Source organism: Camellia sinensis, chromosome 13 (genome assembly GCF_055761805.1).
Source record: "Camellia sinensis isolate YWXY chromosome 13, ASM5576180v1, whole genome shotgun sequence".
In the NCBI taxonomy this organism is placed as follows: Eukaryota; Viridiplantae; Streptophyta; class Magnoliopsida; order Ericales; family Theaceae; genus Camellia; species Camellia sinensis.
The window spans coordinates 76,665,165-76,737,253 of NC_138973.1; the positions used below are offsets into that span (position 1 = coordinate 76,665,165).

At 37.1% G+C, this 72,089-nt stretch overlaps 3 protein-coding genes and 1 pseudogene across 8 annotated transcripts in view; 1 reads left to right on the forward strand and 3 right to left on the reverse strand.

Moving 5' to 3' along the window:
• Positions 1 to 29,663: 29,663 nt before the first annotated feature.
• Positions 29,664 to 38,055, forward strand: LOC114280099 (aluminum-activated malate transporter 9). Its single transcript, XM_028222437.2, has 6 exons — positions 29,664 to 30,271; positions 34,419 to 34,559; positions 34,682 to 34,951; positions 35,034 to 35,173; positions 35,288 to 35,434; positions 37,112 to 38,055. The coding sequence occupies exons 1-6, from the start codon at positions 29,971 to 29,973 to the stop codon at positions 37,724 to 37,726; spliced, it is 1,614 nt and encodes a 537-aa protein (XP_028078238.2). The 5' UTR covers positions 29,664 to 29,970; the 3' UTR covers positions 37,727 to 38,055.
• On the reverse strand, positions 31,131 to 33,659 carry LOC145806255 (serine/threonine-protein kinase UCNL pseudogene; annotated as a pseudogene).
• A 2,367-nt stretch (positions 38,056 to 40,422) lies between the features above and the next one.
• LOC114280098 (uncharacterized) lies at positions 40,423 to 46,764 on the reverse strand. Of its 5 annotated transcripts, none has more exons than XM_028222435.2 (3): positions 46,546 to 46,763; positions 44,943 to 45,052; positions 40,423 to 43,112 (listed from the first exon to the last, which is right to left on the reverse strand). In XM_028222435.2, the coding sequence occupies exon 3, from the start codon at positions 42,833 to 42,835 to the stop codon at positions 40,787 to 40,789; it is 2,049 nt and encodes a 682-aa protein (XP_028078236.2). In that variant the 5' UTR covers positions 42,836 to 43,112; positions 44,943 to 45,052; positions 46,546 to 46,763; the 3' UTR covers positions 40,423 to 40,786. The 5 variants fall into 5 exon arrangements, with proteins under 5 accessions (XP_028078236.2, XP_082758689.1, XP_082758690.1 ...); XM_082902563.1 differs by having other exon boundaries at positions 40,423 to 43,144; positions 46,546 to 46,754; XM_082902564.1 differs by having other exon boundaries at positions 44,994 to 45,052; positions 46,546 to 46,653.
• A 24,421-nt stretch (positions 46,765 to 71,185) lies between these two features.
• Positions 71,186 to 72,089, reverse strand: part of LOC114280097 (GDT1-like protein 1, chloroplastic) — an 8,992-nt gene continuing 8,088 nt past the window's right edge. For both annotated transcript variants that reach the window (XM_028222432.2, XM_028222433.2), the window contains one exon: positions 71,186 to 71,389. In XM_028222432.2, the coding sequence (XP_028078233.1) occupies positions 71,318 to 71,389 (72 nt within the window). In that variant the 3' untranslated portion in view covers positions 71,186 to 71,317. The remainder of the gene's footprint in view (positions 71,390 to 72,089) is intronic.

Below are 72,089 nucleotides of genomic sequence, written 5' to 3' on the forward strand. Positions count from 1 at the left end.
TACTGGGACCCCATGCAATCTCACTATGTCCCGAATATACAAGTCGGCAAGATGATCTACCGAATCTCTCACGCGCATAGGAATAAAGTGCGCCGACTTAGTCAATCGGTCTACAACCACCCAAATAGCATCACTACCCCGCTGAGTCCTCGGAAGACCTACAACAAAGTCCATAGTGACATGCTCCCACTTCCACTCGGCAATAGGCAAGGGTTGCAACAAACCCGCTGGCCTTTGATGCTCGGCCTTCACTTGCTGGCAAGTAAGGCACTTCGATACGAAAACAACCACATCTCTCTTCATACCCCGCCACCAAAACTGGCGACCCAAATCCTGATACATCTTAGTACCTCCCGGATGCATCGCAAGGCGCGAATGATGAAACTCTCGGAGTACTTCCTCACAGCAAGACTCCGGTACAAACAAACGGTCTCGGTATCTCACACTCAGGTCGGGATACACCGTCAAGCCCTTCTCAACTTTCCCACTGAAGATCTTCTCTCGGAAGGATTCTACCTCAAGGTCACCTCTCTGTGCCTCTAACACTCTAATCACAAGTGTAGGCTGCGCAACAACAGAAAACAAGGCCGCAGCCTCAACAGATTCGCCCAGTAGCAAATCAAACTCGCTAAGTGCTCCCAACATCTCCCATTCCCGGATGGCTATACTAGCAACATCACTAATGGTCTTCCTACTAAGGGCATCGGCCACAACATTGGCCTTTCCCGGATGATAGTGCAACTCAAAATCATAATCCTCGATGAACTCCATCCACCTCCTCTACCTCAAATTCAAGTCTCTCTGTGTAAACAGATACTTCAAACTCTTATGATCCGAGAATACCTCGAACCTCTCACCATAAAGGCAGTGCCTCCAGATTTTCAAGGCAAAAATCACTGCTGCTAACTCTAGGTCGTGTGTGGGGTAATTCTTCTCGTGTATTTTCAACTGACGTGAGCCATAAGCTACCACTTTCCCCTCTTGCATCAACACATAACCCAAACCCTCTCGTGAGGCATCACAATAAACAGCATAACCCAACCCTCTCTCCGGAATAATCAACACCGGAGCGGTGGTCAATCTAACTTTCAATTCTTGGAACGACTTTTCACAAGTCTCACTCCACACAAACTTGACTCCCTTCCGAGTCAGTCTAGTCAACGGTGACGCTAACCTGGAGAAATCTTTCACAAACCGACGGTAATACCTAGCTAATCCCAGAAAACTGCGGATCTCAAACACACTCTTAGGCTGTGCCCAATCTTGCACTGCCTCAACCTTGGATGTATCAACAGACACCCCTTCCCCGGATACCACGTGGCCTAAGAATTTGACTTCCCTCAGCCAGAACTCACACTTCCCAAACTTGGCATACAGCCTATGGACTCTAAGCAACTCAAGCACCACTCTCAAGTGTGCCTCGTGCTCCTCCTCAGAAGGCGAATAGATAAGAATGTCGTCCACGAAGACGACCACAAATCGGTCTAAGAACTTCCGGAAAACCCGGTTCATCAAGTCCATAAAGACTGCCGGTGCATTGGTAAGCCCAAATGGCATCACCAGAAACTCATAATGGCCATACCGCGTACGGAATGCCGTTTTCGGAATATCCTCATCCCTGACCCTCAACTGGTGGTAACCCGATCTCAAGTCTATCTTAGAGAAACAACGGGAACCCTTCAACTGGTCAAACAAATCATCTATACGGGGCATAGGGTACTTGTTCTTAACCGTAGCCCGATTCAACTTCCGATAGTCAATACACAATCTCAAGGCACCATCTTTCTTTTTAACAAAGAGTGCCGGTGCTCCCCACGGTGAAACACTTTACCGGTTGCTAATCGGAAAGGAAGTGATGTTGGAAAAATTGGTTTATAGGGCTTATTTTGGGCCAACTTTGAGCCCAAAATTGAGTGGGCCCCGAACGTGTTTTGGGGCAGGTTCGAAGAGGTAAAGTGTTCCTTGTCGCGTGGCAAGTCACACAGTGAAGACGGTTCGTCAAAACCATTTATGAGTGAATGGGAAGTTGACGTCGTTTTTGGGTTCGTGGAATTGGACATTTAAGCTTTAAATGTGGGTTTCTTTGTGAGGCTTGTCCCGCATTGAAACTCTAAGAGAGTTTTGTTGAGTATATAAGCTCTAGCCTACAACACTTGGGTTGGGCCCCAAGGGGCATCCCAAGTTTGTAGAAGGGAGGAGTTATGAACAAAGTGCACCTTAGCCCAAACCACCACACACGCGCGCACCGCCGCCGCCGTCCGACCAAGCCGTGCCGGTGGTGGGTTGGGTTGGGTCTAACTTTATTTTTTTTGGACAAAATTTATTAAAATTTTTTCAATAAATTCTTGCAGGAAAAATTAATTTAAATTTTGCGTTTTTATAATTTGAATTTGAATTCAAATTTTAGTCCAAAATTTGTGCCTCCTACAGTTCAAATTCCATACAGAATAACTACCGTAACTGTCCAGCAGTTCCAAACCGTTTTCCAGACAGATTCGGGTATGTAACTACTGTGAATCTGTTTGAAATTCAAACTATATCTGTTTGAGACAGTTTGTACCTGTTCACTTCCATAATGCACCAGTTCGGGTCAGATTTAGTTGCCTATAAATACCAACATTTCAGCAGTGTTTTTGCATCTGAAAATCAGTCTGCAACCTTTCTGTTTGCTGTCCAGATTTTATTCTTTGCATTTTAATCTTCATTCCAATTTTAGAGGTAATCTAAAGAAAGTATAAGAACACAAGGTTCCAGTTCGCCGTACAAATTTGTGTGAAGTGCTACTACAAGTTTGTGAAGATTATTGCATTCTGGGAGATACACGCCACTCAACCGTAAGCACCGTAGCGGGGCGAATCTGTCTTAAGGATAGAGTGTCACACACTCGACTTGGTCTTTTAATTATTTATTCGGTTCAACAAAATAAATTCTGTAAGTTTTATTTTATTTTGTTTGGATTATTTCAATTTATTTTATTTACACAGAAGATTGTTCCAACAAGTGATACCTCTTCTACGCGTATTTTCGGTATTTCATCCCAGACACTCAGGCCAACTTAATCAATTTCATCTACACCTCCTATCCAAACTTACCAACGTATTTATCCCAAAACAATTCCATGAAAACTTATTTCACAACATGTTTTTCTCAATGCAAAAGTTTTGAAATCCAATAGTCAAAATTTACCATAATCAAATGAATTGAGATGAAAATGTAACAATCATCAATGCAATGCAATATCCCTTCCATTTACAATTTCATCCCATGATTCAACCATGATGATCCATAACACCAATTTCCTCATTTCCAAGGTGATTTCACAAGATAACCATCTATCTATCCAAGTTTATCAAAAATAACAATGTCTCCACATTTCTCGTGTTTTCAACAAATTAGTCATTTCAAGACTAAAATAACATTTGAACAACAACTTCTAATATCAACACATATTCATTTTTCATGAAACTCATCATATATATATATATATAAGAAATTTCCTCATCCTACACTCTTTTTGGTACACAAAATAGTATTTATACAATATTAACCATATATTCTCAACATATTTAAAAACCCCTATATTCTAAATTTTTCTCACCACAATAACACACACACACCCAAATCACTTGTAAGAACTTTCTTCAAAAACAACTCTTCCTCAATCAATGTAGTTCAAGGCCCTCAAGAAATTATTTCCAAAGAAACATGAAACCAAATCTACTCCCAAACTACCCACATTGTCACGACCCAACCCCAGGACTTAGGGTTGAAATCGCAACTTACTAACTTATGTTATTTGTAGCAAATTAAACTACGCAAGCGAAAATAAAATAATGAAACATAAAATTTATTTCATTTTACTATTTAAGAAAAAAAAAATATATCTCTAGGGCTTTAGTTATTTTATTAGTCAGTGACTAGGTCCAAGTAGGATAGAAAGGAAACAAAACTAAAAAAGATTAAAAAAAAAAAAAAAAGTGGTTCAACAGCAATCCATGTGTGGGTTCCATTTTGTGGGGTTATGGGTTTCCCCTACATCTCGTCACCTGAAAGGGTAACAGCTACAAGCACGCAACAGAGTGAGAAATATTATGCCAAGAGTATAGGGAATACAAAATAACCATGGATAATTAGTTAGGCTAAAATATTTACATAATTTAATTTGAAATAACAATTTATTTAAAGTGACAGAATACATAAATCATGTAAATAAATAACTATAACCACGGTATAAAACAGAACAGAGGTCACAAAAGTGACAGTCAGAACAGAGGTCAATGGATCCATGACAAACAGATGACCACAAAATGGCCAAACAGAGACCCATGGTTATTTAAGTCCCCCAAGGCGTGGGACTCCTGTAGTGGTACTTACAAAACATAATTGTTTATAAGGTTATAGTCAAATATATACTAAAATTTAAACAAACATATCCATGGGTTTCCTTTTAAATAAATGGAGTTTAGAAAATAACTCACGTAACTGAAATATTTATAAAACATAACTTTTATTAATATAACTTAATAAAATATAACTTGTATAAAATAAGCTATGGTAACTCCAAACATTCGTAAAACATATAATGGTACATCAAGGTATAATATAACTCACCTTACTATTGACCCTTAACCTTACTCCACTATCACAACCTTATAAGCTCCTTATTTTCAGTATTCACGTACCTCTCTCTCTCTTTTTCTTTCTTTCTTTCTTTCTTTCGTTTTTCCTTCCTTCGTTCACAACACTCTTACTTCTTATATACTACTAATTGAGCCTTGGTTGAGTGACACGTAACCTCTCTTTGGAGGGCCATTATTATGCTAATAGATTGAATTTTAATTATAGATTCAAATCAGAGATTTGAATCTTTTTAGGATAAGTATAGATCTCTCAAATAAATATACTCCGGCCGTTTGTTTGGGCCGATATTACTAAACATTTGTTGGGCCAACAATAGATTACAAATTTTCTTTTCTTTTTATTTATTTATTTATTTGTTTTGGTGCTAAATTTTCCAGTGTTCCTAATGTAAATTAAATTACACCTTATCATTTATCATCGTAAAATTAATTATTTTATTTTACTTTACAGATTATCATTATTATTCTTGTTATCAATATTATTATTTATTTACTATTTTTAACTTCAATTTGACTCAACTAGTATTATAATTCCATAAATGTGTTAATTTGGCCCCAAATAATAATCCTTAATTAATCACATATTTGATAACCCAATGCCAAATTAGATTTATATATTTATTTATTTAATAATCTATCATCACGTGCAATCATAATTATATATAACTATAAATATTTATGCGGTATTTAATTAAACGTTCAGGGTGTCATACACATTGTTGAGCCAACCATCAAGTTTCAAAATTCACAAGAGAAATTCCGAAAATTCAACCAAAATCTTACAAATATATATATATATATATATATATATAACTCTAAGAAATCCCCTACCTTAAGTTTTGATGAAGAGATAAGATGAAATCCCAAAATCTATGATGTAAAAATTCGATCTCCACAGCACAAAGTGAAGCCCTCGCTTAGCTTTCCAAAGTTTGTGAAGGATGATGGATCAAAACCCTAATGGATTTGAAGAAACCAAGTGTTTATGGTGTTTGGTGGGTATTTTTAGAGGGAAGTGAGAGGAAATGATATTTTTAGAGAGAGTGAGATGTGCAAAAAGTGAAATGTGCACAGCCCCAAATGAGAAGAAAAACAGAATTTTCGGACTCACCCGACTTTTGCACGTGCGACACCCATTCCTGTACGCGCGGAGCGTGCTTTTCGCACGTGCGGCACTAACCCCGCACGTGCGACACTCTCCCGCACCTCCCTTCCGCACCTACCTTTATTGCAGTAGCCAACCCTAGACCTCCCCTGTTTCCCACATGTGCGGCCCAAGGCCCCGCATGTGCGGCTCTGTCCTCCAGCCCAGAAAATTTCTAGCTCAACATCGGACACTCCGAACCCAACTCCGCACCTTCCGAAACAGGTGGATCTTGACACAAAAATGAACAAGGACATGGATTTTGAGAAAAAACTTTTCAAATGCAACAAACCTCAAACCGTTAACTAGACTTCCGGTTAAACTCGATACTCTAACAAGGCAAACCCAAGTTTAAACAAAGGAAACAAGGCAGACAACATACCCGGTCATCACAGCAAATGTCCTGCAATATTAATTACATCAAGACTTACTGTTACTCTATATCACTTCCATTTTCAATTAATAAATATAGAGGTGTTCCTTAGGAGTTAATAAAACCATTTTTGCTTCTACTCCAACTTTGTCCTATAGAAAGAATTGAGATTCTTTGTGGACCTACTATCGGAACCGTTACTTTGGTAAAATCCTCCAAGTACCTCCACATTTTAAGTACCCTAAGAAAAATTAATTTTCTTATTAAGATATTACCATACAAAAATATCAATACACCCCCAGAATTTTGATATAAATTAGAATATAACATTCATCACTTATTGACTATGTTGTGCTTGAATAACAAATTTCTAAATCAAATGTATGAAATAGAAAACCCAAAATAATTATGACTACACAAGTCAGAATTAATGCTTAGATAAAACCATATTTTCATAAAGATTTGCCTAAGAACCAAACAATTTAAAAACCTCATTTGACTATATAAATTCTTACAATGCAAACAAAGAGAAATACTTGTACCTCCAAATTAAGATTCAAGCTCTTAATTTTGAGTACTTTTTTTTCTGTTCGAGTTTCTGTGGATAACTTGTCATGAATCATGATTAGCAGACAATTCTACTTCTCTCCCCCACATTTGTGATAATACATAAATTAGCACAAACAACATGACTCATTTACGAACAAGTGTCACTGTCACAAAAATTTATGTGACAAAAGCAAATTGAATCATCTCTTCTAATTTAAGAAATAAACTCCCACATTAATATTATGGTTCATGGTTAAACAAATTCTACTACACAAGGTTCATAATTATTTATGACAACCTATGTCACAACATTCAAAACTATGATTATTAATAAAATAATACTCTATTCATTTGTATAGTTATCAAATGATTCCACAATTCATATTCAGTTAAATGGAATGACGCAACTATTTAAATAATCTTATTTAAAATTAAACTTCTATGATGTCAACAACTGCCATGATGATGCAAATATGCTACTACCATAACGGAAAAAATATGACATTTGCATGATGTATATTCTTCAAAAAAAAAAAAAAAGGTTTAGAAACACTCAATTTAGGATCACCATATATTTATCAAAGCACGTAAAAGAGTATTGTAATTTGTTAACCACCATTAATGGATACACACAAACGGAGCACATAAAAAAAAAAAAAAAAAAAAAAGCCTTTCAAATGAAATTCTGCATAAATGACAAATAGCCTTTCAAATGAAAATAGGCAACGATATTTATAATAAATGTTCTTCATACTACATCATCATCATCATGACAGACACCACCGAGTGTCTTTATGTGAAAATCAATGAATGATAAAAACAATTAAACACACGAATGAACAATAAATAAATATAAAAATTGATAAGTCAATTTTCTATAAATCTCTGAAAACCATCATCTAGTGGATTATACCAACTATGAAAATCAATTCACAAAATATGATTAATCTAAATATGTATAATCTATATCCAGAAAGTATAATCATAATAAGCCCACCCAAATAGGTAAGTCCCCATTATTCTCCACCAATCAAAATGAAAATTTCATTCTCTAAAAACAAACTTCCAAACATGACATAAGAAGTAAATACACAAGCCTATTAAAGTATAAAAATTACGTATGTACACTCAGAAATCACAAAAAATCAAGTAGATGCCAGTGTAACAACATTTATTAGTTTTGCTGTTCATATACTACATTAAAACCAAAGCTTACACCGTTTCACAAAATTGCAAATCTGTACAAAAGTAGCTACTAAAACAACCAACTAAAAATAAATTTGCCTTAATGGTCAAAATTGAAAACGTATTCACAAACTAATAAAGAAATAGATTCTATCTACACTAAATTCTGATTATGCAAAATCATATTGATTCTAGATAAGACAATTTAAACCAAAAAGTACAGAAGAACAATTTATATTTCACTTGAATAGGCAAATAAGAAGAAAATATTCTTATGCAAATTTATCTTAAGATTGCTGGAATAATTCTTATGTGTACGATGTGAAACACGTAATCAATTGCACCAAATATATTACCAAATTATATATATAAAAAAGTATAAGTTGAATATAACGTAAATTGTTTGGATTAAACCAAACCAAATCATTTACCGAGAACCAAAACTACTTACAGAGAAGTAAAAAACTTACAAACAGATTGTAAAAATCTGGAAACGAAAAACAATTTGATCAAGGCTCGTGTTGGACATAATTTTCTTAAGACAAATTCATCCCTCGCTACGGTGCTCACGAGTTTTTATTGGACGTTCATCTCCCAAAATACAACGATCGAACCACGTAGCAGTAACACTACCACAACAAGTCTAACAAACCTTACTGTGGAGAATTCTCTTACAAAAAAGACAGAGTGTAGAAGGAAAGAAACACAAGATGAATTTCAATCCCAAAATAAAATCAAATTTTACATTAAATAAATATTGTCTTAAAACCATACTCAAATAGTGCACTTTGAAGTCAATTTCTCATTCAACTATTAATGGTTTCCAAACCATTTTTCCAACAATTTTTTCATCAGTTAATGAAACAATTATCTGGAATATTACTATACAAAATTGATAATATTCTTAGTTTTAAAAATTGAAAAAAACTGATAATATTCTCAATTTTATTAAATAGGACTTATTGGTTCAAAAAATCTTAGATAGGACCTGAGCTATCATAATATTTGTAAATAGAACTTTTAGGTAATTAATTCTAAAATATATGAGCAGAGCTATATATATATATATATATATATATATAGATATAGAGCAATTATAACATACATTCCTTTAAAAAAATGGTATCATATGCACGTTAATTATTCTATTTTCTTATTTAATTATGATAAATTTTCTTATTTAGTTATAATATTATTTTAATTATAATTAATGAGTTCTTTAGTTATATCTTATATTATGTTTAGTTATGACAATTTTTATTTTTTATTTTTTTAGTTATGATTCAAAAAATTAAAATTATTTTATTTTATTTTTTTAAATTATAAGTACATATAGTGCACACTCTTTAAAAGTGGGCACAATAGTGTTTCCTATATATATACATACTAGTGGTTGGGCACGTTGCATGTGGCACGTGATTTTTCATCAACTATTAATACTGTAATTATAAATGTCTCTTTGGTATGTGATATGTGTATAAAGGATAAAGACTTGCATGGATAAATTGATTTGTATCCAAAATACAATTAAAAAAGAAATAAATACATACTCGGTTGAAAATTTTAAATTATAAGTGAAATTTTTTATAAATATAAACATTAATTTATAGTTATATTGTTGATATTACAATCTTATCTTAAACAATAAATAATAAATAGATCCTTTAAATATATAGTGCTACACAAATATTTTTCTATCAACTTCTCACTTCAATTTTCTATAATCCGCACCTGTAATACAATTGAAAGTATGAAATTAATTACACAATTACACAAATTTCTTTAACAGTTCATCTCATAATACAAATTCATTAAACTCACTATTGCATATTATTTACATACTATTGATGTAAGAATATATTAATATCAATATGTAATATATTTTTACACATAAAGAATTGCTGAGTCTCGTTTTCTGTGCCACGAATATCTTGCATGATGAAAAATATAACATTAATCGTTAGTATAAAATTGCTATATAATTGTCATGAAAAAAATAAATATAAAAAAATAATTATTGTCGCGATGTAGGTGTTTTGTAAAGTCTTTAGTTTGTTATTAAAAGTGTTTGTTGTGGACATTTATTTGTATGATATGTATGTATATATATATTGAATATAAGTTGATAGGAGAACAACATATAATTCCACAATTTTTTCCTATTAAATATAACTATATTACTAAAGCGATACATGTTAGAAAATTAAAGTATCCAATGGTAATATATCATTACAGATTGATAATTTATGAATACAATAACATATATAAATTTACATTTATATATATATATTTATATATGTAGACATTGACATATATAAGATATTATAAAAATAATATGTGAAATATTTTACAACAATATAATACAGGTAATAATGATAAGTTAATTATTCATAATTATATAGTTGGTTATAATGTAGATATTTAGTGTTGCATTTTTTGTGTGTATGCACTTTTTTTAATTAGATTATTAAATTTATATAAAAATTGAAAAGAATTTATGAATAATTTGTGTAAAATTAGAGACCAGTGAAGAAATAGAAGTTTGTAGTGTTTGGTTTGGTTTGGTTTGATTTTTCAAACTTTTGTTTTAAAGTTATTGATTTTCATATATATATTTTTTTGTCCTTGACACTGTTTTTTTAATAACCTTTTTTTTTTTTTTAAATACACTTAATTTAATGCTTTTTATTTTTAATATTACATTTAGATTTAGATTCAATTAATCTAAATACATTTAGAAAATAATTTGTTGTATATTCTATTTGAAAAACAATTATTAATATTAAATAATAATAACAAAAAAAAATATAATAATAAAAAATAGTACATGTTTGAATTTTTTAATGCTTTTACTAATATTTTATTTTTTAATTCTATTTAAATTATTAAATATTAGATTTTTATGTAAAAGTATAATTTAAATATAAAATATGAAGAAATTTAAGTATTTTTAATCATCAAAACTGATAAAATATGAAAAATAAAAAACAGATTAAAAAAATAAAACCAACAAAAGTGGTTATTATTTAAAATTTCGACATCATACATTGGTTATTAAAGTACCATGTAAAATATTAAAGTTCATAAAATATAATTTAAACAAAAAGAAAGTGTATAAAGATAATATATGAATTTTGAAGATACAGCACAAATCTTTATTTTAAAAATGCATGCACTTTTTTCTGTCTAAATTTAGAAGAATACATACAACTTTATAATTTACCCAAAATTATTTATAGTGATTTGATTCATGATGGACAATTGTAAATATTATGTATATTAGTATAGAAGCAGACACATGGAATAAAAAATAAATTATCATTAATATAAAAAAGGGTCATGCTTGGTAGCTTGAAAGAGCTACGCCCCGAATCCCCTGAATTTGCAGAAAACAGAAGAAGGAGAAGGAAGGAGGAGGAGGAGGGAGAAGAAGAAGAAGAAGAGAAGAAAGGAGGAGGAGGAGGAAGCCGAAGGACTGGAGGGGGCCAAATAAATCGGGGTGTGGAGGCGGAGGCGGGGGACGGAGAAGGAGGTAGAGGCAGAGGCAGAGACAGAGGTAGTGGCTGCGACGGCGGGCGACGAGCTCTTCCCTGCGACGGCGAGAAACTCTTCCCTGCGACGAGCTCTTCTCTCCCTCTCCCTCTTTCTCTTTCTCTTTCTCTCCCTCTCCCTCTCCCTCTCCCTCTGTCTTAGAGCTGCGTGAAGAAGAAGAAAAAGAAAAAAAAATAATAATAATGCCCAAAACGACGTTGAGAGGGTGATTTGTGATCTGGAGTTGGGCCGAGATATCGACCGAGCAGGTTGAAAGCCCAGCAGTGCATTGGGCCGAGATGATCGATTGTTCGCCCAGAGAAGGGCTGCCAGAACTTGGGCCGGGCAGAGTTCGGGCTGTGTGTGCCACCCCGGACCGGACAGAAACTGCTCGGTAAGGCAGTGCTCGGTCGGACTAGGATGCTCGGTCCGAGGATGGCCGAAGCCAGATAGGCCGAGTGACCGGCGCCCGGGAAGGCGCGGACATCCGAGGAAGTTGTCTGACCGGCAGAAAGGCCGACCCCAGGAGGCACCTCGGGCTAGGCTTTGCCGAGATGCCGCCTAGCCCGGTCCTCCTCAGTCTTGGCCAGTGAAGTGCTAGGGTATGGAGCACGGCATGGCACAACAACGGATAGAGCAGCTCGGCTGCCGAGCTCCAGCTGTGATGACAGGCAGTTGAGGTTAGGTGATGAATGGCATGGTTTATGCTAACAGATGGGATAGCAAAGCCACGTGTCAGGAGATGACTGGGAGTGGATATGGGGCTCAGAAGGTATATAAGCATGTCTGCGCCCCCCATACGCAACACACGAACATCTCTGTAAGGAATTCTTACACTCAAACACTCTCTCCCTTCTCTCTATCCATCCTAAGGTGTGTGCTAACTTGATCGTCGGAGGGTTTTTCCGGCCACACACCGCCGGGTAGCTCACCGTTACTTGCTCGCAGGTGATCGGACATCGACAGAGCTCGGAAGAAAGGAGTACGGGCTTGCCGGAATATTTGCTCCCCGTACAATTGGCGCCGTCTGTGGAAAAGAGTTTTCAGACAAAACCTTGTCTTCCAGGCTCGTCTGATCGTAGTCCATGGCGAACAACGACGAGTTTCCGTTGTCCGCCATCGACGGAGCCACCCCGGAGTATACCCGAAGGAGAGAGGGACCTCCTGCCGTCTATCCAATGGCTGACTTGGGGACGCCCACTGGAGGACAGTCAGGAGACGCGCGGCATAAGCGCGGAATGAGTCATGGTCATTCACGGAGTCCAGACGGTCACCGGCGGAGAAGAGACTCGCACGCCAGGCGACTGGAAAACAAGTTGAGGGACCAAGACGCTGTCATCAGGCGGATGGCGGCGGAGATAGAGGATCTTAAGCGGCATGTCAAAGGGAAAGGTGTAGCTGGAGTGGGAGACCACAGTGAGCGCACCCCATCCCGCCGGTCAGGCGATCAGAGTCAGCGACACACTCAGTCCATTTCCATCACCAGAAGTTACCAGGTTGGTGATTCCGACGTGCATGCAGAAAAGTCTAGCGCGCAAGACAGCACCTACAAACCCTCACGTCCGGCGACGACGTCGAGGTACTCATACTCCGCTCATTCAGAGGATTTACGGGCGGTCTTAAAGGAACGGGCCCGTCGCCGCGAAGCTCAGAGGATACCTGCTTTCCAGCGGTTATCCTATGGGGTTCATGCCAGCGAGGAGGTCGGAATGCCTCCACCCCGCATAGTAGTTCCACTCTTCGAAGATATGGACTTGGCCAGGCTGAGTGCCACTCCTTTTTCCCTGAAAATTGAGACAACACCACTTCCGGCAGGCTTCCACCAACCTAAGTTCACACTCTATGACGGAAAAACCGACCCTTACATGCATGTGAGTCACTTCCGACAGGTTATGACCGGACATAGGCGGAATGACGGACTTATGTGCCTAATCTTCCCGTCAAGTTTGGGCGAGCTGGGCTTAAAGTGGTTCGAGAGGTTGCCGGAAGGGAGCATACAAAGGTGGCATCAGTTGGCCGAGGCGTTTGTTACGCGCTTCAAAACCAACACAAAAACACCAAAGGAAGTCGATCACTTGCTAAGTGTCAAGATGGAACCGTGCGACACACTGAAGGCGTACAATTCAAGGTATTGGGAAACCTTCAACGAGATCTTAGACTGCCTGGTCAACCTTGCAATCACGCAGTATAAGCGCGGTCTCCCGGTCGGACATAGACTGCGAGACTCGCTTACCATGCACCAGCCGACCTCCATGGGCCAGCTCATGCAGCGCATCAATGAGCACATCCGTGTGGAGGATGATGCGTTGGCTTCTACCGTGAAAGCCAGTCCGGTCGTAACAGACAAAAAGACAGCAGGCAAAGTGCACGCAGTTGGGCAAGAGTCCAGCCGCTCAAGTGACCGAGCAGAGGAACCAGACCGGGGTTCAAATCGTAAAAACCGGGGTAGAGGACGTCGGAATGACCGGGATGACTACCCCCGAGATGACGTTGAGGACGCAAACAGAAGAATGAAGGCGAGGACTGGCATAACCACGGTCTTCAAGATTCCAATCTATCGCATACTTAGTGAAATCCGAGACGAGGGGTATGTCCGGTTTCCTGCTAAGTTGGGCGATGGACAAAAGGGCTACAATCCGCGGTATCGTTGCACGTTCCACCGGGAAAGAGGCCACCGGACTGAGGATTGTTTGCCTTTGCGACAACACTTGGAAGAACTGGTTGCGGCCGGGCATCTGGACCTTTACATTGATGGCGGCGTGAAACCGAATCAGGCTCCGGTCGATCCCAAGGGACAGGATGACCGAGATGCACCACCACAAGGAGTTATTAATGTCATCCACGGCATCGTGGAACCGGAGCGTGTTTGCGAACTCCGGGGCATGATCAAGAAGGCAGAGCATATGAGGGAAGTTTTGTCGGTACAGCCTGCCATCAAAAGGGGGAAGACAGAAGAGAAAGACGTGATTAGTTTCACCTCAAGGGATTTAGAGCGTATCCAGACGCCGCACAACGATGCTCTTGTAGTAACACTACGCGTCAAAGAATTTGATGTTAGACGAATCTTGATCGATCAGGGAAGCTCGGTCGAGATCATGTATTATGATGCGTTCAAACAGCTTAAACTCCGTGGGACGGACTTGGCTCCGACTACTTCGCCATTGGTTGGATTCAACTCGCAACCGGAGTGGCCTTTGGGAAAGATAATCCTGCCGGTCAAAGCGGGATCCGTGGTCAAGCAAGTTGAGTTTTGGGTGCTGCAAGTGCCTTCGACGTACAACCTTATCCTTGGAAGGGGATGGCTACACGCCATGCAAGCCGTGGCATCAACCTTTCACCAAGTAATGAGATTCCCCTTGGCTATGGGGGCAATCGAGGAGATTTGGGGCGATCAGGTCATGTCCAAACAGTGCTTCGTAGCTGTCAACGGAAGCCGGGCTGCCAAAGGATTCGTTCAAATGATTAAGGGACCGGAGGACCAGGGTGTCTTGGATGATGTGGGCACCAAGGCCGAAGATAAGGCTGTTGAGGAATTGGTTGAAGTGCGGATTGATACCAAGCAGCCGGACAAGTTCTTCTTGCTGGGCTCAAGTCTCACGGCCATAGAGAGGACCGAAATGATTGAGTTTTTTATGGCGAATATCGAAGTCTTTGCATGGTCGCCTTACGACATGCCTGGCCTCGACCCGAATTTTATCTGCCATCACCTCAATGTCTTCCTTGGAGCAAAGCCAGTCATCCAGCGAACAAGGAGATCGGCGTTGCATTACGCCGAGGTAGTTGCTGAGGAGGTAAAGAACCTGCTTAAGGCACGAGCAATTCAGGAAGTGCACTATCCTCAGTGGATTTCCAACACAGTAGTGGTGCCTAAGAAGAATAGGAAGTGGCGAGTTTGTGTCGACTACAAGACAGTCAACCGAGCTTGTCCCAAAGACAGCTTCCCTTTGTCGCGCATTGACCAGCTAGTGGACTTGACGGCTGGACACAATAGGCTCAGTTTCTTGGATGCGTACCGCGGCTATCACCAGATCGCCATGCATGGGCCTGACCGAGAAATCACCTCTTTCACGACTCCAAGGGGACTCTTCTGCTATCGAGTTATGCCCTTTGGTTTGAAAAACGCCGGGGCAACCTTTCAGAGGATGGTGACCAAAATGTTTGCTCCTTTGCTCGGCCGGACAATGGAGGCTTACATTGATGATATGGTGGTAAAAAGCCGACAGGAGGCAAACCATTTGTCCGACTTAGCCGAGATGTTTTCCATTCTGAAGAAGCACAAGCTGCGCTTGAACGCCTCAAAGTGTGCCTTTGGCGTGGGATCCGGAAAATTTTTGGGATTCTTAGTCACGAACCGAGGCATCGAAGCAGACCCTACTCAGATCAGAGCCGTGCAAGAGTTGAAGCAGCCCAGCTCGGCTAAGGACGTGCAGCATCTGGCCGGGATGGCCGCCGCGCTTAATCGATTTATAAGCCAGTCATCAGATCGCTGCCGCCCTTTCTTTCAAGCATTGAAGTCAAAGTTCTCATGGGATGCCGAGTGTGACCGAGCTTTGGCCGAGCTCAAGGATTATTTGTCTTCTCCGCCGCTGTTGGTTACACCAGAGCCGGGTGAGGAACTCTACCTTTACCTTGCCGTCTCCCAGCGCGCAGTAAGTGCGATGTTGGTCCGGGCTGAAGGAATCAAGCACCTCCCAATTTTTTATGTTAGCAAAACTTTGTTACCGGCAGAATCAAGGTACTTGCCGTTGGAGAAGCTTGCCCTGGCCTTGATGATGGCTTCAAGAAAATTGGCGCACTATTTTCACGCCCATACCATCATCGTATTGACCGAGTTTCCCCTCAAGGCTTTGTTTGAACGTGCGGACTTTTCAGGCCAAATTCTAAAGTGGGCGGTCGAGTTGGGACAGTTTGATGCAAAGTTCCAGCCGCACACCGCCATCAAAGCCCAAACCTTGGCAGATTTTGTCGCCGAGTTCTCACCTGGCACTCATCCGGTATGCCCGGTCGACATTGCCGAGGCAGATGATGAGATGCACGCAATGCCAACCGAGGAACAACCAGTTGAATTAGGTAGCGCCGCGGAGTTAGCGCGCACCGTCAAAGTTCCCTCTGTTTGCACGGTCATACCACCCGGTGATGCGATGACGGAGTTGTGTATCACCAACCCATCCACTCTGTCCGGTACCGCATCACCAAAGGGGGAAGAAATTGAACCACACCGCTCAGAACTTGATGATTCGCCTACGGACATGGGCATTCCGAACCAACTTGCTGAGTCCGGTGCCGAATCATCAAGGGGGGAAGGAATGGTTCCACATAGCTCAGAACCTGCGGCCGGCTTCACACCGCAACCTGATGATTCGCCTACGGACTTGAGCATTACAGAACAACTTGCTGAGTCCGGTGTCGAATCACCAAGGGGCACTGAATTTGAACCGGTCAACACCGAACTTGACACCGCACAGCCGAGCAGTTGTGATCCCATTGCCCTTCGCAACTCTCAGGACCCATCTGACTGCTGGAAGCTTTTTGTGGGGGACATGTGGAAGCTTTTTGTTGATGGAGCGTCCAACCGCCATGGTGCCGGCCTAGGTATTGTTCTTATATCCCCGGATGGCCTAACCATTGAACATTCTATAATGCTTGGCTTCCCGGCATCTAACAACGAGGCTGAGTACGAGGCACTTCTCGCCAGGCTCAAGAGCGCAATTCAAATGAAGGCTGCCGAGCTCCTGGTGTACAGTGATTCCCAGCTTGTGGTTAACCAAGTTTCTGGGATTTATGAAGCAAAGGACGAAAGGATGGCGAAGTACCAAGCTCTGGTCAGGGAGCATATTAAGCAGTTTGAGGCAATTAGAGTCCAACAAATTGGTCGGGAAGACAACAGCCGAGCTGATGAACTGGCTGGTCTCGCTTCTATGGTGGATAATACTTTTCCAAACCCTCTTTTGATTGACTTTCTTCCGCGGCCAAGCATTGAACTCACCGGGCAGACAGATGTACTCTGCGCCGCGCTTGGTCCCTCTTGGATGGACCCCTTGATTTTGTTCCTCAGAGACCGGACTCTTCCAACTGACAAGAAAGAAGCACACAAAATCCGGGTGAAGTCAGCGCGGTTTTGGCTCTCTTCATCTGGCGCGTTATATAAGAAGTCCTTCACTGGTCCTTATTTAAAGTGCGTGCACCCGAATAGTGTGGAGGCCTTCTTGTACGAAATTCATGAAGGCATTTGTGGCAGCCACATAGGAGGCAGGTCCTTGGCCTACCGTGCTATTTCACAAGGATACTGGTGGCCGTGCATGCAGGCCGACGCACAAAAATATGTCCGCAAGTGCGAAAAATGCCAGAAATTCGCCCATCAGATCCACCAGCCTGCCAGGGAACTTCTTCCCCTCACCAGTCCTTGGCCTTTCGCCATGTGGGGGCTAGATATAGTGGGACCACTGCCAACAGCACCGGGCAACCGGAAATTCTTCATCGCGGCCACAGATTACTTCACAAAGTGGGTTGAAGCTGAGCCCTTGGCAACCATCAAAGAAAAAGACATGAAGCGATTTGTCTGGCAGAACGTGGTCACGCGGTTTGGCGTCCCCAAGATTTTGATCTCTGACAACGGCACCCAGTTTGACGGTCGCCTATTCAGAGGATTTTGTGAAGATCTGAAGATAGAATTCTACAACTCCACCCCGGCCTACCCACAGTCCAATGGTCAAGCCGAAGCATCGAACAAGACTATACTGGATGGGTTGAAGAAACGGCTGGAAAAGGCCAAGGGAAAATGGGCTGAGGAATTGCCCAGCGTCCTTTGGGCATACCGAACAACCCCGCGACGTTCTACCGGGGAAACTCCATTTGCTTTGGCTTACGGCATGGAGGCGGTCATACCTTTGGAAGTTGGAATGCCCATCCTTAGAAGCGAGAGTTTTGAGCCCGAGCTGAACGCTGAAGCTATTGCCTTGGAGCTGGACCTAGTGGAAGAGCGTCGGGAGAAGGTCCTCATCCATGTCGCCGCCTACCAACAAGAGCTCTCAAAGAAGTATAACAAGACGATGCACCCCAGACCGTTCAAAGTTGGTGATTGGGTTTTGAGGAAGATTATGGGCAACACCCTGGTGCCAGGAGAAGGCAAACTAGGGGCAAATTGGGAAGGACCCTACAAGATCACCGGTCTGGCGGGCAAGGGGGCTTACCACCTGGAGGATCTAGAGGGAAGAGCCATACCCCGGCCATGGAATGCGGCCAACTTGAAACTGTATTATTTTTAAGCTTTTGCTTTCCCTTTTTGTGTAAAGAAATTTTTTGGCTTGCAAAGCAGAATGTAATTCTTTTTGTCAAATTATAGAAGTAATTTTGCTTTAGCACTTGGATTGTTGTTTTAATGTTACGAACTGAGATGATGTACTCCGGTTGGAAGAGTTGGTGTCTTGTCCAACATTGGATTCCCAACCGAGATGATGTACTCCGGTTGGAAGAGTTGGTGTCTTGTCCAACTTTGGATTCCTAACCGAGATGATGTACTCCGGTTGGAAGAGTTGGTGTCTTGTCCAACTTTGGATTCCCAACCGAGATGAGGTACTCCGGTTGGAAGGGTTGGTGTCTTGTCCAACTTAGGATTCCCAACCGAGATGATGTACTCCGGTTGGAAGAGTTGGTTTCTTGTCCAACTTTGGATTCCCAACCGAGATGATGTACTCCGGTTGGAAGAGTTGGTGTCTTGTCCAACTTGGGATTCCCAACCGAGATGATGTACTCCGGTTGGAAGAGTTGGGGTCTTGTCCAACATAGGATTCCCAACCAAGATGATGTACTCCGGTTGGAAGTGTTGATTTGTTCGACTTTGTTACAGCCGAGGTGGCTATTTCGGTTCATGAATTTGTCTTGTTCTGCTGAAGTGCTTCGACCGTGTTATGTATTCCGGTCGACAAAGTGTTCAAACGATGAGTTATACCGAGATGTTTTGCTGAAGACAGAACTGATTACAACCGTGCAAACACTTGCAAAAATTTGAATTTTTCAATGATAAGAAATTCATTACAAAAGGAGGGGACAGAGCCCGGTTACATCAAAAGAGTTAGAAGCAAAAATACAAAAACAAGGAAAAAGAAAACTAAACTAGGGGGGAGAGATTGGTGAACTCGTCCTCGTCGGCATCAAGGTTGATGGTAGGACTGACTTCTTGGGCGCCGGGCTCAGCACTGCCGGGCTGCTCTGGCACCTCGGCCTCCTCTGCCTCTGAATCAGTGTCATCCTCTCCATCTTCAAGTCCCTCCTCGGCCTCCGCTTGCAGAGCGCTGAATACGTCGTTCGCGTAAGGCACAAGGTAGACCGGTAGCGAAGCTGGAGGAGGGTTGGCAAATACGTCGGTGCCGGAGCCTTGGCCGAGGTGTTCGCAGGCAGACTTCCAGCCTGCTTTGAAGTAGATGTCTTGCGTTGCAAAGACCTGCTTCTTGTAGCTCTCCTCGGCCTCGTTGAAGCCAGCGGTGTTTGCAGCCCGACAAGCTTTCTTCTTCGACTTCTTCAGAGTATCCACCTCGGCTTGGAGCTCATCTCGTTTTTTCTCGGCCGCATCAAGCTGGCCGAGCAGTCTGTTATTGTCGGAGTTGGCCATTTCAAGCGAAGACTTAGCTCGGCCGAGCTCGGCTTGAAGGCTTTCAACCTGGCTGGCTGTGTCGTTGGCTTTTTGCCTAAGCCGGTGGATGCGCTCCAAAACCAAGTGTTGTTTTTGAATGGCCTGCACAAAGAAGCAAAGTTGATCAGAAAGGGGACCGAGTAGAAAGGGAACCGAGCAAACACTTGTGAAATTTTTAAAAGGAACATCAACTTACCCTGGCCATAGACTTCACTGACGACTTGACCAACCGAGTGTCGGGGACGTGGTCGCTGCCGACCACGTCGCTCGGTAGTAGCAGAGCTTTTGACAGATCAAAGGCGAGTAGATGCTCTTTGTCACCCTTGATCGAAGCCGTCGCCGGGATATCTTGGCCCCGGTGCTTCAAATGTGGGCGCCAGGCCGGCACTGGGGCGGGGGCGTCTGTTGGATGCTCGGTGGTAAGCTCGGTGACAAGCTCGGCGGACGGGTCTGCCCGAGCTCTTTTCTCGGCGCGCCGTGCAGAGGGTTCCCGGCTGGATTGCCGGGCAGATGGAGAGGCAAGGGCGACCACAGCGCTGCTGGATTGACCAACGGCTGGCGACCGGGTTACGACGCTCGGCAGCTCGGCGGATGTGGCGGTGAGTAGGTTCTTGATTCTGCTGCGTTTGGCCATCTCTTGTTCCTCGGTCAGGCGGATGAGTGGAACGTCTGGAAGGGTAGGATCTGGAGGTGGCGAAGGAGCTCGGAGGAAATCAGTTACTCTACTCCGGCGCGGAGCGGAATACCTGTAGGTCGGGGTGTAGCCGAGTAAGTCGTTGTAATCTCGGTGGGGATATCGGAGCACGGTCCGAATTGCCTCAACGTTTGGAAATTGATAGTTGGCTTGTAAGGCTTGGATTGCTGCAAAAGAAACAGGAAACCGGTTAGTTACAAGGTAAAACGTTAAGCTAAACCGAGCAAGTTTGAATGACTTACATGAAGAACCGAAGTCCTTGTTTATGAACCAGCCCGGTACCTCGGCTGTTTCGTAATTGCCCGACACCCAGAAAAAATCATCGTCGTGAAGATCTTTATCCGGGGTGCCGGTCACAATTTTTTCCTTGCCCGGTCTAATCTTCAAGTAATACGCTAGGCCGTCGCTGGTGTGGCCCATTGTGTATTGCCTTAGTATCTCGGCTAGACCTAAGTGGGTGCCTAGCCGATTGTTCAGTTCGTGAACGCCGTTGATTATTCTATAGGTATTGGTTGACACTTGTGTGGGTGCCAGCCCGGTGCGACGAAGGAACTCGGTTATAAGAGGATTGAGCGGGAAACGGAGTCCCCCTTCGACAATTGAGAGCACAGTGAAGGGGCATTGATCAAGTCTGCCCCAGGGTGTGGTCTCTTCTTCAGCCAGTTCAAGATGAACATCGGCCAGGATGCCGTAGTCCTCTCTGAAAGCAGCTAGTGCGGCCGGAGTATCCACTAGGAAGCGGAATTTCCCCATTTGTGGCCGGCCTAGTGTATCCCGGCTGAGGGGTTTGGCACTGGTTATTGGATGCTTCTCGGTCTTGAGAGCTTCAGGAATGACGGTGGTCCCCTTGGACTCTGCAGGAAAAGGATGGTAAGTGTTAGGTTTGAGCGCGGTCGCGCAGAAGGAGCTGGATTTTAGCTCGGTCTTTAAGAGTGCCAAACCACCTCGGTTGTCTACTCTATCTAAGGAGCCCGGTCGCCCAAGCAGACCAGATGTTAGCCCGGTTGAGCGACAAAGTCCTTTTGGTATCTCGGTTTGTGCCGGGGTTGCGACAAACATGTTGTTTGCCCGGTTTGATTGGTTTTTTGGATCAAAATAAGACCGACCGGTTCGCCCCAGTTCTTCAGTGTTCTTCAGGAAGACGAAGAACACCAAGAACAGTAGGAGGTTTGAGACGTTTTCTATGGCCTATGCCCTAAGGACTACGCTTTTGTGCCCTAATGTGTGCAATATGAAGGAAAATAGCAACAAAATGAGGGTGGAATGACTTACTAGTGAAGGGCAGGGTCGTGTCCCTCGAACACGAAGAATGGCAGTCGAGTTTGAGGAGAAGGCTTGAGCTTCAGAATCGTCAGAAATGGAAGCAACAGTAGGAAGAAATGAAATGATGGGGGTCGTGTATATGTAAGCATGAGACCGCCCAAATTCAAATTCTGACACAGACGGCGGGTGGGCTGCTCGATGACCAATGGCAGCCCGCCACGTGTCCCTATTTATGGCGACGTCAGGACTGAAGCGACAGGTTGAAGAGGCGAAGAGCCAGCCGAGCTACTTTTGGAGAAAAGATGTTAGCCGGGGAATGTAACCGGGCAAGTTTTGCAGGCAATTATGTTAACTAGCCCGGACGAGGTTCGGCGTCTTGAAGACCGGAGAAATGTTATCTCGGTCAAAGTGAGTAATCCCTGTCACGCTTTTGCGGACGGAATTAAGGGGCAATTGAGAGGGTGATTTGTGATCTGGAGTTGGGCCGAGATATCGACCGAGCAGGTTGAAAGCCCAGCAGTGCATTGGGCCGAGATGATCGATTGTTCGCCCAGAGAAGGGCTGCCAGAACTTGGGCCGGGCAGAGTTCGGGCTGTGTGTGCCACCCCGGACCGGACAGAAACTGCTCGGCAAGGCAGTGCTCGGTCGGACTAGGATGCTCGGTCCGAGGATGGCCGAAGCCAGATAGGCCGAGTGACCGGCGCCCGGGAAGGCGCGGACATCCGAGGAAGTTGTCTGACCGGCAGAAAGGCCGACCCCAGAAGGCACCTCAGGCTAGGCTTTGCCGAGATGCCGCCTAGCCCGGTCCTCCTCAGTCTTGGCCAGTGAAGTGCTAGGGTATGGAGCACGGCATGGCACAACAACGAATAGGGCAGCTCGGCTGCCGAGCTCCAGCTGTGATGACAGGCAGTTGAGGTTAGGTGATGAATGGCATGGTTTATGCTGACAGATGGGATAGCAGAGCCACGTGTCAGGAGATGACTGGGAGTGGATATGGGGCTCAGAAGGTATATAAGCATGTCTGCGCCCCCCATACGCAACACACGAACATCTCTGTAAGGAATTCTTACACTCAAACACTCTCTCCCTTCTCTCTATCCATCCTAAGGTGTGTGCTAACTTGATCATCGGAGGGTTTTTCCGGCCACACACCGCCGGGTAGCTCACCGTTACTTGCTCGCAGGTGATTGGACATCGACGGAGCTCGGAAGAAAGGAGTACGGGCTTGCCGGAATATTTGCTCCCCGTACAGACGTCATTTTGGGCATTAGGGGGATTAGGGGGGACATTTTTCGAGCTCTCAAACATTATCCTATAAAAAATAGGGAGTTTTTTTTTTTGTTGATAAAAATGAGACAGCTTGTTTATATTTATATAGAACTCTTGAAAGCATATATATAGTTTTTGACTGTTCAACTCAAAAAATAAAAAAATAATTGATTTATATAGAACTATTCATTACTTTTAAAAAGTATAATAGATTTGAAAGAGTAAAATTGATATTTAAAAAAATAAAAAATATAATAAGTTTTTCATGCTTTTATGAAAGTAATAGATAGTAAATCTATACTATATGTATAATAGAATGTAGTGTTGTTCCAAAAGCTTTCAAAATACCATTCTAAAATTCTTATAAATTTGAAAAATACGTGGCAACTCTCTTTTGAGTTTATAGCTCTTTTCCCTTCCTCTCAAAGACTTTCATAACAATAAAAACTCATACTCTTCCACCTTTCTCTCCTACCCTACGTTTCTTCCCTACCCTCAAAGACTTTCACTCCCACTCTTCCACTTTCCACAACTCCTATCCATAAAAAGCTGTCAACAAAAAAAATCAAAACCTATCCATAAAAAGTTGTTACTCTCCCACCTCAAACAAATCTCTTCTACGCTCAAACACTTTCAGTCCCACTCTCCCACTATCTTACAATAGATAGATATATAAAAAAAAAACCACCCATCTATCCATATCCCCTTAAACCATTATTTCTAACAATCCACTACTACAAATACACGTACTTCATCAACTTCCTTCATCAGCAGTGAACGCCAGCAGTCAGCAGTCTGCCATCGAATGCAAGTCTCGGTTTTTCTTTTTCTTTTGCTTTAATAATTTATTTTTTGTTCCATGCATTTGAGATTTTGTATTTTGACTACAAAGATTGCAGAAAATTATAATGTCCATGTCTCTATTTTTCTTTTTCTTTTGTTCTAATAATTTGTAGCATATTGTGTCATTGAGGATATTCCTGGAGTGTTTGTTCCACCAATTTTGAATTTTTATTGAAGACTCAATAGGATATATATAACCCAATCTTCTCTCCGGTTCTATATCTCTGTCTCTCATCTCCAACATTGTTTTCAAACCCGGACCAGACCGGCCGGTCGAACCAAATGGATCGGGAACCGGGCCTTGTTTCGGTCTGGTCAACCCCCTAAACCCGAAGTAGGGCCAAAATCGGGAAAACCCAGTGACCCAATGGTCGAACCAGCAAAACCGGTGACCTGGACCGGGTCAGGAGGGTTAGACTGATTTTTTTTTTTCTTTATTTTCTTTCTTTCTTATATATATATATATATATATATAAATATATTTCAAAATTTTGACTAAAAAATTTTTATTTCATGAGTCTCCTCTCATAAGGAAGAGTCTCATTGAAAGCTTGAGAAGATTATGAAAGTCTATTCTTATTTATAAGAAAAGATTTTTCAAAGAGAACCTACAAAATTCTATGTGGGATTCAATCAAATTATTTGAAACATATTGATTGGAGGGAGAGTTGAAAATTTCATTTCTCTCCAAAATTAAATCTAGCATTCAATCAATTTATTTGGAGGGAATGCTTAAAAATTTTAATTTCTTTTAAATAAGTGACTTTTTTTTTTTTATCAATTATGACTTTATTAAATATTATTAATAAATACTATGCAACAATTTTTATTTTTATTTGATTATTTATATATATTTTTATTTATTTATAATTTATAATTATATTTTTTAATTATATAATATTAATTATGATGTCACGGTTCGACCGCTTTGACCCGATGATTGAATCGGTGACCCGTCCACCCGGTCCCTTTTCCGGTTCGCTCACCGGTCCAGTTTTGAAAACATTGCTATAAACACAAATCTCTCTCCTCTGCCTCACTCCATAGAGCTTAATTAAGTGCACATGGCTATTGTTTATGAGGGCAACAAACATGTCCCTGTTTCTCTCTTTCTTATGCTCTGAAAATTGTAGTCCCCATGTCTCTGTTTTTCTTTTTCTTTTGCTCTAATAATTTTTTTTTCCAAATATTTGTGATTTTGTATTTTTATTATAAAGATTGCAGAAAAAACAAGTGTAATTTACCCATAACTTTACGTGCAGACATAGGCAGATCAGCCTAAGAAATCCAGCTGCACTTACGGTTCAAAAATTGCAAGCTTAGAATAACATGCATATGGGCTGTTGAAGTTGCAGATTCTGAAACCACAAATTTTTCAAGTTTTAAGAGAATTTCAACTCAAACAACTTTCAAGCCTAATTCTGCAGATTCATTCTGTTTCTTCTCATTAATGGCGTACTTTTATTATTGAAATACCTTGAATACACTTGCACAAAGACATTTTTGTATTTATTGAGAAAAGTATGAGTTTGATTTGCATTAGGAATTTAAATAGTGTTTATATACATTCGATTTTTTGCAGAGTGTAATTTAAATTGTGTTCATATAAATTCTTTTGGTTGCAGTATTGTTCTTTTTTTTTATTTTTTTTATTTTTGACATGTCTTACTTTGAGATATGGTAGTAAATGGTTTATAACGGTACCACTGTGGATGGTATTATGATTGTTCTAATCAAAATTTAATCTTTCATGTTTTATTTTGTTTTACAAAATCCAAAATTTATATGTACATACTTGGTTTAAAAATCGGAAATATTATGTTTTGAAATGAAAATTCTACCATATTAGACATGATTTCAATTCTTTTGTTTTTCTTTATAGTTTTTAATTTAAGATTAAAATTTAATTATTTTCATTACTTCTTTAATTTCTTAGATTGCAAGAATCTATTAAATTTAATACTATATTTTGTTTATGATTTAGTGGATAAATAATTCAATAAAAAATAAAGTTTAAGATGGTTAAAAGTATATTTTGATAGGTATTTGTAGTGTTCCACCAATAAGATAATGCAAGTTTACCATTATATTAACAATACATGTTAGTTTTATTTTTATTTTATGTTATGAAAATAAAATCAATAATTTTACACATAATACAACTAAATTTATTTTGGGTGGAGTAAGGAGAAATTGATTAATTTTATGTATATTATAAAATCATAACAGGTATTAACTATTAAGTTATTTGTGCATTAAACTCATAATTTTTTTTTTTATAATTTTACACAACTTTTAAATTTACAAATAATACTCTCTTTGGTTTGGAGTTTTCAAAAACAGTTTTTTGAGTTTTCAATTCGTATTTTTATATTTTTAGTGATTTTTAAAATATTTTTATTTTTATTTTTATTTTTTAGATCCACTTAATCTTGATATACTTAAAAGATATAAAATTTGTACAAAAATCTTTAAAAGATTTATTGAATACAACAAAATACGAAAATGTATTGAATTTTCTTTTTTTTGATTTTTGATTTTTTTTTTTTGGTATTTGGTGAATTTTTTAAAAAATTATATAAGTATTATATTTTTTAAGTGTATCTAGGTTAGGTATATCTAGAAAATTTTAAAAAACTACGTAAAATGTTAAAAAATTACTAAAAAATAAAAACTTAATTTTTTAAAAAGTGAGTTAAATCTAAAGTTTTATATAAGAGAAACAAAATGATTAAAAAAAAAACGAATATAATATATATGGACAAAAAATATTTATCCCGTGCATAGCACGGGGTGAACGCTAGTATATATATATGTGTGTGTGTGTGTCTCTCACCATTTATAATTTGAATGACTTCTCTCCAGTTTAATTACGGATTGGAGAGTACTTTTGGACCTGTGGAGGTTCATCACAGGTCCTGTTTCAATAATCCGAACCGTTTAATATGTAAAACTCGTTAAATATTTTATATATATATATATATAAATAATCACGTTGATCGAATATCGATAGTTATGTGATCAAATCAGTTTTGTATGAAAAAAATAGACGGTAAAAAATAAATGGCTTACAAAAATCTGATTTAATCACATAACTATCGATATCCGATCAAAGTGATTTTTACAAACATATAGTACTTGACAAATCCTACACATTAAACGATTCAGATTATCGAAATGAGACCCTTATTGAATCACTACAGGCTCAATATATCATCTGATCCGATCACATCCTGAAGGTAAGCCCTACCCATTATAATTGGTGGCTGTTGCCGTCATAAGCTTCTGTCACCTCCCCAATCTCTACCACCTAATATATGAATTATTCAATGTTATAAATTTAAAAATTTTACTTAAAAAGTTTGGATAAATTACAAGACACTTACTGAGATTTGTTTAAAATATAAATTATTTTTGTAATTTTGAAAATTATATCCTGCTTTTTAAAATTTTTAATTTCATAATAAATTGTTATTTTTATTAATGAATTATTAAGTTAATTAATAATTTTTAATGATGTCAAAATTTATTTTAATTAATTTAATTTTTTTCAATTAATTTTATTAAATAAAAAAATTTGACAATGAGGTATTTGTAATTTTTCAAATCATAGGAGACAATATGTATTTTAAACAAATTTTAAGGTTGTATTTGTATTTTATTTTATCCAAAAAAGTTTGTTCCAAAAATTCAGTTTAGAGCTCATTTGGGAATTAACTATTTTGATTTATTTTTTATGAAAAGACATATAAAAAAATAAAAAAATGCTGTGATAACTTCATTTGACTTTTTAGCTATTAAATCAAAAGTCACTCCTCAAACAACCCCTCAATTTATGTTTTAAATTCATTATTAAATATATTTCACCATTTATGTTTTAAATTCATTATTAAATATATTTCACCATTTAAAAGTTAAATTTATACCGTATAGTAGTTTTCTGAGTAAAATTCCATACTTATTTCTAATTGTTTCAAGAGCAAATAAAAGCTATATGTATCCAAACAAATGGTGCGTAAATGAATAATTTAGAGGCTGGTTATAACAACAGAGATAGAATATATTTATTTATATATATATAAATAAAAGTGAGTCTTATGCCTTGTTTGACATGCAACACTTTTAGTTTAAAAGTCAAAAAATTATTAAAAAGACTTGAAGTTTATAACCTATACCAAAAAGACATTCCAAACATACTAATTTTTTTTACCTCATATTTTAGTCAAAAAATCAAAAAGTTACTAAAATATCTTATTCCCAAATGAGGCCTTACTGCCAAGTTCTATAAAATCTAATTTATTTTTGTGTATATTTTGTGTTAGTAGCCGATTAATATTAAATACCAAATTGTTTCAACCAAACTACAAGCAAGGTATGTTGCACAAGCAAACTGGTGCTAATATAGATTTGCAATCTGTTAATAGCATCGCATTATTCACTTCACATACTAAAATTCCTGATAATCATAGAGGAATAATAGAATAAGTTCCAAAACTAAGCCTAAGTCAGACAGAAAAAAGAGAAAAGAAAGTGGAAGAAGAGTAAAACTGCTACAAACTTGAGGAATAGATAGATAGATACTTGAAGGGTGGGTATTTCCTTGGGAAGGTATAGATTAGAGGGGAAAAACATAAAACATTATCAAATCAAACAGGTAAACATAGGAAGGAAGAGAAGATGGAATGTTGAATGAAATGAGAATATGAGATATATTCCTCAGCTTGGTGATTTCTACAACTTGTGCATTAAGTGATTTCTACAACTTGTGCATCATCACTCATTAATTAAATTATATATTGAGGCTATACCAATTCATGCAATGTAATTAATAGACCAGCAATGTTATGTATTAACAAAATAAATAAATAAATAAAATAAAAAGTTTAAATAAGTGTTGAAAATTTGAAGGCACTGCCCAACTTATATTCTATAATGATATATAAACAAAAAATATATATATATACAGAATGGTATGACAATATTGAGACTTATTATTTTAAAGTTAAATATCAATTTAAATGATATTTAATTATAAAAATGCCATCGCTCTATTGTTTTGATTACAAATTCTATATGAATGACTTATTCTATCTCTCGTTAATCTTGAGGAACAATTAATTTGGGACATGATCAAAATTAGAGGAGAGAACAACAAGCTTATGAACTTTAACATTTTTTTTTTTTTTGAAAAAACACACATATATACCTACCTAAGGGAAAACGACCAAATGTATTTAACATGAGAGAGAAAGTTTTGTCTAGGTTGAAATGAGGGACCAAATTATGTCTATTTTTGCATGCATGAAAAAAGATGGCACACATGTTGGTAATAAGAAATAGCTACGTGTTTGTAATCTCAACTCTTGACATCAACTCAGTAGTACACAAGACTTTCGCCAGTGCATTAATTATTATTATTACTATTAATATTTTTATTATGGCGACAAGGGGAATAGATTTGCATGGAAAAATTGTGGCGATGGAAAACATGTGCATAGCTAAGAAATGTTTGTTATATTCTAATTCTCCATCCATGCAACATTATTGAGATTTTAAGCATCTTTCTATCCAAGTTTATAGCTTCATCTTTTCTCTGTATTATTGCTGGTAATATTCTATTTCCTGTGTATCATATCATGACTAGACATACTTTCTTCTCCTAGTTGCACCCAACAACTTAATTAGCACACCATTCTCCTCTTTAAAATCACTCTCTCATTTGCTCTCTCATTTCCATCTCAAAGCTCAAACACCATTCTTCACTCAAATCTATCTAATTGGGAGGCTTAGGCCAAAGTAGGACTGCAACGAGACTCAGAAAAACTAATTCTATTAGTTCAGTATTCGAGAATGAATGGAAAAAAGGGTAGTTTTGAGATCAACATTCGATCGATTACCAAAGGCAAAATGGTGGAAACTGGGAAGAAATCCGGTGCCGATGACTTGGGTTTCGCCAGCTGCAAAGGGTGGATTTGGACTGTTTGGGAATTTTGCAAAGAAGATAGCAATAGAGTAGTGTTTTCATTGAAAGTTGGGCTTGCTGTTCTTCTTGTGTCTTTGCTCATACTGTTTGAAGCACCTTATCAAGTGTTCGGCACCAATATCATCTGGTCAATCCTCACTGTTGCCATTATGTTTGAATACACTGTTGGTATGTACATGAATTTTATTACACATATAACAAATATATACATTGAGTTATTACTATTACACACTATATAAACATATATGCACATACATATGCATACTAATATTAGACACTATCACTTATATCAATAAATATTGCAAACCAAAAATCTCAATAGGTATCCCGATAGGTAAAACTCTAATTTGCACCCCATTATTCTATTGTGAGTGGGAGAAGGGTATAAATCACTTGGTGTAATTCACAAAGAGAGAAATAAATTGAACTAACAAACTTTTATTTAATCACACAACCAAATTACAATAACATAGCAAACTTTCTGCTTCTCACAAAACTCTCAACTCTCTTAAATATCCAATCTCCCACACTGGAGATGGTTTTGTATCTCTCACTCTAGATTACATTTCTTCCACTCTAGATTACATTTCTTCCATTCTATCTCACAATCAATACAACACAGAGAAACTCTCCCATGATTTCTCTCTTATATAGAGGAAATCGCACTTTGTCTCATTTTCACATAAGGTGAGAATCTCACACCTTTTCATAAATTTTACAATTCTAACACAACATCTATTTATAGACTTTGGTTCAATTTTGAATATGAGTTGGATACAGTCAATCAAACACATTTTCTTCTTTACTTCACTACTAAGGCGTTGACCATGGTTCTTCCATGAAGCTTCCTCTTCATTCTTCAACATTCATCTTTCTTCTCTCATTTTCTGGCTTCTTCTGTGTACAGCCTCCTTCAAATTTCTGGCAGCTCTGCTCCTTTTCAATCTTCTCTCATCTTCTGCTCTTCTTTGAACTCAAATTGAGTTTGATTTCCAACATCTCTCCTCAAACTCAATTCTCTCGTTTTCTAGCTTGTTCTGTGTGGAGCCTTCTTCAAATTTCTAGTAGCTCTTCTGCTTTTCTTCAATCTTCTCTCATCTTCTAGCTTCTTCTGTGCTTCTTTGAACTCAAATTGAGTTTGATTTCCAACATATCCACATCTATGTGTATTTAATGGAGTAGAAGCCAAAGATTCTTGATCATGCATAGGAAACATATATGCACATATATATGCATATAATTATTAGTTTTATGTATAAAGAAAGAGAAAGAATTGTGTATTGAAATGTTGTATTGAATATTCTTACAAGGGGAATGCACTCTCTTTTATAGAGAGAATTTGAGCATTGGATGCCCACTGACAGTGTGATGCATTGTACATTATAAAATATAAAGCTAAAGCTATACACTAACATGATATAAAGCTAAAGCTATACACTAACAGACATAATCATACACTAGCATGCTAAAGCTAATCATACACTAACAGCCCCCCTCAAACTCAAGGAGGATAGGTACTAGCCAACTTGAGTTTGGAGAGAGTAACAAAACAGGAAAATAGGATAGAAGACACTGTATGGTCGTGTCGAACCGTTGGTGAAGACACTGTATGGTTGTGTCAGACTGTTGTAGGAGCTAACCGGAATCAATGTCGGGACAGTTTACGGGGTCATGTCGGACCGTTGTAGAAGCTGACCGGAGTCAATGTCGGGACAGTTTATGGGGTCATGCCGGACCGTTGTCGGGACAGTTTACGGGGTCATGTCGGACCGATGTAGAAGCTAACCGGAATCAATGTCGGGACAGTTTACGGGGTCATGCCGGACCGATGTAGAAGCTGACCGGGATCAATGTCGGGACAGTTTACGGGATCATGTCGGACCGTTGTAAAAGATTGTGGTGGTGCACCAAGGGGGCGACTTAGGGAGTGCGCCATGAGGTGGCTTGAGTGGTTCCCATGGTGTATAACCATGCTCACCAGCTTGAGTGGTTCGCATGTTGTGTAGCCATGCTCACCATGATATATGTATAACCCCTCCTCAAACTCAAATAGGTGTGAAGATAGAAACCGATTTGAGGTTGAAACAAAGGGATTGAGAAAGTGGAGCAGAACGGCTCAAAAAAAAAAAAAAAAAATTTGGTAGAAGGTTTTTTTTTGTTTTTTTTTTTTGTTTTTAAACAAAACCGTGGCCCAGGAAGACACCAAAACCCACGTGAATCACTTCTGCAGAAACAATATCAACAGCTAGCTAATCGGTCCCACGTGACACTTGATCCACGCAGACCAATGCTTACTTTTTGCTTACAAAACCAGCTGGATATATAATGGCCAATATAATATATCATACTATAACAATATAATATATTATAGTGAGGGAGTGGGTTGATTAAAAAAAAAGGATTGTGGGTTTGAAAGTGGAAAGATGAGAGAGAGAGAGAGATGAGATGAATCTGTTTGTTTGTTTGTTTTTTTTGTATGAAAGAAGGAAGATAAAATAAAATAAATAAAAGAGTATAGTGGGATCAGACGGCGTGGTGTGAAAGTGGAGAGGGTTGGAGTAATATAATATAATAAAAAGATATATATATATATATATATATATAAAATAAAGAAAGTTGGGAACAACATGATAAGGGTGTATCTTAAAAGGATAAATAAAAGAAAGTGGAAGACAACATGATACGGGTGTGTATGGATGTGATAATGAGAGTGAAACAAACTCGGTGGGCGTGATTAAATAAATAAAAGAAGAATGGATGTGTGTGTATGAAGCTCTGTGAGAGATAGAGAGAGAGGTTGATGCCGAGAGGGAGAGAGAGCCGTGGGTCTCCTTGGTTTGATGCCAGGAGAGTGTAAAAGAAATTGAGAGAGAGAGAGAGTAGATGTGCCAAGAGAGAGCCAGCCTCCCCTCATGCATGTGCATCTCTTTGTCGGAGCCCTTGCTGGGTCTGTGTGTGTATGTGGATCTCTTGACATTTTGCAACACTCAAAACAGCCGAGAGAGAAGAGGGTGAAGTCCCTGAGAGTCACGTGACCAGACTGTTGGATCAAAACGTTCTCGGGCTTGAGGTCGCGGTACACGATGCCCATGCTATGGAGGTGTTCGAGAGCGCAGGCGATCGCAGCGAGGTAGAACCGAATGACTGAAGGAGAGAAGACGTGGTCGGTCTGACGGTAGCGGAGAACAGTGAGGTCGCCGCCGGGGCAGTAGGGGACGGACCAACCCAACAACCGGTGGGTCACGAAGGATCCGAGAAGGGTGGGGAGGAAGGGGTGGGTCGGGTTGGATAAGCGAGCCAGGACGGAGACCTCCCAGCGGGCACGGCGGTCAGCGTCGAGCTTGGAGTAGAGAGAGCATTTCCCGACAACTGTGAGGGCGAAGGGGGAGAGGGCAGAGGGGGCACGGGACTGGTCATGGACAAGAAATACAGTGCCCATGGCGCCTTTTCCGAGTATTTTGATTGCTCTCAGGTTGTCCAGCTCTAGCTCCGGTGAATTTGGCTCCATAACAACCACCACTGTAGAGAGGTAGACACAGAAAAAAGAAGAAGAAGAAGATCAAATAATTTGCGGCAGCGGAGTGAATGTATGTGTAGAGGTCCGGCGGGCGGCCAAGGCGAGACTGCCGCCCGCCGGTGAAGCAGAATGACTAGGTTGTTAACCTAGCTCTGATACCATATTAGTTTTATGTATAAAGAAAGAGAAAGAATTGTGTATTGAAATGTTGTATTGAATGTTGTATTGAATATTCTTACAAGGGGAATGCACTCTCTTTTATATAGAGAATTTGAGCATTGGATGCCCACTGACAGTGTGATGCATTGTACATTATAAAATATAAAGCTAAAGCTATACACTAACATGATATAAAGCTAAAGCTATACACTAACAGACATAATCATACACTAGCATGCTAAAGCTAATCATACACTAACATATATATGCATACTAATATCAAACAATATCAATCGATATATTGATAAATATTTATATCAGAAGTCTGAATCCCGATACATATTGGCCATTCTTGTAACCTTAATTTGCACCCCATTATTCATGTCCATTTATATAATGAAGTACAAACTAAAAATTCTTAACCATGCATAGGATTCACATAGATGCAATCCTGATATTTACACAAAAACTGTCACTAACACTTGTTCATATAGATAGATACATATATTGAAAATCATTCAACAATAGGATCTATATATAGTGTTTATTTGTGTACTACTTAAATTGGTTAGACAAAAATGATGCATATTAATTTGGAGTATATAATAAAATGTAAATAATCTTCATGTATTTCCAAAGGTGCCACATTTAACCGAGGATTCAACCGCGCACTTGGAAGCTTGTTAGCAGGAATCTTAGCCATTGGTGTTGCTCAGTTAGCGTTAAACACTGGCCGAGTTGCAGAACCGATTATAATTGGAATCAGTATCTTTCTGATCGGTATGTTACCTTAATTTACAATTTATAATTATTCCAAAAAAACACAAAATTTAAAAAATAAAATAAAATAAAAATGGTATATGCTAATTAACAATCTTGTTTTACATGATCTGCTGCTGCAGGGACTGTTACATCATTCATGAAGTTATGGCCTTCGCTCGTGCCATATGAGTATGGATTCCGGGTCGTACTTTTTACCTACTGTTTGATCATAGTTTCTGGGTATCGGATGGGGAGCCCTATTAGAACTTCATTGAATCGGCTCTACTCAATCGCCATCGGAGGGATTGTTGCAGTTTTAGTGAATGTACTCATTTTTCCTATATGGGCCGGTGAGCAATTACACAAGGAGCTAGTTGGCAGTTTTAATGCAGTGGCTGACTCACTTGAAGGTAAACAAAACAAATTTCAATATCAGATTTTGGTTATTTTTCAAACCTTATGTTAAAAAAAATTCAAATGGGTAATTTTCAGAATGTGTGAGGAAGTATTTAGAAGACGATGGATCTGATCATCCGGAGTTCTCCAAGACTGTCATGGATGAGTTTCCAGACGAGCCTGCTTACAGGAAATGTCGATCCACATTGAATTCCTCTGCAAAACTAGAATCCTTGGTACTAATCAAATTTAAGTTAACTTCAATTTTTTTACATACAATAAAGTAATTTAGGTGATCAAAAGCAATAGCATTGTCAATGATCTTGTTTTTTATTTTTATTTTTTGCTAGGCTCTTTCAGCTAAATGGGAGCCCCCACATGGTAGATTCAGACACTTCTTCTATCCATGGCCAGAATATGTCAAAGTTGGCGCAGTTCTTCGGTACTGTGCATACGAAGTTATGGCACTTCATGGTGTTCTTCACTCTGAAATTCAGGTCTGCTATTTATTTCTGTGTTTTTTATTATACACCAAAATGCTGATACATATCAGATTTTTTTTGTCATTTTAATAATCCAACACTAGTACACTCTGGTATACCAGTTGGACTGAAAATCATATGCATTGGCCTATTCCCGATATTTATCAATTCATAGCTGATTCACATCCGATACAATTGATTGACAACCAATGCGGTCGGTTCAGCTCCTATAAATCTTTTTTTATTTATTTTTTATTTTTATATTTTTTCCTTTCTCTGTTTTTAGGCTGCCGTTGATTTTAAAAAATTTAAGACTACGACACCCGATTCTCGGCAGCATTGTTCGATACTCATGAAACCGTTACATTACAACCGATATTGTTACTCTGCAATTGATACTGATACTGGTTAGAATGGACATATCATGATATGCTGGATATCCACAGTCCACTTAATAGAATCAGTACCCATTCACTAGTCCCAATTGCAAATGCAAATTAATGTGGACAGCTTGAGAATATACCAAGAATTAATTGAAGTCACAAAGGTTGTAAGACTTTTTTATGGTTTAGAAGAAAGGGTAATGGAAACAAAAAGCAAAAGGTGCAAATAGAATCAAATCAAACAGTTGAGGAATTATGCTATGCATTAGTTCTTATTATTGTTGTGTTGTGGTCCAAAGAAGGAAAAAACTTTGCTAAAGATGATAATCTTTTGGATTATTCTATGATCAAAAGCATCTCTCCTCCACTTCATTAATGCTTTTTCATCAATAGAAAGACAAAGATTCTTATGAATTTCACTCGGAAGCTTTACATGTATTCCATGTTCCTCCTAGCTAAATAGCCACACCTTAAGACTTTGTTTTGGATCATGGATCTGGTAGAGATTTGGAAAGCGAAAGCAACAAGATGGGTGAAATAGTTGAGACAAGCAAGCAAACTATGTATGGCTTTTAAATGGGGGTTAGACATGAGGGACTTTAGAAGATCCGCAATGATCCAAACACAACCTAAGTAAGGTTAAAAACACTACTTGAGGAAAGCCACTGCAATACCTCTTATTTATTGACTCAAATTTTTTTAGAAACTTCCCTTATTTCGTCATCATTAATATACTGTCAGATACACCTCCTGTCTTTGGTGTAACAGCATCTATGGTGAGCACAACAAACTTAATTGGCTAACAATTGTTTGAGCACAATAAAAAGAAATACCCGTTTTGTATTTAAAATAGAAATGCTATGTACCCAGAAAAAAAATATCAAAGAAGTGTTCAAATTTGAATTTATAGTGTAGTTTGGTGTGGGTCACATTAATGAATTTGATTTACACATTTCAAATTCTGAACATTATTTTGAATATTTTTCTGAGTACGAATTACCCTAATGGGTAAAGGGCATACCAATGACCCTAGCCTTCAAAGACATTGAGACTATATATAGACAATGAGCTTTGTTTCTGAAAACCAGCTTTAGCAAACAAGCGGAAACCAGTGAAGAGGGAACTGAAATAGCGACAATAACTAAAGTTACTCAACTACTACTTCTAGTGCACAAGTACTTGAATATATCCACCTTGAGTGGAAGTCATTTAATTAAGTACCTTCTTACATATTAATAAGTACTTCTTTTGTTTTGAATTAATATTACAAACATCTTAATTGACACATGTTTCCTTCTGTTTTCTTCAGGCCCCTTACAATCTAAGAATCACATTTGAAGCAGAAATCCGAGACGCTACAAGCCAGGCTGCAGAGCTAGTCAGAAGTCTAGGCAGAGATGTAAGTAACATGAAACGAACCCTGAAAACCTCTCTTCTCAAAAGGGTTCACAGCTCAACAGAGCGACTCCAACATGCCATAGACTTGCATTCCTATCTCCTAACAACCAATTTCGAATCACCCAATACCGCATCAAAGCCAATTCCTAAGTTACCTCATGCCCTCTCATCCACACTTGACGACCTCTCCAACCAACTAGACGATCTTGACAACACCGCCATTGATCAGAACACAAGTCAAACAACCCAAAACAATACTGCTTCAACAGAGTCTTATCATGAGATGATGAGAAAGCAATCAAGGAGGCTACATTCGTGGCCGTCTAGAGAAGTGGATGCTTTTGAAGAAGAAGGGGGTTTTAGTGCAGACATTATACCGAGGATGAATGCACTTGAGAGCACTGCAGCATTGTCGCTCGCTACTTTTACTTCATTGCTTATTGAGTTTGTTGCTCGGCTCGATCACTTGGTTGAAGCAGTTGATGAGCTTTCTAAGATGGCCAAGTTCAAGTATGAGGTTCAATAAGAGGAAAAACTATCCATTTACTACTGAATTTGATATATGATAGCTATAGTATGATGTAACAGAGAATGAGAATAAGGAAAAAGCAAAAACAAAAAAAAAAAGAAAAGAACAGAAAAAAAAGAGCAGTAGCTTCGAAAATTGCTGTCATCAGTTATAGAAATAAAAGAATTAATTCTTGGAATGGAAAGTACTACTTTGTTCTGAGAATGACGCGTTTGGTAGGTATCAGATGCTGCACATGGTATAGCTACTTTCAATTTCTGTCTCTTAGTATCAATTATTTTCAATGAAAGATGTTTAAATAATAAAAAATGTTATTTATCGCGGCATTTATTCATTTCTTTTGTGTATTCATATCATCACAGTTCACAGCCGATAGTGACAATTGCTTCACTACCTTAGTGAAAAATCTAGGAATCCCCTAGATGTTGATTTGTGATTATGTATCAATTTTAAGCAGAATATAACAATCCCAATCAAACAATCAAACAATCAAGATAAAGAGACACAACGATTTAACGTGGAAAAAACCACAATTGGACACCTCCAACTGTGATCAAAAAACCACGGGCAACAGCCACAAGACAATCCACTAAGAAGAATTAAAGGAATTACACAGGTATACTCTCAATTACCTAGCGAATCCACAACGCCTAATTGAACCAACCTCTATGTGCCTCTTCCAACCCCATCTTCACCACGGAATTGTCTTTCTGATGAGCCACTCCGGATTCCACCAAAGCTTCAGGCTCGAATTCTTCAGAATCCACAACTGAAGAATAACTCTCTCTTTTGTGTATAACAAACAAACCTTTGATGTACTCTCTTTAGATCATGAGTTGAATACTCAATAAAAACATCAAAGAAAACTCCCAAAGTATCCCCAGATATAAACCCTATAAACCAAAAAGAAGATCTGGAGAAGTTATCCTAAAATCTGACCCAACACGCGAATTTATAGAATCTGTCCCGCGATCTCCGCTCGAGCTCAACACAGCCCGCTCGAGCGGACTGACCAAAACTGCGTGCGAACAAACTGAGATGCGCTCGAGCGTAGGAGCATCCGCTCGAGCGTAAAATCACACATTCCAGTATTTTTACAGGCGACCGCAGAGATGCTGAGAGCTTCCAATCCACGCTCGAGCGTCACTTTCCCCGCTCGAGCGGGAAGGCCAAAAATGGAAAAACTGGAAAAATATAACATGCTCGGACAGGCAACTTTGAATGCATTTTTGCATTTTGCTTCGGGGGCGCTGCCCCTCGACCCCGCCGTGGCGCTGCCCCGGACCCGCCAAGGGGCGCTGCCCCCTGGACCCCCGCGAGCTGACCGGGCAGCTCGATCCCCGTCATAATCAGCGAAGTGGCAATCTTGAACGCTTTATCATCACAAACTTCTCTGAAAGGCTTGATTCGGGTTGGATTCGCATCTAAACACTCAAAGTCTCACTGAAATAAAAAAAACGAATAAAATTACAACTCAAAGGAGTTTTGTCAAACGGGATTGCCAAGAAATAAAACCTAACACTTAGCATTCAACCTACAAGTGGCTCTCTCCGCTGTTCGAACCGCGCGAGCCGATCCCATATTCAACGTGATGACTGACTATGATACTAAGGATAAGTCTAGCATCTTTAAAAAAAGTCAAAAAATTAAAAAGTCGTGATCTTATTTAAGTCACATCATCTTATTTAAGTCATATCACCTCTCTACCACATCACTTCAAACCCAACTCATATTTCATAAAAAGTTAAAAAGTACACTTATTTAGAACATCCCAAACAACTCCTAAATAAATGGTTTGGTTTGGTCGGTGTTAAGAGGGAGTTTAGAACCAAATCACCTTTTCATAGTCGCTTTAGTGTAGAAACAAATTCTAAAGGGTTTTATAAAAACTTATAGAATATCATAATATCATATTGAAAATAAATGAAAAAAAAAGTATAGAGGTTGCTCTATAAATGTCTGTCCCTAATTTTATCACAAAAAATATTATATTCGTTACTTATTTTATAATATTCAAAGAATTAAAATATAAAAAAATTAAAATATAATACTTTGATCGGTTTAATTTGTATTAGTGTAAAAAATTTCAAACCGTATGTTATGAAAAACATAGTGTAAATTGAAATTTCAATGATTTTGAGCAGTTAATCAATTCAACTCCATTGATTTTTCTTACACCCCTTAAATAATTCAAACACTAGGTACATCTCACCCTCGAAAACCACCTTGCAATGGAGGGGTAACCAAAAAAATGTATATTCACAAGGTCAAGCAGCATATTCTTCCGATGTGAGGTCGTAACATGAGGTTGTTGCTGACCTTACTAAAAAAATTTCTAGAAATTAAAAAAACTAAAAGCTTTAAGACATGTTTTGATAATGGAACTTAGAAAATTTCTGGCCACATTTCAAAAGATTGCATAACAATTTCCAAGGCAAATGGTAATTCCTTGTCTCTGAAGTGAACATAAAAGTATGGCATTCTCATTTCCATTGTGGTTCACATTTTCAGAAACCTACTAAAGGGTTCAGGCTTCACTGCTAAGCTAGGTTCTCTCCCCTAAATTACTCTCAACAATCTGAATCATTCTTAATGTTACAAAACCAACGTTTATTGCCCAAAGTTGAGTTTCACTAATAAAATAGTTCGCAATGAAACAAAAAATTAAAAAATATATATATCACCAAGAAGCATTGCAACAGGGAATGTGCTCCTGACCAAACTGTGGAGCTTTATTATACTGAGAACAATTGACTGACCCCTACACATTTGTATAGTGTATTCACAAGAACCACACTGACTTTAAACATCACTATTTACAGACTGACCAACCGACTCACACTCAGAAAGGCTAAAAGGTGTACAATCCCTAGTTGAGTTTCCCTGTTGTTACACAAAGGGTGGTCAGAGAAAACGACGCTTCAGAAGTTCTCACCCATTTAAATCATCATAGCATGAGGAGTACTCATCATCAAACCCCACTTAACAAACCTTAGGAGTGAAGGGCACTGGACATGACTACGAAGACCAAATTGATACCAAGGTAGTGAAATTGGCTTACATCCAGTTATGGGGCATCATGTTGGATTTCTCTGGCTGCGATGGACCACTGCCGACACTTTTACTGCCATTGAAACCAAGTCCAGAACTTCCTGTCAACATTGCCATAAGACTTCCACCATGCACTCTACCTTCTGGAACCAAAACTGGAGTTGCTGATAGACTTCCAACAACTGGACGACGAGTTTGCTCATGTCCAAATTGTTTCCAATTAAAATGGGCAGGGCCAGGAAAAGTCACACCACCACTATCCATCTTTGTAATATTGACATGCATATCCTCAGCATTGACAACAACCTCTTTCATCTTCTCGGGTCTGCTAGGTTTAGGATCATGGACCATAGCTACCAGGGTGGCACCCCCATGTACCCGTTTGTCCTGAACCAGAGCGCCATGTGACGTACATAGCCCAGTCTTCCCCCTAGAAAATGAGTTACATGGTCCATCACCAAGGCCCAACTCTGACCCGGGCTGTCCCCAGATACATCTCTTACCTCCTCCATGTGCCTTGCAAAAATCAGTGCTGCCCTGTGCACTCTTCCCACACCCTTCAAATTTGCATCTCTTGCCCCCACCGTGACGGACACAAAAATCAGTCCGACCCCGTGCACTCTTTGTGCACTCTGGCACGGCACACCTCTTTCCACCCCCGTGCGCCACACAGAATAATGTCCCCCCATGCACGCTCTTCGGGCAAACCCCACCACCCTGGAATGAACACCTTTTCCCTCCACCGTGGCCCTTGCAAAAAGGTGTGCTCCCTTCTGCACCCTTGGTGCACCCTTCAAACGTGCACCTTTTGCCACCTCCATGTGCCTTGCAAAACATCGTGCTACCTTGAGCACCTTTGTTGCATGCCAGATACTGGCATCTACGGCCACCTCCATGTGATATGCACAGACCGGAGAGACCTTCTGCGCTCTTTGTGCAGTTTTCTTTCTGGCATCTTTTGCCACCACCATGCCGAATGCACAATCCAGATTTACCTCGAGCAGCACGAGTGCATCCTTCATGACTGCATCGCCGCCCACCACCATGCGCAATACAGAAATCTGTGCGTCCTTCAGCACTTTTAGTACATCCTAGGAATTCACATCGTCGACCACCCCCATGGGCCTTGCAGTAAACTGTTCGCCCCTCAGCTCCTTTATGGCAGCCAGGTTTCTGACATCTACGGCCACCACCATGGGCAATGCAAAGGCCAGAAGCACCTCTTGCCCCCTTTCCACATCCCTTGAACTGACATATCTTAGTATTAGTACTACGTGATTGTTGCAGTTGTTGCTGTGTGATCCCGGAAGTACAGATGACTGAACTTTTTGTTGTTACTCTGCTTGATGAGAGGTCTGGAACGATCGGTGCTGGATGGATTTCTCTTACACCCTGATTGAGGAAGAGACTAGTCCCTGCTTTCTTTGGAGTAGGCAATGGTTGGAAAGAATTTCCAGTTTTCCAACGTAATGATGATAATCCTTCATCCATATGCAAGACCGCACCAGTGACCAGTGGCATCTCTGCCACACTTTGAGATGGAGTAGAGCTTAAATGGACACTAGTGATATCAGATTCAGTAGGCCCAGTGGAGAGACTCAGTTGCAAGTCAACCTCGGGCTGCATATCAGGTGCCTTCAGATTAGAGCTTGCATGCTTCTTTGGGATGGAAATCTTCTCATTCCCAAGATGAAGAGAAAAGTCCAAGTCAAGATCCATAGAGGACTCCTCGTCAGTTTCTTTGGCCGAAGACACTGTAGTGCATGCGGTTGCTGAACTCCCCTTACTGTCCGAGGAACTTGAGGAATGACCCAACTTTAGATGCAATGAAGACTCTACTTGCTGGCCCTTGGATCCATCAATCAAACTCCACTTCCGTTTAATTCCCTTTGGTGCAGACTTTAAAGGGATGGAAGAACCAGGAGAATCAAGTCGTAAGACGGTATCCATGCAATAATCATCTCCAACTCCTACTTGGATGGACTTACCCAGATTCTTGAATGCATTTAAGGAAAGGTTAGCAGCAAATCGCAAATTCTGAAAACTGGCATCCATGAACCGACAGCGAAGATGCGACACTCTTGCTTGAACCAAATCTCACTTGCAAAAGAACAGTCTGCCTGACTTCCGGGCTAAACAAACTTACTACAAAACTAGGGTTAGTAATATTAGATGTCTCAGAAAGAGTACATCCCACCCCCGCTCACAAAACCTGAAGTATCCCGCCGATCCATTTGCTATAAGAAATTTAATCTGAACTTCTGCTAATCAGCAAAAATAGCCAAGGCAGAAACTTGAATTCTTCACAGCAACATCATGATCACGGACCATCCTGTTTCGCAACAATCACATCATCAAGGGACACTGTTGAGTAAACAAAATGATGCTTGACATATGACTACACAGAGAGAAAATAAATTTATCTATATGTGACTTCCTACAACGCACAAATTTTCACCAGGTGGCAAAGCATAAGGAATTATAAGAGAACTTATGAACAACCAGAAACCGAACAGTTCTATAGGGCAGCATTATACACAGCCCTTCAATCAAAGGTTATGATGAACATTTAATAGTTGTGTTTTCCAGTGAGCTGATTTCTTATCATTTGTTGTTAAGTTTCAAAATTTGAAGCTCAAATTGGAGGACACTGTATTATTCAGACTAATTCATTCCACAATGGAGAGACACCCATTAGCATAACAAAATATCTTCTTTGAATGTAAAGAGAAAAATATACATTCTTTCTCAATTCAAGTGTCAGCAGACCAGGCAAAGCTATAGAAGTGACAAAACGTGATAAATTGGCCATGAAAATGATCACTTTATATACAGGACAAAGATCAAAAATTTAGTCCAGCTTGCATTTGCTTTGACATATTCGATGCCCACATTCACATACCACGGAGGTCAAAAAATTCTGTGTACACTTGTACGTTTGTGCACATATATAACTAGAAAGATAGATAGAAAATTTGATATTATGTACAGGTCCCTGTAGCAATCAAGTCAACCTTTTAGTCTCCACATGCTACTATTGTCCATTCAAACCAAAAGGGATATGCAAAACAGGCAGTAGCATGTCAGTGATACATCAATTTGGTACATGAAACTTCATATGGTTACATCAATACATGATAACTGGTTTGAAAGAGGAACCAAGAAAAGGCAAGGAACCATTAACAAGTGGTACTTGCTATGAAGCATGGGTGCAGGTACGGATACGGGTACACCGATATAGCAAATTCTTTAAAAAGTAGGGTTAAGGTCCAAGTAAGGCTAGGGTATGTCAAAATATATATATATATATATATATTAAATTTATAGCTAAATATCTAACATACAAATCAAAGTTTCAATATTAAAACTAAAAAGAGAATAAGTTGTCTAAAAAGTTATATAATTCTTTCTTTTTCTTTTTTGATTGCCTAAAACAAGATGCAAAATAGAGTAAAACCATGACTCATGGGTAAAGGGTGTTGAAAATAAATTACTTGATTTTTGAAGTTGAAAGCAAAATAATAAAGGCCGTAACAAATTCTAACTGCAAAAAAATAAATAAATTTAAATAAATAAATAAAAACCTCGCCGTACCCCTACTATACCCACGATGTACCTGTGCCATACCCACTACGTACCCAACCGTATTTTACGTACCCAACCGTATTTGCCGTACCCAGTATGAGTACCAGTACAACGGTACACATACCCACACCCAGTAAGTACCCGGTACTCGTATGACACCATTTTTGGAGTACCCGTACTTCATAGTTATAGGTTACTAGAGACTGGAAGATGAGAAGAAAGAATTCATCAAATGACAAGAATTTTATAGCTGAGAGTGCAATTAAGGTTAGAGGTTTATCCACACAAAAATAACAAGTCCAACCAAGAAATTAAAGATTTCTGATTAACTACAACAGGCTGTGCAATGAAAGGCTAAGGACTCTAACATATGAATATGATTGACAGGTTAATACGACAAACATTATTGCATGAAAGTGGATAATGTATTCAATCCCAAGTTTTCTTTGTTTTTTGATTTTGTATTTTTGGAAAGATATCACAAAAATAATATTTTGAAAAAATAAAGCAAGAACATGAACTTATAAATGGACAGCTGCAAGAAACAAAAACAACAATATGTACAATAATCACTTACATAATGACATCTAGGGGAAAAGAGAAAAAAATGGGAAGGAAAACAACCCACTATTTCTAATCCAGACAAACTGCAACACTTGATCTTGATGACCAAAACCAGCTAGGGGCCTAGAGATATTGGATGAACAATTAGGGGGAAACAAAATAGAAAAACACAAATAATATAATGACAACTGAAATTTATTAGCAGAATTAGCTACAGTTGAGAAAGCTTTATAAAAAGTTGTAAAATAAGAAAAGAACATAACATTTGTATAGCACATATGACTTTTCGGCAAATAATTACAGCTACAGATAACAAGTAGATGGAGAGAACAAGGTCAAATACAAATTCACTGTTTTACCAGCACAGAAAGGCGCCACTGTTTGATGACAAAAGACGGTAAAAACATTTCACAAGTCAAAAAAAAAAGGTGCTCAAGTTCTTCAAGACATTTAAAACAAACATTAATTTGATGAATAGCATCAGATAGACATTATACTTTCGTTTCTTATGAAATCACCACATTGAATACAAAAATAAATAAATAAACAATTATCCTCTCTTCTTCACTGGATTATCAGCAATGAAATGAGCCAAAAAGGAAGGTAAAAGAATGCAAGATAAGCAGCTGAATCATAGTCACAATCATAGTAATAAAGGAAAATCAAAACAATTACACATTTACATTAATAAAATTTTCATGAAATAAAGATCAGAGAACAAGGAGAAAAAAAATGATACAGATTTTAAAAAGACTGTTAAACAATTAATTGAGTGTTACATGTGAAATTTAAAAGAAACATGTATTGCCAAAGCTGATCAAATTCAAATCAGAAACAGACAACATAAATCTGACCAAAATCTAGATAGGGTAAAAGAAAATCTAAGCAGAATCTCTTATACATTTAGTTTAAAGTCCAAAATGAAAGGCCAAATAACCACCCAAAATAACAGTGTATGAAGAGTTGGCAAAAAATTTAGATCAATGAGTGAAGAATTCATCGCCAAAGATAGCAATTTAGCAGATTTGACTGAATCAATGAAAAAGACATGATTAAATTTGTGTCTGAGCTAAGAAAAGCACAAACTTGACTGTTTGGTTGCTGAGAAAATAAAGGAAAAGCCTTTCAGTGTATATTTTCTGGGACCAAATTATGAAGGAATATCACTCGACTCAATTAATTGTAAAAAACGTAATTGAGCTTACTCTTCTAGTGAAAAAACACAAAAATTACGAAATCTCATTGAATTTTTTTATTTCCTTTTCTCAGCAACCAAACGGAAAATGAACTAAGACCGAAAAAAACAAAACAAAACAAAAATAAAAACGAAGCAAATCAAAGCGATAAAAAAGAGATTAATCAACTTAATCAGAGCTCAATCACTACAGATCCGGACACGAACCCCCGCGAAATCCAACGAAAAAAACAGCTGAACATAAACAAATATTTATAATTTAACCACACATCAAATTGAACATAAATTCTAAAAAACAAACAACGAACCGATTGCATCGATCGATAAAAGATTGATACAGGGCAGAATTCAAAATAATAATAAATAAAAAAAAAAACCAGAAATTGATTAAAGATTCGAAAGCAGAAATCAAAGAGAGTACCTTGAAGATTCGATTAGTTCATCAGAGAGAGAGGGAGAGGGAGGATTAGGGTTTTTAGAGAGAGTGAGAGAGGGAGAGAGGACAGAGGGAATGAAGAAAGTACAAAATCAATACATACGTATATATCTATATATATATGGTTGTCGTTAGGCTGGTTCGGGTGGAAATCGAAAGGGAAATAGGAATTGGCATTTGACAATAGTCTACCCTGCTTTGTTGTTTTCCACTTGCATTTATAGACCTTATTTGTAGTAATTTAAAATTAAAAAAAAATAATAATTCAAAAGTCATTATCTTATTTAAATTATATTATTTCTCTATCACATCACTTCAAATTCAATTTATACCTAATTTATATTTAATAAAAATTTAAAAAGTACACTTATTTAGATCATCTCAAACCACCCATTAATGTAATTAGACTAGCCAATGAAATTATGCCATATCATCTGTTATTAAAAAATTTGGACTAATGTCATATGTATTATTCTATCAAATATTTTATCAACCTCTCACATGGCTGTGGGACCCATACATATATGAATTTGTGTGAGTCTCACCTCATGTGAGAGATTTGGTAAAATATTTGATAGAATATTTGGAATACATAGCATTTCTCACTAATTAATGCACTAACCAGTGTACCAATTGATGTTGTGACATAATTTAAATCATTTGTCATATTTATAATTTGTATAATGAATAAGTCAATAATAATATTATAACTAATATTAATACACTAATTAATATAGGTAACCCCACTTAAAAATTTGAGACTCAACCCATTGCTAAAGAATAATCCTTGATAGCTCGAAATTCGGTGGCTCAAATTGGCTCGAAACCCAAAACGATATCGTTTTAGGCTCTTTTTTTTTTCCCCTCTTCTTTTTCTTGCTTTTCGAATATAGAGAGACAGAAAAGAGAGAGAGAGGGGAGAGAAGAGGAAGAGAAGAGAAGAGATGAGAGATAAGAACCATTACCGGCGCCATCACCGTCATCACCAGCGACATCATCAATAGATCTGTGTATATACAGATACACAGATCTGTGTATGTCTTTCTCTGTGTGTGTATAGATCTCTCTCTTTCTATTCTGTGTGTGTGTATAGATCTATCTCTTTCTCTCTCTGTGTTGATGATAATGTGTATAGATCTATCTCTCTTTCTCTCTCTGTGTTCTGTTTGTTGTTGATGATGATGATGATGATGATGACATGCTCTCAGCTCCCTCTTCTCTTCTCCTCTTCTTCTTCTTCTGGAAAAAAAAAAAAAAAAAAAAAAAAAAAAAATCCAAAACGACGTCGTTTTGATAGTCGGGCCACTCAAGCCAAATGAAATTTGAGCTACAAAACGGGACTAAATGCTAAATGTGTTCAATTGCAATCTATCCATTGACATTGTGTCACTTATTTATTTATTTGCCTATATGTCCCATACTTCTCATCTGTTTATATAATTTGCTTATTTGTATAAATTATTACAACCATCAATAACAATTTTTTCACGATTATCCATGGAGTGTTCGGTGGTGTTGGTGTGTGAAAGGGTAAAAATGAAAACATTTTTTTTAAAAATAATAAATTATTTTTCATAATTTATTATTATTATGTCATTTACGAACAAAATAGATCAATTTTTTAACCTAATATCATAAATATGCATAAAAATGAGATTTTTACTATTTTTTTCTCTAAAATTTTACTTTAACTGGAAAGGAAAATCTATGACATCAAAAGTCATGGAACAAATATTAAATATAATAATTTTTAGGAATCGCGAATTGGATTGAGTTAAGTGGCATCCCATTCGTCATCAGTTTAAAATTAAGTGGATTGAAAAAAATTAACCACATCCATCCACCGGTTTGGTGGATGCGGATTGAGTAAGCCGTGCTGATTGGCGAATGGATGCAATCAGTTTGGTGGATTAGACTTTACAAATTTTAGACATTTTTTTTTTGAATTATAATTCATAACTTTTACAATCGTCAATAACTAGTAAACTGAAGAAAAAAAAAAATGCATTATTTATTTATAATAAGTCATGGCACCACACATATATATTTTTAAGGTACTGTTTTTTATTTTCACAAAAATATATTTTATTATTTCTACTCTATGTTATTACTTGTTAGCAATTTCTTTCTCCTCCTTTTTTTTTTTTTTTTGAACTTCATCTACGAGCGGATCGGTTTCATGCGGGTGTGAGATGGTTGATCTGCTATCCAAACCTTATCCACGGATTTTGAAATATTTCATCCGCATCCATTAGCCGAAAGACACACATTTGTCCAAAATCAATCGGATTTGGTCAATTCGGTCGGGTTGAGCAGGTTGGCCGGCTTCATGATCACCTCTAATATAAATCTATTTCTTAGACTCATTTTATAGAGTTAATGATGTGTAAGTGATATGATTAGTTGATAATTAGAGAAAATATGAGAAAAAATATTACTTTTAATATTCTAATTGATTATCATATTACTGAATTTAAAAATTGAGTATCATATTTTATCTTAAATAGTTATACTCTTTATAAAATTAAATAAACAAGTCTTACATGTCACTAATATAATTAAGATATGGTAATATGTGATGTGGTATTCCACATTTAATATTTTCTCAAAATTCTCAAGCTTTTACATTGAGTATTAACCAATGACCTTTATGTAATTGTGTGTGTCGATTTCTGAGCACATTGTCAAACTTAGTACTCAACTGGAGAACACCGACAGAATAGATTAAGCTCGAACAACCTGTCACATAAAGATAAGAATCCCGCGATGGTTCGTCCACCTGGGGGCATTCCGACGATCAAGTCAGTAAAATATCTCTCAAAGATAACCAGTAGTGCTTAACTCACTAGACAGAGCATAAAAGACATACCTTAGACCCATGGGGGTGCCTCGCTTTTGTAGCCAACACAATCCTAGTCCCGATAGAAGCTTAGCTTCAATGGACTCAGGATTACTGCTAATCTTGGACTCCTAGTAGGATTAGGATAAACTTTCTAAGAGTCTTATCTTTACCCAAACTGAAGTCCCCTCTTATTCTAGGACTCTTGTCCCTTATCCCGGATTTTGGTATTCTCGCAGATAACCTCGGCTTAGCCAAGATTACCTCGGCATCATGACCAGGACACGTGGCACCTCGGCTGGCAGTTTAGTGCCACATCGGCCAAGTGTTCGTCATTCAAAAATTATGTCCCCACAACTGCCCTCTAGGTTCTATTACCTCGGCATCCTGAGGTGATTGAACCTATATTATTCATTCCTTTAATCATAACCCCGGTTTAACTTCAGCTTGTAAATTTTTCTTAAATTTTCAACAAGTGTTAAACATGTCATCGGTTTAACTTCAACTTGTAAATTTAAAATTTCAACAAGTGTTAAACACGTCATCGATTTAACTTCAACTTGTAAATTTAAATTTCAACAAGTGTTAAACACGTCCTCGGTTTAACTTCAACTTGTAAATTTAAATTTCAACAAGTGTTAAACACATCCTCGGTTTAATTTCAATTTGTAAATTTAAATTTCAACAAGTGTTAAACACATCCTCGATTTAACTTCAACTTGTAAATTTAAAATTTCAATAAGTGTTAAACATGACCTTGGTCTCTTTTTTGTTGGAATCTGGAATCTGCTCACTTTAGGCTGAGCTCTTCTCTTCTCGGACCTAATCATTTAGGCCGAGATCTTGTCTTCTGAAGTCTGGGATCTGCTCACTTTAGGCTGAACTCTTCTCTTCTCGGACCTAATCATCTAGGCTAAGATCGTGTCTTCTGAGATTCTCCATGCCTGACCTCCCACGAAGGCTGGTGAGATTGTCCCTTGGTCTCGCTATGCTGAGGGACTGCAGGAACCGTTTTCTGCCCCTCTTTCTGGACACCTTTCTTGGCCATTGGAATCGGCGTATCTTGTAGCAAGAACAGTGACTGCATGATGTTGTTCTGCATCAGGAAATTGACGATCGTTTGCAGGTCTGCCAATTTGTCCGCCATTCTCTTCATCTCATCGTCCCTCCGCAGGCATCTATCTTTCTATACCTGGAGGTCGTCCTCGTTATAATATCCGCTCCGGTCTGATTTCTTCGGTACACCGCCCTCCTGGCCAACGTTCTTTCCTTTGTGATTCTTATCACGAGTCTCTTCGTTGCAGTTGTCTTCTTCGACGTCAAGGTCAATATGTTTCCCACTCTCAGTAGGGGTGTCGTCTCCAACCTTCTCTTTATGTCCGTCGTTGGCCATCTATTCTCCTTTCCTTCCCACAGACGACGCCAAATTCTGGGTGTTGATTTCCGACCACACAACCAAAAAGGGGAACTCAACTGGAGAGTACCGGCAGAAAGGGGTTCAACTCGGGCGGGCTCAACTCGAGCAACCCGAGCCCAGCCCGAGTTTTTTTAGGGCTTGGGAAACTATATCTTGTAATCTGGACGGGCCAGGGTAGATTTTTGATGCCCGAATTGTAATTTGGGCCGGCTTGGGTAGAACCAAAGGCCAACCCGAGCAACTCGAAGCCAAATTGAATTTAATATATTATATAAATTATATAATATATATAAATTAAATAAAAGAGTTATTCTTAATTTTTATTTATTTATTTATTTTTTGGTTAGTCTTTCACCGTTGGATTAACATCTTTTATGTGTACCCTCAGATTAAATCTAAAGAAAACCCTACCTACCTTATCTCTCTCTCAGACTCATTTCATTTTTTGTTCAACTTTGAAGAACTTTGAAGAATGGCGCTAATCTGCCTCAAGTATCGTTCTTCTCCTCCTTCTCAACCTTCTTCTCTTCGCTAATCTGCAAAACCCTATCGTCCCCGATCTCCACCTTTACTTCCTCCTTCTTCAGCCCTGGTAGATCCGCCTTGGATAAGCTTCCTCATTCTTTGTTCTTGCATCAGGAATATGTAACTAATTTATATATATATATATATATATATATATATATATAATCTGGGTGGTAGTTTTGATCTTCGTTTCTTATCGATGCATGTACTACCATTGTTGTTGTTGTTTTTGACATTCAGTTTGGTTGATGATGTTTATGGCGATTAAAAAATGGATGAGAATGAAGGGAAATTGATGATGTTGATGCCACTGTTTTTGGGCTTTGAGAATGATGAAAGTGATTTTGGCTTTTAGGTAGTGTTGAGAGGCGTGGGTTTCAGGTAGATGTATATAATATATACATAAGTTAGATTATCCATTTTATACAACCAAGCAGATTACCCATTTTACATAAGTTAATCTATATAATAATTTTACACAAGCAAGCAGATTACCCATTATATATATATATATATATATATAATTTAGGCTAATAAATATATATAATTAGCTCTTGCAAGATTGTGACTTATATATATATAATCTTGTGTTTGGTTCACATTAAATATATATATATTTAGTAAATATATATATATATATATATATATATGTATATTATTTAGCAAAATATTTGTTCTTGTGTTTCTTTGGTTATGTTATACATGTTTGTAAATATCATTATCTTTCTTTTTTCAGTGTAGAAGAAGCTCTTGCAAGATTGTATGTCAGACATGATGGGGGAAACTGATGGAGAGAATAACAAAGAGAAAGATCCAGTTGGGGGTGGTGCAAAACCAAACGAAGGTAAGCGCAAGAAACAATATAAATCCAAGTCTCTAGTGTGGGATCATTTTACAAAGATTAAACAAATTAATGAGAGTAAAGCAGAACGAGCAAATTGCAACTATTGTGGACATGAATTTGTTTGTCCAAGTGTTTTAGGTACTAGCACACTTTGGAGACACCTTAAGCAATGCTCTTATTATGATGGTAATAAAGACCCAACCCAACAACATTTGTCTTTCTCCTCAACAGTTGATAGTTAATCTCATATTGTGAATTGGAAATTTGATCAAGAACATTGTCGTAGGGAACTTGCTTGTATGATTATCATTGATGAACTACCTTTTAGTTTTGTGGAGAAAGAGGGTTTTAAAAGGTTTGTGAATGCCTTACAACCAAAATTTCACATAGTCTCAAGAATCACAATCACCAAAGATTGCATAGAAATTTATAATTTTGAAAGGAAACTTTTGAAAGCAATCTTTCAGAGTTCAGCTTCACGAGTTTGTCTCACCACAGATTTGTGGACTTCCATTCAAAACCTTGGGTACATGTGTCTCACAGCACATTACGTTGATAGTGATTGGAAGTTTTAGAAGTTACAAAAAAAAATTATCAATTTTCGTGTTCTTCCAAGTCCACATTGTGGTGAGGTAATTGCACAAGCTGTGGAAACATGCTTACTAGAGTGGCAACTGGAAAAATTAGGCACACTTACGATAGATAATGCAAGCTCCAACGATGTAGCAGCTTTAAGTTTAAAAAGGAGGCTTGTTGAGAAGGATGGGTTGTTATTAAATGGTAATTTTTTTCATGTGAGGTGTTTTCTCGTATCCTAAATCTGATTGTGAGGGATGGAATTGAGGAGGCTAAGAGTTCAATATTGGCTCTTAGAGATTATGTGAAATATGCGAGGAGTTCCCCATCTCGATTGCAAATGTTCAAAAAATGTGCCGAGGAGGAAAGAGTTTTGGATAAGAGGGCTTTGTGTTTAGATGTACAAACACGATGGAATTCAACTTATGTCATGTTAAACAATGCAATTGAATATCAATTAGTATTTGAGATATTGGAGGAGAAGGATGTGTGTTTCAAAATTGAGGTTAAGAATGTTATGACAGAGGAGGATTGGAGGACAGTTAAAAGTCTTCACAAGTTCCTTGAGAACTTTTATGTGATAACAAAGCATGTCTCCGGTTCCAAGTATGCGACTTCTAATTATTTCTTTCTTGAGACCAATAGGATTCAAGCTCTCCTCTTGAGTTGGGCAAATCATGAGAACGAGTTCTTTCTAGCATGGCCATGAAAATGAAATTGAAGTTTGAGAAGTATTGTAACATCGAGAAGTTTAATCCTTTGTTGATTGTTGCTGCGGTTTTAGATCCACGTTACAAGTTGAAGTATGTTAAGTTTTCTTTCACAAGATATTATTCCATTAGTGATGTTGATGCTATGATTGAAAAAGTGAAGCTTATCATGAAGCAACTTTATGAGCATTACTCTACCTTTGTGTTAGAATCTATGGAAAATGTGGGTGTCTCCAAAGGTGGAAATGATGTTAGAATGGATGATCTTGGGGTTTCAAGTGTTGGGGTTGATATGCATAAACAAGATTGGCATCAATTCTTGAAAGCTGAAGAAACTGTGGTCATTAAATCCGAGTTTGATCATTATTTGGAAGATGGGGTTGAAGAGGAATCCGAACACTTTGACATTTTAGTTTGGTGGAAAATGAAAGCTTCTACATATCGTGTGCTTCGTCTTATAGCACGTGATATTTTGTCCATTCCTATATCAACTGTTGCTTTAGAATCGGCATTTAGCACCGGGGGTCAAGTACTTGATCAATTTCGCAGTTCTTTAACTCCTAAAATTGTGGAGGCTTTGATTTGTGGACAAGATTGGTTAAGGAGTTCATCAAGTCCAATTGATGTTGAAGAAAAATTAGAGGATCTTGAGAAACTAGGGTCAAGTAAGTTAGTCTTTACACTTGTGCTTTGTTTTTAATTTACAAATCTTATTATATTATCTCAAGTATTTTAATTTTCGCAGCCATAAGGGATGAAATTGGTACTCTTTCTATATCAAGTTCAAGTAATGTTTGAAAGAAATTTTACCACGAGGTAAGAATAATTTAATATTTCATTTGACTTGTATTATTTTATTGGAGTTATTTGTAATTATGTTCTTTTTTTTTTTTAGGACATGATTGCATTGAGATGAAGATGTGAAGATCAAAATTGAAATTTCTGTTGGATTGAAGTTTCTGCTGGACTACGACTTGGATCACTTCTTTTTATTTTGTTGTTTTCAGTTTATGTATGAAATAATGAACCATTGTTGTTTTCAGTTTATGTTTGGCATCTGAGATGATGTTGAAGTTTGTATTGAAATTTGATGATGTTGAAGTTTGTTGTGTGGAAGTTTTATAAGTACTAGTGTTTGTGGTTGTTGTTTGATTTATGCACCAGATGTTGAAGTTTGTTGTTTGATTCTTTCTTATGTATTCTATCTACAGGTTTCATTTGGTGGACACAAGCAGAGAGTTTCATTTGGTGACCAGAAAATAACTTTGAATAATTAATTACATGTTTTGGTCTACCTACAGGTTTCAAAACAAATGCTACTAAATGTGGGCACATCCAAATTTTGGTCTACCTACAGGTTTCTGAACTTGTGAATTTCGGGCAATTCGGGCTAACTCGAGTTCAAAATACAAAGCTTGGTCCGGGCTTGGGTAGCAATGCTCGGGTTCATGGTCGGGCTTGGGCGGGCTTGGGTATTGCTAAATACAATTCGGGCTGGGCTTGGGCAAACCCCTAACCCGACCGAACCCACCCGAGTTGCACCCCTAGGTCGAATAGATTAAGCCTGAACAACCTGTCACAGAAAGATAACAATCTCGCAGTGGTTCGTCCATCCGGGGGCACTCTGATGATCAAGTCAGTAAAATATCTCTAAAAAATAACCAATAGTAATTAACTCACTAGACAGAGCATAAAAGACATACCTTAGACCCATGGGGGTGCCTCCCTTTTACAGCCAACACAATTCTAGTCCCGATAGAAGCCTAGCTTCAATGGAGTCAGGATTACTGCTAATCTTGGACTCCCAGTAGGATTAGGATAAACTCTCTAAGAGTCTTATCTTTACCCAAACTGAAGTCCCCTCTTATTCTAGGACTCTTGTCCCTTATCCGCTTATCCCGAATTTCGATATTTTAGCAAATAACCTTAGCCTAGCCAAGATTACCTCGGCATCATGACCAGGACATGTGGCACCCAGGCGGGCAGTTCAGTGCCACCTCGGCCACATGTTCGTCATTCAAAAATTATGTCCCCACAGTAATCAACACAAATATATAAATATCGGTGGTACTATATACATCAATTAGTGTACTAACTATATTAATTAGAATACTAATTAATACATATATTATTATTCTATAAACATATATGTTTGAAAGAATCTTTTTTAAATTTATATGATAAAAACTTGTGATACTGCAACAAACCTTTTTATTGCTACTTGCAATATCTGCTTTCTAATGAAATTTTGTGTTTTCATTTTGAGTAAGGATAGGAATCTTAAATGAATTATTATTTGGGTGGATTATATTAGTAGTTTCTATAATTTGGGACTTGTGTCACTTTAGTCTCTGACTTTTCAATTGTGACATATTTGATCTTAAATTTTGGATATTGTTCCAAATAAAGACAATTAAAGATACCATTGCTCAATTTCAAGGATAAAGTTGTCAATTTGATAAAATATAAACTAATTTTATAAAAATAAATGTCAAAAATATTTTTGAAAATAATTTCTACCCACCAATGATAAAATTATGTAAAATTGATAAATCTTTTAGATATTTTTTTTTAACAAATTAATTTTTATTATGTGCTTTGATGATGATCATGTAATAGGTGGTTATTAGGCTTTTAATGTGTAATCGATATATTTAATATATGAAATGTTTTTAGTTTTGAATTTTTAATTTAATGGATTGGTTTAATAATTATGTTAAAGTTGTCGCTATATTTGACTTTTGGCAAAAATATAAGCTAATTTAATGAAAATAAAAACAAACACTCATTACATGATTATAATCCAAACACATAATAAAAATTAATTTGGTAAAAAAAATAAATAATTAAATATCTAAAAGATTTATCAATTTTACATAATTTTATCTTTAGTGGGTAAATAATTTTTAAAAATTCAAAAAAAAATTTTTAACATTTATTTTTGCCAAATTAGTATACATTTTATCAAGAGTGAATTACACTAATAGTCCCTATAGTTTGGAACTTGTGTCACTTTGGTCCCTTACTTTTCAATTGTGATACATTTGACCATGAATTTTGAATCTTGTTTCAAATAAGGACAATTGAAAATATCATTAGATTTTTCAAGGGTAAAATCGTCAATTTGATAAAATATAAACTAATTTGACAAAAATAAATGTCAAACAAATATTTTTCAATTTTTAAAAATTATTTCGACCCACTAAAAATAAAATTATGTAAAATTGATAAATCTTTTAGACATTTATTTATTTTTTTATCAAATTAATTTGTATTATGTGTTTGGATGATGATCAAGTAAAATTAATTTTTAAAAATTAATCATGTAATTTTTATTAATTTTTATCAATTTTACATAATTTTATTATTGGTGGATAAAAATAATTTTTAAAAAATTAAAAATATTTGTTTGAAATTTATTTTTGTCAAATTAATTTATATTTTATTAAATTAACGATTTTGCCCTTGAAATTAAACAATAGTATCTTCAATTGTCCTTATTTGGAACAAGATTCAAAATTCAGGGTCAAATGTGTCACAATTGAAAAGTCAATGATCAAAGTCACACAAGTCCCAAACTATAGGGACTGTTAGTGTAATTTGCCCTTTTATCAAACTGGCGACTTTATTCTTGAAATTGAGTATGGTTTCTTCAATTATTTGGAACACGATTCAAAATTCATGGTCAAATATATCATAGTTGAAAAGTCAAGAACCAAAGTGATATAAGACTCAAACTATAGGGACCGTTAGCGTAATTCACTCTAATTATTCTATATAATACTCATCTAAATGTAGGACCCATATCGCATGGGGCCGACATGAATGTCACACCCATATAGATATTGTGTAGAATATTAATCATATGAGGTTTTTAACATATTTCTATTTTTATTTTTCGTATTTTTAAAAATAAATTAATAAAAATTTTGAAAACACTTATCATTTTCATTTTGTAGAAAAATCATTTTTATTTTTTATTTTTTTTCCTTTTAAGAACACTCATCATTTTTATTTTCATTTTTTTCTTTTATTCTTGATAATAATTTCTTCGTGTGTTCCTAAAAGAAGAGTTTGTTTTAAAAAAAAAAAAAAAAAAATTGTCAAACAACTTTGTAGTGTCATCCAAAATTGAAAACAAAAATTAAAAACTGTACCAAGCAAGTTCTAAAATTCCAATTATATTTAACCTAACTAAAATATATGTTAGGTCTACTAATTCTTTAGTATGTGTAGAACAGATAGATTACATATATTTGGATTAATAAGACAACTCCAAATACCCAAGAAAAAAAAAAAAAAAAACTACAATATTTTTAGCATTTCATCATTTAACTAGATATTTCATCACACAATTTATATACGTAGTAGAATCCTAGGATTTTTGTTACGTATACACTTGTACAAAATTAATAAGTACTACCACAAGTTTATAATTACTTTATTTAATGGGTGAAAATGAAAATTTTATGGTAAAATCAGCCGCCAAATCCTAGGATTCATCTTTAGATAGACAGTGGAAATTATCAAGTTTGAGTATGATCGGGGTAGAGAAATTTTCAGTAGAGTGGTGAAACACCTAAAGATTGGAAAGAACATTAACGACTAAAACATTCTATTAAGTCGACACTAGCAATAAGAGACGAGAGTTGGGGAGTAAATGTAATCAATCTCCATGATGGCTTATGATACATAATGGTAGCAAAATTATTAGAACCCTTGTTAGTTTAGTTAGGTTTAAGTCTTACGTAGAATTTCATTCATATCCCAAATTCAATCATTTAATACCCCGCTTATTCAAAGAATTTGTTGATAGTTAGTATAAAAATTTAAAAACTTTCTATTATAATACAGGGCATTTTCCTATTTATTCTATGCCATTTCAACCAAACATCTTCTTTTTTTTTCCCCTAAACTAAGACAAATAACAAATGACGATTGCCTTATCTCTTAATAAAATGACTTTGATACCCAAATTTACCTTATTATTAGAGAAAAAGAAGTAATCATTGACAAAATTGATGATTCAGTATCTTTTACAAAAGCACAATCTAATTCAACGATTAGAAGTTTCGAAATTTCATACTTACCTTTTAGCATCTTCATAAATATTAACTGATGAGTAGTTGTAATATTTTTATATATTTTTAAGAATAATAATACAAAATTTGTTTCAAAAATATGCATTACCAATATAGTTGTAAATTATAACCATAATGCCGGAGTGTTACATTTTTTTTAGTTGAAAAGATCATAACAAACCATATCATTTTAACAATAAATTGAGTATAATTTTCAATTTCCATGCCGCCACTCTACTCTACCCAATATCAAATATAAAAGTCAACCCACCGCTTAAAAAAAAGCAAATACACAATAGATTGTTTAAATAAAAATTTATAAAACTTTCAACGGGTGTCATTAAATCACTGGCTAAAAAATCATTAAATAGTAATATCTTGCTACTATATTTTTGGGTGAAAAATGATTGAGGGCCCGAAATGGCTTGGCTCGAATGTGGCTCGAATTTTTTTTTTTTTTTTTCTGCCATTTTCGACGCAGAGGAAGCGGAGGAAGAGAGAGAGGGAGAGGGAGAGAAAGACGGAGAGGGAGAGGGAGAGGGGTCGCCGCCGTCTCCGATCCGTCGCCGATCGCCGCGCCTCCGCCTCCGTCGCCTCCACCATGCCTCTGCTCGCCATGCCTCTGCTCGTCGCCTCAGCCATCGCCGATCGCCGCCTCTGCGATCGCCGATCGCCGCGCCCCCCGCCTCCGCCTCCAGCCCATTTTTTAGGCCCCCTCCAGTCCCCCTCCTCCCCCTCCCCCTCCCCCTCCTCCGTCTTCGTCTCCCCCTCCCCCTCTCCGTCTTCGTCTCCTTCTTCTGCTGGAAAAAAAAAAAAAAAAAAAAATTAAAACCACGAAACGACGTCGTTTCGTGGTTTAGGGGCATTCGGGGCGGAGGAATTCGGGCCCTGTAGCATTGTTGATTTTTGGGTATATTACCCTATCATATGATACGACAAAATTACAAAGAATTATAAATTTTTTTGTATAATTATATTGACATCTTTAATTGTTAATATTGTTAAAGAATCACTTAAATTAACAATTTTACTTTTAGAATCTTTGATATTGTTTAAAGTATTTGTATCTTCTATCTTTTCCCTCTTTCATCTCCACAACCAGTGCTCTTTACTATATTTTCGTCATTATTGCATAATTACACCGCCAAAACCGTAACTCCTAAAGCCCTTTCTCTTTTCCAACGTGGTCAACAATACCTCTATTCTCTCTCCCCCCAATGAAAAATGCTTGGGAGCACTAATTAGTGCTCCTACTAATTAGGTGGCAGTAGGTCCTGTCATTAATGATGTGATGTTTTAGTCTTGGAGTTGTGTTTTTTTTTTTTGTGATGTTTTAGTCTTGGAGTTGTGTTTTTTTTTTTTTTTTTTTTTTACTTTTTTAATGCATTAGTGCTATTAGTGGTGATATTTTTAGTGGGATGAATCATTGTTGCCCCTCCAATACCCCTCTTCACCTCCAATACGTCACCATCATCGCACAATGCACCGCCAACACTGTAACTCCTTAACCCCTCTTCTCTTTTTCAACGTGGTCAACAATACCTCTCTTCTTCCCTCCAATACCCCACTTCACCTCCAATATGTCACCATCACTACCACCCGCATCCCTGTATTCTTTGTAGTGCCATTCCCCATTCCTCACTAATGCCATCACGTCGGCCTACGTAATAGACGGTCCGTATTTAAGTAAAATTTTACACAAAATTAATAAAATCAGTTCTATTATATTAAAAATTGATATAGATTGAATTTTTAACCAAATCACGTCAAACGGTTCAATTTGGTGTGATTTTTGCTTCATAACCTTTGAAGTTTGAGTTACTTCTTAAATTGATAGTATAGTAAATAATTTATATAAAAATATTGAATTAGTCATTTGTACATTACTTCAATATCCAATCTAACTATTCACAAAAATACAAACAAAAGAATTATAACTATTGAGTGTTTAAGCTTTTACTAAAGAAGAATTAGAAACAAAATATAATCTGAAAACGAAAGTCTTGACACCAAAAAATGTTGGAAAATAATGATTTTTTAGTAACTTTAAAGCGATATTAAAGTGGGTGCTAATTCCCTATTGAGATGGATTAAAGTGGGTTTAGATTCTTTGTAATGAGATATTTACACCACAAAAAGAATGACCAAAGCTATTAAGATTTGAATGAGAAATTGACTCATTCAGTTGCCTTTATGAAAGAGGTGTTAGGTAAGATGTATAACTTTTTGTCCTGCATTAATTATAGAAGAGAGCATTGATGGATATTTAAATATCATTTTTTGCCTAAGAGTGTGAGCCCTTTGGGGCATCCAATTTTTTTGAAGGAAAAGACTTATAGATGCTTCAAGGATAAGCTTGAGCCAAAACTATGGTCCAAGATGGTTATGAAAAAATTGGCACATGTACACGTGCATCGGCCGCTCGCCTGCCCGGACAGGACCGGGCTGGGTTCTTGGATCTTGGAATTAGGCTCGAGGCTTGCTGGAATTGGATGGGTTTGGGCTGGCTGAGTTGTTGACCCACCTATCGTGATCTTTTTGGGCTAAGCCAGATCTGTGGGTTGCAGGATTATACACATTACACATGTATATAAAAATAAGTAACTTCTCTACAATCATGATGGATTAAATCCATCAGTTTTACAGATTTATTTCTTGGAAGCTTTGTAGAAATTAAATCCTGCATTTGTTGCAGGAAAGCTTTTCTTCTCTCCCTCCATGTGTATAAAAGGAGACCCCTCTCTTTTAGATTTTGACCTAGAAAATTCTTCCTTCTTTATGCTCCAAAGTTTCCTCTAGTTTTATATTCTTCATAATGTGAGAGAGTGTTGCTTGAGTTCTGTTCGTCGAAGATACACCGTAGGTGCTTGGTTGTAGCTGGTCCAATCGTCGTATCCTTGGAGACAGACGTCGAACAACCTCCAACACCCCAATCATTGAGGCGGCGAATATGTTTTTGCACGAGATTCATGCAGAGGGAATGTTTCTGAGTGAATTATTCCAGGTAGCTGCTTTGATTGAGAAGCTGTCTAATGGCTGGAAAGGATTCAAGAACTACTTGAAGCACAAGCGAAATGAGATGACAGTTGAAGTGCTCGTTGTTAGGCTCCATATTGAGAAATACAACATGAAGAAAGAAAGAGAGTACCTCCACTATGAAAGCAAACGTGGTTGAGCATACCTAGTCCTCGGGGGTGAAAAAGAAGCCCCCGACAAGCAAAAGCTCGAAGTTGGGCTAGAGGTGAAGGCTCCAATAGGCCGGTCTACAAACTGCAGGAACTTACTTTTAGGTTCAATGGAAAGTGATTCAACTGTGGAAGCGATGGGCATCGAGCAGTTGATTGCCACAAGAAGAAGAAACCTTACAAAAAGAACCCTCCACAAAACAAAAGTTAGGTTCACATGGCTGAAATGAAGGATCTGTCACAAGATGTGGACGATATGCATCTGTCAGCTGTCGTCTCTAAAGTGAACATGGTGGGGTCTAATCCAAAGGAATGGTGGGTGGACACTGGGGCCAGTCGTCATATCTGTGCTGAGAAGAAGATGTACCCAACTTTCGAAATGGTTTCAAATGGTGAGAAGTTATTCATGGGAAATTCTACGATCTCAACTGTTGAGGGTAAAGGCAATATGGTCCTAAAGATGACTTTAGGAAAAGAGTTGACTTTGAACGATGTCCTATATGTGCCGGATATTCGTAAGAACGTTGTCTTGAGGTCGCTCTTAAGTAAGCATGGCTTCCGCATGGTGTTTGAGTTTGATAAGTTCATGTTGACCAAGAGCGGGTTCTATGTGGGAAAGGGGTATATGTCGGGCGGTAAGTTTAAGCTCTATGTAATGACTATTATCCCTAAAATTAATGAGAAAGCTTATTTTTCTGCTTATATGCTTGAGTCCCCTAATTTATGGTATGGCAGACTAGGTCATGTAAATTTTGACTCTTTGCATAGATTAATCAAGTTAGATTACATATCATTTTTCAAGACTAATCCAAATCACAAGTGTGAAACTTGTGTAGAAACAAAATTGACTAGGACTTCTTTTCATTCTATTGAAAGAAGTACCGAGCCTTTAGATTTAGTACATAGTGATATGTGTGACTTGAAAGTCGTACAATCACGTGCTGACAATAAGTACTTCATTACTTTTGTTGATAATTGCACTAAATACTGTTATGTGTATTTTCTTAAAAGCAAAAATGAGATAATTGATAAATTTATTCTTTTCAAGAATGAAGTTAAGAATCAATTAAGCAGTAAGATCAATGCTTTAAGAAGTGATTGTGGTGGTGAGTATGAACCCCCATTTGTTGAGATTTGTGCTCAATTTGGGATTATCTACCAAACTACAACATCTTATTCCCCTCAGTCAAATGGTGTTGCTGAGCGAAAAAATAGGACATTAAAAGAAATGATGAATATAATGTTAATAGGTTTTAGGTTGCCACAAAACTTGTGAGGGGAAAACAATTCTCTCAGCGAATTATATTCTTAATAGAATACCTCGAAAGAAACTGGACAAGACTTTATATGAGTTGTGGAAAGACCACAAGCCTTCATATAAATACCTACGAATGTGGGGGTGTCTTGCGAAAGTGGTGGTACCTACACCCATGCGGGTTCAGATAGGCCCGAAGTTAGTGGATTGTATATTCATTGGCTATGCACATAATAGTAGTGCGTATCGATTTCTTGTGTATAAGTCTGCTATTCTAGATATACACAATAATACTACCATGGAATCAAGAAATGCATCTTTCTTTGAAGATGTATTCCCTTGTCATCTTTAAGAAGGGGTTCCAAGTTTCATGGAAGATGTTGAAGGTGACAATGATCACACAGAAGATCATATAGATGATCAAGTAGATGATCAAGTCAATGATCAAACTAAGGAAGCAGATGAGCCAAGAAGGAGTAAAAAGGCTAGAACCTCAAAGTCGTTTGGTCCGAACTTATTGACTTATGTGTTAGAGGGAGAACCTCAAACTTTCCATGAAGTTGTGACTTCACTTGAAAGTCCTTTGTGGAAAGAAGCAATTAAGAGTAAGATTGGCTCCATCTTACAAAACCATACTTATGAGTTGATAGATCTACCCCCAAGCAGTAAGGCCTTGGAGAGTAAATGGATCTTTTAGAAGAAAGATGAAAACAGATGGATCAATTGATAAGCATAAAGGTAGGCTAGTTATTAAAGGATATAGGCAGCAAAAAGGCCTGGATTACTTGTGACAAGGATTACATCCATTCGCATGGTGATTGCAATAGCAACTTTATGTGGTCCAGAGATATATCAGATGGATGTAAAGATAACTTTCTTAAATGGAGATTTAGATGAAGAAATCTACATGGAGCAACCCAAGAGGTTTCCAGCTCTAGGAAAAATAAAAACGTTTGTAAGTTTGTCAAATCATTATATGGTTTGAACAAGCTCCTAAATAATGGCATGAGAAGTTTGACAACTCTATGTTGTCAAATGGGTTTAAAATCAATGAGTGTGACAAATGTGTATATGTCAAAGACACTGACAAAGGTTATGTCATTTTATGTCTACACATTGATGACATACTCATTGTTGGTAGTAATGATGAGATGATTAGAACTACTAAGAGATTGTTATACTCTAAGTTTGACATGAAAGATTTGGGCCTTACAGATGTAATTCTGGGTGTTAAGATTACCAGAACATCTGATGGTATTATACTTTCTCAATCTCACTATGTTGAGAAGATACTTGAGAAATTTGGTAAATCAGATACAAGTGTGTCGAGGACACCGATAGACTTGAGTCTACACTTGACTAAGAATAATGATGAAAGTGTCTCTCAACTAGAATATTCACGAGTCGTTGGGAGTTTGATGTATTTCATGAGTTGTATAAAGCCGGATATAGCCTACTCTGTTAACAGGCTTAGTAGATATACGAGCAATCCTAATGCCACTCACTAGAAGGGTATTGTTCGGGTGTTAAGGTATCTCTATTTCATCCAGGATTATAGGATGCATTACATCTGATATCCAGCAGTAATAGAAGGCTATAGCGATGCAAATTGGATATTTGATGTTAGGGATTCGAAATTCACTAGTGGTTATATGTTCACCCTTGGAGAGACAGCCATGTCTTAGAAATCTTCCAAGTAGACGTGTATCTCATGATCAACAATGGAATTGAAGTTTATAGCGTTGAATAAAGAAACAGAAAAGGTAGAATGGCTTCGCCATTTCGTTGAAGATATTCCACGTTGGTCAAAACCTGTGTCAGCCATCTGTATTCATTGTGACAGCGAATCGGTTATTGGACCGGCACAGAGTAATATGTATAATGGAAAGTCTAGACATATCCGTCGTAGACATAGTTGCATACGACAACTACTCTCTAACGGAGTTATCACTTTGACTAAGTGAAGTCTGAGGACAACATTGTAGATCCACTAACCAAATGGTTAAATCGATTGTTAGTAGAGAAGTCATCAAGAGGAATGGGTTTAACCTTGAGTGTAAGTTATTATCAGAATGGAAACCCAACCTAGTTGATTGGAGATCCCAAGATCTAGGTTCAATGGGACAACCTAATTGCGTGTAACGGTGGTATGTCATTGATGAGGTTAAAACCTCTAGCCATTCTTTTTATCAGTGATACCTGCATGTATAGAAATTAAGCTGAGCTTTTAATGATTAGTGTGTTGAGCTGTTGAGCTGAGTATAACAAGATACTCAAGTAGAGTCACCTATGTGAGCGTGAAGTGGGGCCACTTCTATAAGAATTGACAAGGCCGAATTCTTTAAACCACTCACTGAACCAAGCTAGTGTTCTAGGGCCAAACCGGACATAACAGTGAGAACAAAATGATGGTTGGAATAATATTTGTGTGAGGTTTGTTGTCTTGGTTTACATAAACGGCAAAACAATTCAAGACTTCATGTTCACTAGACAACCAGTAAATCCGAAAGACTTCACCATGAGGAGTTCAAAGCCAAAAGCTACCTTTTCTGATGTAAGGGTTATTCCGTTGCACTCTCTCTTCGAGTCTTTGTTGTTAAGCGTTGTCTGATTGTTGTTATACGGTCAATTTTTATTTATGTGGGGGATTGTTAGAAAATAATATGATTTTTTGGTGACTTTAAGGCGATATTAATGTGGGTGCCAATCCTCTACTGAGGTAGATTAAAGTGGGTTTAGATTCTTTGTAATGAAATTTTTACACCACAAAAAGAATAACAAAAAATCATTAAGATTTAAATGAGAAATTGACTCATTAAGTTTGCCTCATGAAAGATGTATTGAATAAGGTGTGTAATATTTTATCCCACATTGATTAGAAAGTAGAGTATTGAATAAGGTATGTCATTAATGTTACCGAATGTTCGCCCGGAAGTCTGGCAGGTTAATCGGTCAAAGACTAATTTTTTTTTTTAAAATTGTTTGGCTAGTAACTCATCAATTTAATAAAAAAATAAAGAATAACAAACACAACAAGAAAATAATATTTTAATAAAATTAAGTTAAAATAGAAAGTTTGATGTAGTAAATACTAAAAAGATGACTAGCTAAAATAGTAAAATAACTTTTTCACCTATAATTTAATTAAAATTTTGAAGAAGCTGGTAAGAAATACTAGGGGTGGGCGCGGGTCGGTTGCGGCCACGGAACCTCCAATCCGCCATCCGTCCGCCAGATTGGCGGATTGGAGAAAATCAATCCGCATCCGTCCGCCAATCCGGCGGATGTGGATTGAGCGGATTAGCGGTTTGGTGGATGGATGCGAATCGGTTTGGCGGTTTAAAATTTTATAAATTTTTAACATAATTCAACTTGTGCACTTCCTCAAAAAAAAAAAAGAAGAAGAAAGTATTATAATCAATGACTTAAAAAAGTATTACAATCACTGCATGCCTCATCCAAAGTAAGAAAGTTTAAAATTTTAGAATATCACAATCACAGCATGCCTTATCCGCATAAACTATTACAATCTGTGGTTTTAAAATATAAAAACAATTCAAACCACCAAAACCATAAATAGAGATTGTATGTCTCTGTATTGTTACATCTATATCTATTTTTGAAAACAAAAACCAACCAGCATATATCATATTTTCTATTTATTATTTTTAGAGATAGATTTAAAAACTAAAAAATATAGATAAATAATACATTAAAAGATATTCAAGTTGAAAACTTTTTTTCAATAGAATATTTAAACTCTTTTTTAATTGAAAACACAAACAGAATATTTAAACAAACTGAAAACACAAAGTCTTATAAATTACTAGGGGTGCTCGCGGTTTGGCGGTTCGGTTGCGGCCAAATGAATCTCAAATCCGCCATCCGTCCGTCAGATTGACGGATTAGAGAAAATCAATCCGCAACCGTCTGCTCGTCATCACGCATTCGTCCAAAATACAACGAATCAATTTGATTCAATCAATTTTAACATATTAATATATCCGTTGCCCACCCCTAAGAAATACCCATTCGGATAATTCGAGTAAAATTTGATTAGCGATATTAATTACCCCATACCAGCCCATATCATCATTATTGTTGTATGATCATTGTATGGTCAAAAATGCTTTCTTTGGATAGTTTTGGAAGGGTCACTACCACCAAAGCGTGCCTTACTAGTCTTTCTCTAACACGTCAACCTGACATGACCGTGATGTTTTATTTATTTATTATTATATATGTTTTTTCGTTTTTCCACTTTTATTAAAAGTCAGCAGCGGCTCGTCACCGTTCGTGATGATGATGCCACGGACCCGTGGCCGAAAAATTATTCCATGCTCCAAGACCATTGTTACAACATTAATGTTATTTTATTCAAAAATGACCTTTTATGATTTAGGTTTTGTTTGTCTTGAATTAAAAGAAAATGTCTTGTAACTCAAATTTTGTGGCTCAAAAGTGGTTCAAATGGCCAAAACGACGTCGTTTTGACCATTTTTATGTTGTTCTGTACTCAAAACGACGTCGTTTTGGCCATTTGAGCCACTTTTGAACCACAAAATTTGAGCTACGTAGCATTGTCGTGAATTAAAATAGTTATGAAAAGATAAAATAAATTAAAAAATTAATAAGATAAAATTTCATAGGTAAATCATAATCATTTTATTTTTTATTTAACAAAATTTTAAAAAGTCAAAAAATTAATTTAAAACGAGATTTTTTAATCTCAGATTAAAAATAATCAAAAAGTCAAAAAATTAAAATATCAACTAACTTTCCAAACGAAGATTTAGATTCATTTTATATCAAAACTCACATTATATTAATTTAATTTTTATCATACAAATACTTCACACAAAAAAATCTAGATGAATAATTATGGTGTATAGCATTATGATTGTTACAAGCCATTTAACACTGTTGTTCCAAACCATTTAACAATTGACAAATGTCTTCTTATCTTTTAGAACCCAGCAAAAACTATTTTAGCAAGTGATAATGTATTTGAAACGCCACAGAAAATTGCTCAAAGGACTATGGAATAATTTATTTTTTTATGAATCCATTTCAAGGAAGATTCTTGTCTAGGTTGGATAGAACTATTATCACAATATGATTGAGTAATATGATTACTAATATATATGATAAATTGTGTCTATTTTTATGTACAATAGGTGATATTAGTTAATTAGAATTAAATTTATAATATTTTAAAAGTCTTTCTCGTTATATAAATGGTAACATTGTTGTTGTTGTTATTTTTTTTTTTTTAAATAGAAGGTAATAATCTCTTTTCACTTCTAATCACATGGGATTCTTCTAATCTCGTGGGATTGATTGTGATAGGGTTGTAATAGGGTTGTGCAAGTATCTGGCCGACCGTCTAAACGATCGACTTGACCTGACCATATACGGACGATTTCGTCACTAATTTTGATCGACAGTGATTGAAGTTACAGAAATTTTTATTTTGGCGGTCAAGTGTCGGATTTAAAGAATAAAAAATCAATTAATCTGATCCACCCTAGGGCTGCTCGCGGGTCGGTTTTGGCCGGGTGTGGGTCAAAACCGACCCGACCCGCACTTATGCGGTTGGGGAAAAATGGACCCGCAACCGCCCGCGATGCGGTTCGCGGTTTGTGCGGGCGGGTGCGGTTCGGTTTGCGGTTTAGGTTTTTTTTTTTTTTTTTTTTTTTTTTTTTTTTTTTTTTAACTTAAGCAAATTTGACATTTTTTGTTACTTTCTAAACACTTTTTTTTTTTTTAGAAGAGTTATAAATTAAATTACAAGATATACAATTCATGATCATAATAAATAGTCTACATGTTAGATAAGATGATATGGAACCATGTTTGAGGATAGTAATTAATCTTCCTCCTTAGCTTGCAAAAACAAACCCCTTAAAAGTCAAACTAGTAACACTAATTTAAATATGCAAAAACAAACCCTTAAAAGTCAAACTAGTAACATTAATTTTAATAGTGGATTAATCTTCACTGTTTAGCTTTTAATATGCAATAATGTGATAATAGAATGACAATTCAAAATATCATATTTAACTGTGTCTACTAGACTAATAGAATATAATGATTTTTTTTATATGTATAAATAAAAGTCAAACTAGTAACACTAATTTAAATATTATTAAATCATGATAATGTATATAAGTGCCCATATAATAAATTTTACTTTCATCTAAAATGTAAAAATAAAAATAATAACTAGTTATCTCCATCCATCCAAAATGTAAAAAATAATAATAATAACTAGTTATTTTTTCTTAAAAAAAAAAAAAAAAAAAAAAAAAAACTGCGGGTTGCGGGCGGGTCGGGTTCGACCCGAACCCGATCTTTTGCCAATTTCTTGACCCGCACCCGCCCGCCTACCTACATCGAAACCGCCCAAAGCACTGCGGGTAGGGTAGGGTCGGGCGGTTCGTGCGGGCGGGTGGGTTTGTTGCCCAGCCCTAATCCACCCAATGTATTAAACGATGCTTCTATCCACATGTTTGCTCTTTACTAGTTGGAGATATTAAGGTCAAGTTTGACATACACAAACTAATTCATCTTTTTATATTTTTATCTTTTTTTCATCATATCACTTCTTTATTTTTTTACACATCTTTTCTTAAAAAGACAAAATATACACTTATTTAGATCATCCCAAATACCTCCTAAAATTTTATTAACAGAAGGTATTTATTATAGTTTTATTTCATCTACCAAGATAACCTAGTGAATAGGAATCATTACTACAACCTACTCAACTTTTCAACTAGACTATACAATTATTCAACTCTTTAGCTGGATTTTATCATTGCAAAATTCAACTTTTCATTTTTCACATCTCTTTCAATACTTTGCTGAAGAAGTTTAGTTGGTGAAAACATCTCTCTCTCTCACATTTACTTAGAGATTCTGAGTATGTTTAGTTTGAATTTGGGAGATGAGTTTTAGAGATAAAAAGTACGAAAAGTTGTTTGGTTTAATTTTTTTTAAAAAATGTTTTGAAAAATTATTTTGAGAGAGAGTTTTGGAAAAAGTGATTGATTTAATGTGTATGATAATTCTCTTCCCTCCCACCCTTTTGATCACCCCCAAATCCCTCTTCCAGCCTTACTCCCTTCTGAAACCCTAACACGTTAGAATCACAGATGATGAAAGTGATCGTAGATAGTGAGTTTGTTTGGTGTTGCACTTGTTGGATCTAGATCTGGAACATCTGACAAGTATTAAGTAAAAAAGATTGGAAGCTTTAAATCGAGAGATGAGTCCGTAATTTTTTTTATTTTATTTGGGAAGGGGTTAAGTTTGGATTTCTTTTTTCATGTATTTTTTTGTGTGTGTATGATTCTAGGTTTTTTTTTTAGGATGAGTTTGGATCTGAATCTTTGACATATGTAATTTTCTTTTTTATCGTTATTTCTTCATCTTCTTCTTCTTCTTCTTGTTTACTGTGTGAAGCCCAAATTGAGAAAACAAGACCTGTTCGCCACCGACTGTGAATCCGAATAGTATGAGCGGTTCAATTTCAAACAATGCATCGGTCGAACTCGGATGGGCATATGCTGAACCCGACATAATCGGTTCGAATGACGAGTGTATGTCAAACCCGGTCCGATCCGACCCGCGCACTGCCCTAGATTGTGAATCTCACCTTCCATTGCATTGTTGCTAATCTCACTCTTTTAAGTGGATTAACAATCGCATGAAATTGTTAGTCCTATACAATTTTTTTTTTCCAGCTAAACAAAATTTAGGTGAACCCACAATATTGTTTAATAGTATGGATGGAATACAATTTTTTTTTTTTTTAAAAGAAACAATAAATCCAGTATTATAATATGTTTAATATTATGGATGGAGTGCAAAAAGTAATTTGAAATTTTTTAATAAGCCACTGATTTAAAATATAAAAGCCTATATGCTAAAAAATATTGACATTATTTGGTGATGTGAATTGTATTTTTCTCTAACCACTTGGATGTTTTTTTTATTGATTTAACAAAATGCACTTTTAAGTGGGTCATACAAAATGGTAAAATAGAACTCTGTAAAAATATATCACTAAATGATTTTGTTTAAATGAAAAAAGCGAAAAAAATAGTTCGCAATGTGCTTACCGCGCAGCTGCATCTATCAGCGTTATTGAATTCTCTTTGTAATGAAAGCAAAGCAACACTCAAAATCTAACAAATTTTGGCGCAAGATATGAAAATTGAGTTTCTGACAAAATTCTTTCAATAATCCACGGAAATGAATGTTTGTGATGTCTGTAAATGTAAAGATCTAACACAGATGAAAATATAGATCTCCTTAACCTTAACTTACTATCTCTATCAACGTTACTGCTGCAAAGACGAGAAAAAGAGTACCTCCAACGTAAGCAATAACCTGTACAAGCAACAACAAAAGAACTTGTAACTGCCTAACAATAAAAGAAATTTATAGATGAATTTTTTTTTTTTTTTTTTTTTTGAGAATGACATTCTTGCACCATCACAGAGCATGTTTTGTTGGATATAGTTTTACCTTGGTTTTACATTTGATAGTGTTCAACTTGGGCACATCTTGTTAGATATAGTTTTATCTTAGTTATATGGTATTTCAATACTGCGTTCCAGTGCCTCAATATTTCCCATATGAGTTGAACAATCACATTAACATTTTCTACCAAAGAATAACTCTCTATGAAGCACATATACTTCTAAAAGGGAGTCGTATCCATATTGGATAATACTCATTAGATAATTGAGAATACATATTGATATTCGTAGCCGTGTGCGATACTTGAGGTTAATTTTGAGAAATATCTGATATTTTATGAGCACTCTAATCACATATCCAAATTATCATGAAATTGAAATTGTAAATTTTTTACATATTATTAGAATATTATTGTTGGAATAAATACAAGAATAATTTTTCAATATTTTCTTATTTCTTACCAAAGAAAAAAAAAATAGAGAAATTAAAGTAGTACACTACATTTTCAAATATTACAAATTAATGTATCTACTGGAGGGAGGGAGAGAGAGAGAGAGAGAGAGAGAGAACCTTATCATTGGCTCTTTACTCAAACTAATATGTAATA

Coding starts and splice junctions, on each gene's coding strand:
- LOC114280098 (XM_028222434.2), bottom strand. CDS start 42,835: ATGGATGCCAGTTTTCAGAATTTGCGATTTGCTGCTAACCTTTCCTTA.
- LOC114280099 (XM_028222437.2), top strand. CDS start 29,971: ATGAATGGAAAAAAGGGTAGTTTTGAGATCAACATTCGATCGATTACC. Junction 30,272..34,418: donor TATGTTTGAATACACTGTTG/GTATGTACATGA, acceptor GTATTTCCAAAG/GTGCCACATTTAACCGAGGA. Junction 35,435..37,111: donor TTCTTCACTCTGAAATTCAG/GTCTGCTATTTA, acceptor TGTTTTCTTCAG/GCCCCTTACAATCTAAGAAT.